Source organism: Hyposmocoma kahamanoa, unplaced genomic scaffold (assembly GCF_003589595.1).
Source record: "Hyposmocoma kahamanoa isolate Upper Pololo Valley unplaced genomic scaffold, ASM358959v1 232, whole genome shotgun sequence".
Classification (NCBI taxonomy): Eukaryota; Metazoa; Arthropoda; class Insecta; order Lepidoptera; family Cosmopterigidae; genus Hyposmocoma; species Hyposmocoma kahamanoa.
The window spans coordinates 9,169,876-9,228,327 of NW_020653750.1; the positions used below are offsets into that span (position 1 = coordinate 9,169,876).

At 37.4% G+C, this 58,452-nt stretch overlaps 1 protein-coding gene across 1 annotated transcript; it reads left to right on the top strand.

Annotated features, from left to right (window-relative positions):
* Positions 1 to 27,100: 27,100 nt before the first annotated feature.
* On the top strand, positions 27,101 to 44,780 carry LOC113228528 (aldo-keto reductase AKR2E4-like). Its single transcript, XM_026461870.1, has 7 exons — positions 27,101 to 27,155; positions 28,145 to 28,238; positions 31,314 to 31,496; positions 32,693 to 32,809; positions 36,865 to 37,032; positions 42,575 to 42,772; positions 44,518 to 44,780. The coding sequence occupies exons 2-7, from the start codon at positions 28,176 to 28,178 to the stop codon at positions 44,755 to 44,757; spliced, it is 969 nt and encodes a 322-aa protein (XP_026317655.1). The 5' UTR covers positions 27,101 to 27,155; positions 28,145 to 28,175; the 3' UTR covers positions 44,758 to 44,780.
* Positions 44,781 to 58,452: the final 13,672 nt, after the last annotated feature.

The following is a 58,452-nucleotide window of genomic DNA, read 5'->3' on the forward strand; positions in this document are numbered from 1 at the left end:
ATAAGATTTAAATATAAAACTAAAAGTTAAGGAGATTATAAAATTTATACAAAAGAGATTTGTAGCGACTGTTGCGATTTGCTACAAGATCTGTTAAAAAACAAAAAAAGAAGATAACTAATAGACTAAAAACTAAAGTACACAATATTAGCCGAAAAGGTTAGCCAGCTCTGCTTTATGCTAGGCAGAGCCTCAGCCCTGATATAGGCTTCAACGTGCGATTTATGGAAACATATAGATCCATATTTAGTTGACGTGTAATATTTATATCTAATATCTGTAGGAGTACTTAATAAGTTCATGAACATATTAGAGGAATGCCAAATGAGATTGAAATAATGAAAACAATGTTCATTTCTTAGGAAATGAAACTTTTTTCCGGATTTAGATCGCTTATATTTGGCTTATCGAACAAACCGACGATTCGGGCCCTTTACAGGTCCCGTGGTCACGGTTGTAAAGAGCCCGAAACGTCGGTTTGTTTGAAAAAAACACATACGTGAGATTGTGGCCAAGCATGTGTTTATTATATATTAAAAAAACATACACGCGATTTAAACACGGAAATATTAGTTTCATTTCCTATGTGTAATAATCGCGAAAACTTATGCACTCGAAATGTTCATTTCAACAACTGGCCATGTGGTAACTTTGTGGTATATGTATACCAGAAAGTTTAATTGGAAAAAAGAACAACTTCAGTCGACTTTTGATACAGATTAAACGTATATATTGTAAGCAGTAGAGCTCCATGTGAAAGAGTTCGTCCAGAGAAGTACTGCCACCTTACCTATTTCTGCAGCCAAGCAGGAATGTTAGTATTACTGTGATCTGGTTTTGAAAGGTAAGGGTGCTGGTGAAATTACAGGCACATGGGACTTTTCAACTTATATCTCAGGGTGATGGGCGCAGTGGCAGTGCCCCTCAGATCTTTGCAATTGGAAGCTCTGAGTGACACTGCAACTGTTATGGCCAGGCGTGTAGCTTACCATCAGGCGCACGACTTGTACGTCCCGTCACTTGACATTATAAAAAAAAAATATGTAACCAGTGGTTTACATGAAAGTTGTTATCATAATTCAATCTTTTCTTCGAATTCTTCTAGGTCATGGTCTAGAATATAATTATAAATATCATTTCGAAAGCAATATATTGACATGTATTATCTTCAATAATTTTCCGCGTTTAAATTTTTCATCGATATTTTTTTGCATGTTGTTGTGCCCATGATTTCATATATTTTATAGTACAGTGTTTTTAAAATGTTTTCTGATTATTAGCGAATGTTAGTAAACGGACAGTGGAAGGCATACTGCCTTCAATATGTTTGTATTGAAACTAATATATTACACTCCCCTACATCAATACCACGCCAGGCCCTCCAATCTGCTGTCGGCCTCGTCGACTGGCACCGGATCGACTTCGTATACCCATACGCGAGTTCGAGGAATATGGTAAGAACAGGTATTGCACGTAGATCAGATAGCCCTTGGTCCTCGCTGTTACACTTAGTACCCAAGAAGGACTCATTCTGGTGACCATGCGGAGACTAAATAACATCGCGCATTAAATAACAGAACGATACCTGACCGATACTCGGTCCCCCGTATTGGGGACTTCACCAGTAACGTTTTTGGCTGTAAAATTTTTAGCAAAATTGATTTAGTTCGTGCATACCTTTTTATTCCTGTTAACCTTGACGACATTAAGAAAACCGCAATAGTTACCCCATTTGAACTGTTCGATTTCATTTTTCCGTATTTGGATGACGCGATTATTGCCTCGAAGGACAAGATCCAGCACGAACAGCGTGCAGTTTTTGAGCGTTTACGCGAATATGGTGTGGTCATAAATACTGCAAAGTCTGTTTTCGGTGTTGCTGAAATTGAATTTTTAGGCTTCCTGGTTACCGCTGAAGGGACGAAGCCTACCGCAGAGAAGGATAGAGCCATTCTTGATTTTGCGATACCAAAGAACATCAAGGAGATTCGCCGTTTCCTCGGTATGATCAACTTTTACCGACGTTTCATTCCGAATGCCGCCCAAATTCTAATACCTTTACACCAACTTCTTTCTGGCAAGTCAATCACTTCAAAAACACCGGTTTCGTGAACAGTACAATTAGAACAATCTTTCAACGGTAGTAAAGAATGCCTAGCTAAAGCAACTTTACTTGCTCATCCAAACCCAAGTGCTTCCGAATTAACCTTGGTTACTGATGCCTCAGATTTCTCGACCGGCGCTGTTCTCCAACAAAAAGTTCACAACACCTGGTAACCTTTAGAATTCTTTTCCAAAAAGCTTAATATTGCTCAGCGTAAATACAGTCCATATGACAGAGAACTCCAAGCTGTCAAATACTTTAGATTCATGCTCGAGTTAAGACCATTCACCATTTTCACCAACCACAAGTATTTAGTTTCTGCTATTCGCAAGGCTTCAGAAAATTGTTCGCCGAGACAGTTCCGATATCTCGATTTTGTATCCCAATTTACTACTGACGTTCGTCATATTTCAGGAGAAGAGAATGTTGTTGCTGACGCTCTCTCACGCGTCGAAACCATCACCTGTGCGATCGATTTGCTCAGGAAATCAGCTAGCGTTGGCTCAGGAAACTGATAACGAACTCCAACATCTTCTTCACAGTAACAATACTTCGTTGGACTTACATAAAATTAACGTTTATGTCTCTAGGAAGGCTTACTGCGACCTTTCCTGCCAAAAACCTCGTCTGTACTTGACTCCAGGTTTTCGTAAGCAAGCTTTTGACTCCATTCATGGTTTAACCCACGCAAACGCTAAAGCAACCACTAAATTGGTTAGCGAAAGGTACATTTGGCCTAACTTATGCAAGGATTGCCGAAACAGGGCCCAAGCATGCATCGCTTGTCAAAAATCAAAAATCTCAAGGCATACCCGATCGTTAATCCAAGCTTTTACTCCTCCTTCATCCAGATTAGTTCATGTTGACATAGACCTTATTGGCCCTTTACTGCCTAGTCATAGTTTTAAGTATTGCCTTACTGCGGTGGATCGTTTCACACGTTGGCATGAAGTATACCCGCTTGAAGACATTAAAGTCGAAACAGTCGCACACGCATGCTTCAGTGGTTGAATTTCTAGTTTCGGATGCCCGCAAAGAATGACAACCGATCGTTGTAAACAGTTTGACTCCCAGCTATTTAGAAACCTCTCCAAATGGACTGGCTCATTCGACCACAACCGCTTACCATCCAGCTGTCAACGCCTTAGTTGAGAGATTCCACCGATAGCTAAAAGCTGCTATAATGTGCCACGCTAAAGATGACTGGTACGAAATTCTCCCGATTGTGTTCCTAGGGATTAGGACTGCATGGAAGGAAGATATACCATCACCGTCCGCCAAGTTGGTTTATGGAGAGCCCTTCGCCTACCAAATGATTTATTTAATACTTCTTCAACCAAAGTCACGAACTACTCCGACTTCTTGTCTCCTTTACGAACACATGTTCGGAATTTGAAGCCAACGCCTGTTATCAGACATGGTACAAGTAACGTGTTTGTTCACGAAGATCTGCAATACTCTACTGCTGTTTTCCTTAGACAAGATTTTGTTAGAAAGCCCTTACAGCCGCCTTACTTAGGCCCATACAGAGTCGTAAGCAGAGGGGGCAAAACTTACAAAATAAATCTCGGAGGAAGAACTACCACTATACCACACACACACACACAACAGCGACAGTCCTTCGAATCAGTTAAAGTCATCGCCTCCTCTTCAGCCTGCAACGTGCCGTTCGTTATCTGTACCGCGACCTGTAACTGTATAACTGTCACGCGTTCTGGTAGGCGCGTCCGCTTCCCTCAATTTTAAAACCTTAATGTCTCGAAAGGGGCTGATGTGGCGACCGGCCTCCTTACGCTGTTTGACATATATCTATTTTGCTATTTTGAAGTTTTTTATTTTGTTTTATTTGTTCTGTCAGAGTTTTATGTTTCTTGTGAATATATTGAAATTATTATGTGGAGCTAATTTCCAGTTTTATTAATGCTTATTGCTCCCATAAAACTATAGTTATTTTGTTATTGTCAACGAAAATTGATTTTGAAACAACAAAATTTAAAATTTTGTACAACAAAAATACAACCTGTGATTCAACAAATACATGATTTATGCAATTCCTATAGTATTAAGAAAGTTAATTGTATACATTATAATAGCGAGTTACAATTATGTCATGAAGAAGTAAAATAACAAATAAACATAATATTTTTAATAATTAATTTAGTCAAATTTATGGAGATTTATTTGAAAAGAAAAATAGAGAAGGAATAAGTGGAAATGAGATAAACTGCAATAAATTATACGGCGTGAGTGGACTAGACTACGGCTCATAAATAAATTAGTTCCACGCAAGTAAATAAAAAAAAAAACAAATAACAAACGTCAATTTTGTGTAAAATTATTATATGTATGTTTTTGTAATATAATAGTTATTTGCGGTAGCAAAGTTGTAGTGTTAGGCGAGTGCTTGTATTGAAACCTGAGTAAGCGAAGGAGTCTAAGATTGAATCACGAGCGAAGCGGGTGGTTCGTAAATAGAAACACGAGGGTAGCGAGGGTTTCAAGATACGAGACGCAAAACGTAACCCTCACTATAACGAGGAAAATGGTAGATGAAAGAAAAACAGTTGAACAAGTCAGTTTTATAAAACAAAATTAGTTATCGTTGTCAATTTAATGACAACAATAATAAGAATAAAATATACCAACGGATTTATATTACAACGGCCGGTCTTGTGCTGCTCTCATCACAAAAACAGGTTAAGTATATGAGAAAAGAATAATTAAATAAATGATCCTCAAGTAAATTTTTGAAAGGCTCAACAATCTGTAGCTTCTAACATTGAAGGAATTAGAATAAAAGTTAGAAGAGTGGATAGGACAGTTGATAGTAAGACTAAGAGAAGACCGTAAGGTGCGATTGAGAGTAGTGCTACGATACACAAAAAGCGAGAATCTTACGCCGACTGGCAAATCCTTCCACTATGATGTCATGTATTAGTGGGGCGCACTATAAGTTTCCGGGATGACTGAGAAAAAAAAATAGTATAAATGGTCAGAAATGAATTTATTATTTCTCAAAATATTCTCAGTTAGCGTTAATGCACTTTTTCATACGAATGAACCAATTTTGAAATATTTATGTCACTCCTCCGTGACAATCTCTGAAACATAATTTTCATGCTCTTCGACAGCCTCTTCAGGCGATGAAATCGTTGACGGCGTAACTGGTTCTTAATTTTTGAAAATAAATAAAAGTCACGAGGTGCCAGGTCGGGGCTGTACGCGTGATGGCTCAACGTTGTTCACCTTAAACCACCAAAAAATCATTTGTCTGGCTGGCTGTGTGAGAACTGGCATTATCGTGAAGCAAGATGATACGGCGTTTACGGTTATTTTTACGGAGTTTGTCAATAAGTTCCGGCAAATAAATGGTCGTGTACCAATCACTATTCACGGTACAACGATTCTCCAAAGCAACAGTTGCCACGTGTTCAGTTTTATTAAAAAAAAGAAGCAATCATCCGCTTAGAGGCACTTTGCACGCGCGCCACTTTGGTTGGTTTCGGCTCATCTCGAAAGACTCATACACTTGATTGCAGCTTTATTTTGGGATCGTAAATATAAATTCATGTTTTGTCACCTGTTACTATGTCCTACACCAAATTTGACGCCCCTTCGTTGAATCTGGTAAGCATGGCATTGCACCAAGTGACGTGATCCTTTTTTGAGCCTCAGTCAAATTGTGTGGGATCCACCGACAGAACAGCTTTTTCACACCCAATTGTTTGTGTAGTATTGATTGTTTTTGACTCATGCCAATGCCTAAAGATGCCCGAATCTCGTGGTATGTCACATGCCTGTCTGTTTTGATCATACGGCGCACAGCATCGATGTATTTGCTTCACAGCAGAGGACGTTACGAAATTCGTAACTGAGATTCACACGACCGCGTTTGAATTCTGCAAACATAAAATAAAAAAACAAAAAAAAATCATACTACGAAAATTTTCACGAGTTAAATCCATGATGATATAGACAACCAATTTCTAAAATAACGCCACAATGTAAAAACAAGTGACAGTCAGATGAAACATACTGTATTCTACAGCCAAAGAGTTCCATTTTCAAATATTGTAACTAATTTTTAAATATTGTTTATGTAAGTGGCCAGTTGCGGAAACTTATAGCGCGCCCTATATAATAGAGTATGCCGTCGATATGATAAGAACAAAAAGACTGCTATAATCTGTCAGTAGTAACTTTAAGTAATTAATGCACGAGCATTGATTTATCTACAGATCTGCCTTTAGTTCATTGCTGAATACAGATCTGTAGATAAACTGTTGGTGGTGATTTCAATACAATTACTGACCCACATTTTTACACTGCAACTGTAGGTATAGAGTACGCAATTATAATACTCATTGAACTTTGGTTAGATAAGCTAATTTAATCTCACCTTGAACTTAGTTGAAATTGACCACCATCAAAGTAATCAACGTAATCATTTTACCCACTGTGTTTCCACTGTCGAAGCTCGATCGGTCGTTCGGTTTAGTGTTCTGTGTTTAATTTCTATGGCAATTTTATTATTCAATACTTCACGATGATCTACTTGAATACATCAATAATGAAAATTGCCACGGAAATCAGTGAATATGGACTCAAGAATAATAACAAATATTAGACAATATCACATACGTTGTTCTGATCCCAAAGTAACTAAAGCACTTGTGTCATGGTAATTGGAAACAACAACGGTACCACAAACACCCATACCCGAGAAAATATAGAAAAGTTAGCTAGTTAGTTATAGCTTTTCTACCCGGTCAGGAACCGGGACTTCAGAGATGGCGACACCATGAAAACCGGTGTGCGAACCTCTCGGCCACGGAAGTCGTTTAACGTCAATGACCAACATCACGAAAGTGCTTAGTGTCAACCCCACAAACCATTCTTACGAGTCCCATTCCGCATTCATTTTCTTCTGAGCCTACCCATAACAGTTGCATTTGTCGCGTACGATTGCGATTGACAGCTACTGGTGAGTGCTTATATTATTTCTGAACGAAATTCCAAAATGGCAGCACAGAGGGAGGAATGGAGGAAAGGATGAATGTTTAAAAGGAGAGGACGTTAGATAAGAAGTAATTGGTTTTTGGAGTAGAGAAAAGGTGAGGGGAAGTGTAGTGGTGAAGTGCTTTCTAATGTGGTGAGTGTAGATGAAAAGAATATTGTATCTAGTTGGAGGTTTGTGTTGATTTAAGGGGAAGGTGGGGGATCATCTTGGGACCTCCCCGCCTTCTGTGTATTTCTCTTGGCAACCAGGTGTGCCCATCTAATGAGAGTATCCTACCACCATGTGGCTCTCGGGTATACTTGTGGTGTCAGTCGAGACACGCAGAAGATTTGACGTTAATTGTAGTATGCATTAGCGCAATTATAAATCCCTATGTCTCTATGTTATCATATTATCAAGCGTGAGACTTTGTCGTATATGAGAATTGACATTACATTGAACCAAGGCTACCCGACATCGTGATAAAACATGTAGGATATAAAAAGTGGCGACAGCACTGCCACTCAAAACTTCAAATCGTAAATGTCTGAGAGGCACTTCCAATATTTCCGTCACCCTGAGGCATGAAATTGATAAGTATGCTGTAGTTTCACCAGCATTGCTGCGTTTAGCTCTTGCATGCTGTTTCAATCAATGATAGTTGTAAATGATAAACATGTACAAATGTTTATTTACATAGAGCAACCCATTGCCATATTCCTGCTCATTAAGAAATGAGTACGAATTTCTATGGAGGAGCAGATTTGGCTGAAAGATCAGGCAAATCTGCTTTACGAATGAGTGGTACAATTTAATTAATGTGACGATTTCAAGTGTATATTGCTTACCAATGAAATAATTCCTTGACTTTGACCTTTACCCTTCAAACCTGATACGCAGTAATAGATTACTGCTTGCCGGCAGAAATAGGTAAAGTGGCGTAGCTCGAGGATGAACTATTTTACAAGGTGCTTTACTGCTACAGATTCGTCAAAATAGCGATCTTAGTTTTTTACACAAAAGGGTGTGCTTGTCATTGGATGTGTATTCAATTTCAATAAGTCTGTTATAATTATTAAATAAAGATCGAACACATCGAAAAATTCATTTAGATTCGGCCGGATTCGCATTCGCAGACGCACCTGCAGACGCTACGCCAACTAAGCAATACTTGGTTGGTATAGCGTTTGTGATGGTTTGCTAGGAGACGTTAGTTCGAATTCAGCCGGATTGAAGTGAATTTTTCTAAGTGTTCGATCTTTGTATTAATAATTATAACAAACTATTGGAGTAATTTCACAAAAAAAAATTTAATATTGTGGTAGTGACGCATCCTGATATTCAATAAAAACTTAATTACAATAAAATCTTCACACTGTCCTTAAAAAAAAGAAAATCGTACCTTTGGCACAATGAAGCCACACGTGATCATACATCAAAGGCGCTTTCATCACATGAAAGGCACAAAAACGAACCAAATGAAACAAATTATTTATATGTAACATTTTATATCTCTCCTATTTAAGCGTAAAAAGTTATCGACTAATTTCGTTCGTAGAATCTTTAAACCATTCTCTTTAAAAGTTGTCATTATGCAGATATGGCCAAATCACACCAAGAAGGGTGTGAATTTTCATACAAAATATATAACAAATCGATTTCGGGTAACTGATAAATTCAAATTAATCTTCTAAAACGATCACTTATCGCCATCTGCCGCCCACCATAGCATTTAATTATGACCTACCTACATATATAGTACAATCCTTCGTTCCCGTTAGTTCTATTGAGTAGTGCTTAACAACACAAGTAGGGTAACTCCATACAAACATAGCAGCGTGGCTTGAATGCGTGCGCTCGCCACGCGCCGTGTACGGACGCACACATTAGCATAATCTCGCGTGCACTCTTGTTGCATATACTCTTGATACACACGCCATTCATTATAGTATTGAAGCGGTCGCTCGGTGTTTAAAAAATCACAACAAATGGTAGACGTGTTTATTATTGTGTTTGTGGTAGGCTGTACAAGTTTGCCTCGAATTCAGAATAGTTCAACATTTCATAATCATACTTCATAATCAATTCACCAATCCGCGGTGCTGGTATAAAAATGTCAGTACGTAAGTATCTATTGCATTTAACAAATGTTATTTCAGTATAGACGGTATACTGTGACGAACACCTTGATTTTTCAAATAAATAGGTACAATTAAAATAATATACATTATTACTCCCTACGCTCTGAGTCAAGTGTAGGCATTTACGCGCCGAACAGATTGAAGTTACTCTACTTGTTATTATACTATGGTACACACCACCCAGTAAAAAGCGAAAGCTTATTAACTCCTATTCCTATCTGACTGAAGGCGTTTAATTAATCAATATATGCGAAAGAATCTAAATGCGAATATTATATTCAATAATTATTAAACCAAAATCAAAATACTCGTACTAACATAAAATAAAAAGAAATGTACTCGTTTTTGACGGTGGTTGGTGCAGTTACAACATATTTATGTATTCAAATAGAACTTTAACGTAAAAGTAAAATTTTATTAATGTTTATCGTAAGAGTAAATTTCTTTTCTCAAACATGCTCGGAAAAGTTTGGACTACTTTCAAAAAACGAACACGGAAAGCTTGTCATTTAAGGACCATGCAACTTCTTCCCGGTCAACAAAGTTAAGTATGTCCTCTTTTCTAAACTTTTAAATCTACGTACTAATAATGAACTACATAAACAGGCTAAAGAAAACTCATACAGCCAACTGCCCAGTTTTCATAATTGCTATTATTAAAAATACCTACCTGTATCGCTTACTTTAAAAGAAAGAAAATGGCAGTAACATTTAAACTAAAGTGTTTCGGTATTCTTTTGTTTTTTCATCTTTTTTGTATTTTGGTCGCGAAAATGAGTGCTAGTGAGAAGAGCGATTACGAAAATACAGTAAAAGATACACATGACCAGAATTTCAGCAGACTACTGTTAATGTGTCTGGAAAAACAATAACATTTACTTTTAGCATTTGTCCTAACACGTCAAATATTACTTTTAATATTAATTAATATTTTCCTCCCTTTAGTCTTTTATTATTTCCTCATTTTGTTTGAGAAAAATTCTATGCATGCCTCGAGGGTAACGGGGATTGCTTGACTCGTATTAATACAAGGCCTCGCTGGCGCTCGTCCTTGTAACTCATACTCGTCCAGCAATCCCTTACATGGCGATAGATGCCATGAGTTCCTCAGGGTTCCGTAATGTCTGCAACTCCAAGTAAAAAAACAAAAATCTGCCCTTTAGGCAATCCGTGTCAGATGCTGTGCCAATTAAGCCACGGAACGAACCAACAGAAATAATTCTATGAAGAAGCACAATGTGGCACGGATTGCCTGAGGGTGTTGGTTCGAAGCCAGCCAGATCGAATGAATTTTTCTAAGTGTTTGATATTTGTTATTAATAATTATAACAAGCTAGTGGAGTACTTAATTTCACAAAAAAATAATTGAATATCAAGCTAGTAAAACATCGTGGCATTCAATAAACTTAAAAATTTCGTTCTCTTTTTTGCTTAAATCTTATTCCTTTTTCTCATTTTCAGTTTATAATATACATATTATCATTACAGGTACTCATATCTGTGAAAATTAGACATGAATTTTATATTTTTCGGATAAAAGTCTTTGAACGAGCTTTAATTACTTTAGTACTATTTTTACTGTTTTACAGGATTAGTATGAGTCTCTTTTCAATTCCCACTGGCAACAATTGTAAAAAGCTTTTAACAATTAAAGGGCTTTTATTTTTGAAATGCCGTTTCAGAGAATTCCGTAAACAGGATTCCAGGAACATCGTTTCCGAAAAAAGGATCATGGTTGTTTTCACACTTTAATTCAAATTCTGTATGAAAGGGAACGCAGATGGAAACAAACTGAATAGAGTCGTTTCACGTGATCAAGGAGTTTTTGCTTCGTACGTCGTTTAAAGAAGCGTATACAATGTTCACAGATGGAATAATTGTTGCAGACCGTACGGGAGTCGCTAGTGGTTCTCAAATTTTAAAGAATATAAATTATTTAAATTTAAATTCTTGAAAACCGTCTCATTTCCGATTAGCGTTAGTAACTAAATTGAGAAATATGTTAATTTAATTTTTTTTTATTAAATAAATGATAAATTAATGCATAGTGGAAGACTCCAGACTCAGGGAGGGTGTCTAAATAAAATACCATCTGTTAAACTTTACCGGTGTACCCTAAATAGAGTGAAAAAGTTTAAGCATCTTGGACCTTTTGTATGGCCTGGAGGACAATGCTGACATGGAGAGGGAGCATAGGGCGTTGTCTGTTAGAGCTAATATGATGACTCGCAGATTTGCTCGATGTTTGAGAGACGTTAAGATCACCCTCTTCAGGGCATTTTGTACATTCTTCTAAACTAGTAGTCTGTGGGTGAAATATAAGTTAAAACTACAACGCGCTACGTGTCCAGTACAATAATGCATTTAGGGTGCTGTTGGGGCTGCCTCGCTTCTGCAGCGCATCGGGGATGTTTGCTGAAGCGTGCGTAGAGTGCTTCCATGCAATCATGCGCAAGCACATCACTGGTGCGCAGGGTGCGGGTCAGCCGCAACAGTATCCTAAAGACATTTGTTGAACGCTTTGACTGTCAATACATGAACCATTGTTACATGGTGCATCTATTGACTAAATCTAAAATAGTATTCTAATTGCAATGTAATTTTATTATTATTTATTTTAATTTTGATTTTAATTGTGTACTAAATTTTAATTTTGAGTATAGTTGTATTAAATCTTTGTAATGTTATGATCCATGTCGGTCGAAATAAATGATTCATTTATTATTATTATTAATTTATAATCGTTTTATTGTTAAATACTTTGATTGAAAAAACAATTTATAAATGCAATCGCGGAAACATTGTGATTGAAAAAATGTTAAAATCAATAAAACATGATATTAAACAACTTAATATCCACATAATGACAAATGTGTCAAAATAAGGTTTGAAAAACCTACGAGTATAATATCGTAATAATACCGTATCGCTTACCGTATTACTGCCATCAATCATCGGATTGTTTACTATAAAAAGTTATATTTGACGTTTATTATGTTAGAAACAATAATATCAAATGATTTTACTTACTAATGTACGGAACTGTACCCTTATTATGTAGCTCAATTACAATATAATAACATGAGACAAGTATTTAAAGTCACATTTAAATTAGTTATGCCTTTTATACGCAGTTATTTTTTTCTACTACGTTAAAAGTGAAAATGAAGGTTCTTGTAAAAGCGGTTGATTAAAATACAATGAAAGTTTCTGTATAAAATATGTGGTATATGTATATTTATAACAAAAATAAACTACTTAATATCAAATGTATATTTTGACTATTTTTTTTTTATCAGTAAAACCTAACAAATACGAGTATTTATACATATTTATCTCCGAATTTAGAATTTGTAGCAAATGCCTTTCTTTCTTCTAAAGGCTTCAAAAGTAAATATTTCTTTATTTTTTGTTTAATCAGGCAATACTGACTCATAAAATACAAACCTTAAAGTCTAACATACATATAATGTAATATAACACTATCTATTTACACGAATTACTAATTGTTGGCGGTGTATGGCGCAATCTGGTGTCAGGTAACCGGACAGTATATATATCCATTAAAGGTATGTGATAGATTGTAATATTGTTGGATAAGAAAGCGATACAATAAGTATCCATTATCGTCATCAACCCATTTATACGTTCAACTGCCTGGCACGTGTCTCCTATCAGGCGAGGATTTAGACTATAGTCAGCCACGCTGCTGGTCCAATGCGGGTTGGGGACTTTACACGTTTTCGAAGGGTTGTGAATGTTCTTCGACGTGCAGGTTTCATCATGACATTTTCTTTCAAAAGCTCAATTTAAATGTCGCAAATAAATTCGGAGAAACTCAGAGGTGAGATCCTGGATTCGAACTCAGTCTCTACTTGAGAAGCAGCCATGTCACTGTGGCAATGTTTGAAGGTCTGTCACCTCGATATGCGCATTTTAGGCATAACGAGGCGACACGAACCACCCCCTCATACCAAATCTCCCCTTTTTTCCTATGTCTATGGTGTTCACATGTTAAAAGTACTTTTGTCATAAAATATGAAGGCAGTAGGTCAAACCATTAGGGTACTACTGCTATAATAAGTATTCCGTTTTATTAATTGTCATATTTTGTCATTACAAACTTTCTGTAAGAAATGCGTTAATTTGTTATTGCCCAGACAAACCTTGGAGGTAGGCATTGTAGTGGAGTTGTGTGTGGATAGTGCTTTGTATGTAATAATAAAATCTATATAACGATTCATGTATGTAGTAAGTATTTAATCATCGCCCTGAAATCTTAGAACTAGAATGATAATGTGTGTTAGTTCTTCTTTTTTATGAACATGGCAAGCAGGCTGCAGAATATCAGCGGCGTTGAGAAACATAATGGAGAAGCATTATGCTGAGCTACAAACCTTTTTAACTCACACTACTATTATTATTTTAATTATCTCCGTGGCCGAACGGTTACCAAGCCGGACTGCCCCGCAGAGGACCCAGGTTCGATTCCCGGGCAGGGAGAAATATTTGTATGGCCTACATTTATTTCTCTCGTGAGACGTTTCTCTCATTTATTTATTTCTCTCTTTGTGGTGGTCTATATGTGTGTCCATGGCACCCGCGACACAGGGTTTCCCTAGTGCGGGGCTATATTGAGTGTGTGCGTTACTTATTTATTAATTTATTTATTACTAAACATTGTGTACAGCTTATATTAAATAAATATAAGCTGTACACTTTAGTTATTAATGTATTGAGATGAATAAACTATTTTATTATTCAAAATCAAAATAATCTTTATTTCATAGGTAAGCATATTACACTTGAAACCGTCACATTGGTTAAACTCTACTGCTCATTCGTAAGGCAGAGTCCCCTGAGAAGAATGAGCTGAAACTCTAGGGATTGCACTTTGTAAATAAATATTTGTACACACTTATCATTTACAATATATATATATATATATTTTCAAACATCATATGATCGAGACTAAAACCAAAAGCTAAACGGGTTTCTTCCACGGATTTTTGTCATCCAAGTACGCAGAAGTCGTACCTTTAGTACAAAGTTTTTGTTTCACTATAGTTTTAAACCTCGTGAATGGTAAATTGTGAATGAATGAAATGAAATGTGAGTGAATGTATTTCAACCGGATTCTTGTTGTAGAAGCCCCTTAAATCTATTTGTGATTTATGAAGGAGACAAGAACGGCTAGTTTATTGTTATTGCTCGTAATGTTACGTCTGTCACTATTTTTCAAAAAGAAATTACTATTCTTTCTAACATAAATTACATTTTCATACATTTACTGTGACGCTTGTGTAAGAATATTATTTTCCAAAAATTTAATATTCCTTATACTATTATTAATTTTGGTTCATAAAACACTTAAGTATTCTTCACTATCATGGTTACATATAAAAGTACAACATCAGTTGAGAAGCGATGGCAGTGGGTCCAACAACCCAGTAGGTGGTGGTAATTGCGCGGCTCCGGTGCACCGGAGTGCGACATCAGTAATTGCTCGGCGGGGGACAGTGACAGTCTCTTGATGAATGGCGCCAGAGAATTTCGCTCCCGGAAAAAACCTAGACATTTCTGTAAATTAAAACTGTAGCGAAACTCGGAACCTGATCTTGTTATCTACCGCTCGTTTGTCTTTGCTGCTTTATTTTCAATGAAGCAGTCTTTAGTAGAGACGTACGAGCGCTGTACAATATTAGTGCTCTTTGTACAGAGTAAACCTGACTTTATTTCAAAGGAATACTAAAGTAGTGCGGACACGTACTTTTCTGCATTAACTTATAAGTATTTCCTGTAAGTAGGAAATATATTCATCTAAAGAGAGCATGCCTGGTTATAGATTCGTATTTTCTAATCGAAGCGTATACTTCATAGCGTCATTTTTCTTATGTTATTCTTTTAGTAGCAGCCCCATATCTTTCTAGAATAGTGTTGACTATAGCGACCCTAAGGGTATACGAGAAGGGCACAATGACCGGCTCAGGAACCATCTAAGTCGGATCCTAATCCCAGATCAGCCGTTTGCACGGTCTTTATCCGGTTCTCTGTAAGGCTAGTGCCTTAAGTGAGCTGCCCCGGGTGCACGTACAGCATCATCCCTATTTTCCAGATAGGTATCCGAGTTGTAGGCAAGCCCACTTCCCTTTGACTAACGGTTGCCACCGCTGAGCCGTCGACCCTAAACCGACTACCGAATCTCCTCTTTTGTAGCGGCGCGGATTCTTTTAGTAGCAATAGGGCTCCTTGTGAAAGAGTTCATCCAAGGAATTACTGCTACCTTACCTATTTCTGCCGCCAAGTAGTAATAACAGCATTACTGTGTTCCGGTTTTGAAGGGTAAGGGTGCTGGTGAAATTATAGGTACATGGGACTTGTTATGTCCCAGGGTGACAGCAAAGTGGCAGTACCCCACAGATCTTTGCGTTTTAAAGCTCTGAGTGGCACTGCAACTGTCATGGACAGGCGTGTAGCTTACCATCAGGCGCGCGACTTATTCCTCCCGTCACTTTGAAATTAAATAAAAATTTTTTTTGTCTCAAAACAAATTTAATCTTAGTATTTAAATAGTACACTATTTGTATATACTATTTATATGCTAATATTTAACAATTTTTTTTTGGTTTGGCGTTATCCTTTTAACAGGAACAATGTTTTTATCGATTACCTGCGAGACTGGCTTTGCTTAGTAAATAAATCGTAGAAAATTTTCTGTACGCGATATACGCTACAATTGAGTTGCGTTACCTGGTTCTTTCGTTCTGTCGTAATTTAAATTGTAATGTACCTACACAATTTAACTTGTAAATAAATTATTTTGTGCTTGTATTTTTTTTGTATCTTTTTCCGGTCTCTATCCTTACTTCTTCATCTTAAATATTGCTAATATATCTTATTATGTAAGGGAAAGTATACGTATATGCACCAGTTTCATGCCAGGCATTTATCCCAATTGAATAGGCACAATTCTATTATCCACTCGATAAATCATTGCAAAGATGACAGTCCTATGAATAGACCCAAAATGGCTTTCGCCTACATTTTCAGCTCAGCTGATATAATTAATATTTTTTAGTTAAAAAACTATCAGCTAGTCCGTACTAAATGTTCCCACATACTCTATCAAAATGTATTGGATAGTTGGTTTTACCAGGTCACTAGCAATCCGGTTTTTTTCGATCAACTTTTGTTACAAAATTTTGGGAATTTATATGATATAAAGTGACGAGACGAACAAATAATATATTTTTTATTTTATTTATTCATTTAATTTAGGCAACATGACCCATATAATATATACCGTCAAGACTAACATACATGCAATATAATATAACAATATTCAATAATCATTTTTATTTGCTTGCCACATGTTTGTACAAAGATCCTAAATATATTGTTCCCATACAAGTGACATCCTGCAAGGGAGCTGCAAATTTATTATTTATTTACACGTACGAACTGCGACGTGTGGCGCAACTTGGGTATCCGGTAACCGGCCTCGGAAACGTCATACATGACACTTTTCCCTATTATTATGCTTAGTGACATAACAGTTGCACTGCCACTCAGAACTTGGAATCCCAAAGACTTGGCATTGCGCTAGTCATTTGAGACATAAAATTGAAAAGTCCCTTGTGCCTGTAGTTTCACAAGCACCCTTACCCTTCAAAACAGGAACGCAGTAGTGCTCACACGAATTACTATACTATACTGCTAGGAAATAAACAAGCATGACGGCAGTACTTTCCTAGAAGAACACTTTCAATAGGAGATTTACTGCTGCTTAGATTAGAAGCGGTCACGATTTCTGTGTCTAAGAATTATTTATCAAGTGTTAAATTGTGTCATTAGAAGAAATAGCCTCTTTTATTCATTCTTTATTGATTTTTTTGTATGCCTTTTCAACGTATAATTAAGCATAGTAGCTCACGACTATCAACGATGATGTCTAATTAATTAAGTATCTACTATGAAATTCAACGCCCTATCATATTCCGAAAATGGTAACAGAACAAAGAGCTGTCTCACCCTCAACATTGTTCCCATTTATTAATGCCATAAAGGTCATTTGCCACTAACTAATTGAGTCTTTGACATTAAAGCGGCACTATCTATTTAAATTATTGCCACCGGTCGTGAGGAATTAACAAAGCTAGTAGAGCATAGAATTGTCTGTTGCGATCGGCTGCTAAAGTAACGCAATGGACGTACTTCCATTAATAATAATATATTGTAGCCATTTTGTGGATATTAGCTATATAACCGACATAGTCCAGAAGATTGCAAAACTTGAGTGGCGGTGGGCGGGACACATTTCTCGTAGAACAGACAGCCGATGGGGCCAAAAAGTTATACGAGTGCGGCGACCGCGTACCGGAAGCGTGGGTAGACCACCTACAAGGTGGAACTATGACCTGGTGAAGGTCGCGGGAATTCGTTGGAGGGGGATATCGAGCCATAATCGCCGACTTATTGTAAGCGACATTTTCACTTAAACAGTGTTTTTTATTGCAAATGAAAAAAAATACATAAAATTTCCCGCCAAATTTCATCAAATATAAATTATAGCAAAAGCTAAATTTATCGTTAGCTCAACTGTTTTTTATATGTAGTTGTAATCGACAGAATCAATATTAAAAAAATCATAACGTAAGCGACGCCACTTGTTATCGCAACCGACATAGTACATCACAATTTTGTCGTTTACTATAAAAAAGTGACAAAAAACTTGTTGCTATTTGTTGCATATTTTTAATCGCAAGTGTTACCATAAACGCCTGAGAGCCTCAAAAATCTTTAGATAGAGATAGCAAAAATATTGTAAACGCCAAAAAAGGCTTAACGTCCATTGTTTAAAAAAAGTTTTAGCTGTTGCGCAATCGGTTACGAAATTCATTATTATATATTAAAATTAAATTTAGTATCACACTTATTTATGTAGAAATATTTATGAAAAACCCTCTGCTGTAAAATTTGTTTTTTGTCACTTACTCATGTAAGTCGGTAATGGCTCGTTATATCCAGCAGTGAACGACTTTCAGCTGAAATGATGATGATGTGGATTTTGTTTTAATATGCATTAAGCTCTAGCACTTTTAGAATTAATTATCTCGACAGAAGAACAAAACTTAATTCTTATCCGATGGGGCCCAATTTAAAATGTTCGTTGAAACGTTCTCTGGGAAATTTCAACAAATCGTGCGAAAGTGGGGAAGGTTAGAGTAGTGTAGTTTACTTGCTTAAAACAAAACGATGCCCCTACCCCTTCTCCTAACCGATACATTAACGTCCAATACCTCCGAGCTTTAACCACGTGAAGGGTCCACGTGTAATAATTTATTACTTGCTTGTATATGGGAGAAACTACTTTGGGTTTCAAACTATATGGGTTTCCAACTTTACATCACCGCAACGCCTACCTATTTTATATTACGTAACAAGATCGCACAACTTGTAACTTATTTTTTTATATAGAATAATTTCAATGTATTATGTAGCTCTGACGTATTATATTTGTAATATTATAACACGTAGACGCAGGTGTCTACTATTTCCGTAACAAAGAAATATTTTTGTAATTCTCCCCTTACTCCACAAAAAATGATATTTTAAGATAGAACATTTGTCTTCAATCGTGGTTTTATAAATAAAAGTATTTGTCGTGTAAAAGGAAACAACAAATTATTCGTATTGTCTCATAAAGAATAGAAACTTTTATCGGCATTCTTTATTTAAAACGAGAAAGAATTTAAATAATGAGTTTGTAACTCGGAGTAATGTAGGCAAATGTTTTACGATTCCGCTGCAATTCTGAGTGGGATAAAGAGTTCTACATTTAAAAGAATTTGATAAGAAAGTTGTGATTTTCAAATCTTCCAAAGCGTGTGTTTGTACGGAAGCCTTTAAATATTGAATTACCATTCATGAAATGGCTCGTGTGGTTTTTCCAAGGCGACTAGAGTTACCGGTAAACCGACAAATCCCTCGAGGTGGCGCCGTTTATCTTATGTTAACAAAGAAAGACGGCTGTGAAAGGGCCGTACATTGTTCTCTGTACCTTATAGTCTTTATTTATATGAAAAGGTTCTCTAAAATTCGTTAAGCTAGCAATTGATGTGGGAACTTTAGAGCAGTGATAGTGGGAGCGCTTTCTTCCTAAGAGTCAGCGCAAACCGGCGCGCCGCGGCGGAAGGAAAGGCAGAGGGCATTAAATTTAGCAGTGTATTTTTTATGCCATTTTAATTGAACTAAAGTATAAATTGAAATGCTCTTGAGACTGACCTCGCAGCATCGCGGCGAATTTCTCTCTACACCTCAGAGCATTGAAATTTATATCTTACTTCAATTGCAATAGCATAAAATATAAATTGATATATTTATTGTCCTCTGCCTCGCCATCCGTCGGTTTTCATCGTCCCTAAGGCATGGATTCGGTTTTCTCTTGAGGGACTACACATATAAGTCTATTTTAAAGCATATTCTATCTAATACAGTATGCAAATTATATATATATAATATATTGGAACCCGCATGCCAGAGATTCGTATAATTCTTGTAGGACTTCCCGCTCTTCTTAGGTTTGTGCCTCGTAGTGGGCCACATATAATTAATTAATTGGACGTGAGGTATTGCAGAAGATATTCTAGACGTAGCTTTATTACTAGCTCGGTTTTTGTAATATAACGCGTAATATTGTAAGTTATATTTTGATACTATATGATGTAAAAATTTCATCTTTCAGATATGAGCAAGAATAACATTCCCACAAGTTTAGTAGTTTTTCTAGCAGTAGCGCTACTTTTGAAGGAGTTCGTCCAACTTACCTATATCTGCCTCCAAGCCGTAATGTGTGCATAACTGTGTTCCGGTTTCGAAAGGGTGCTGCTGAACTTACAGGCACTTGGGACTTGTCAACTTTTGTCTCATTGTGACGGGCGCAGAGGCAGTGCCCCTCAGATCTTTGCGATTTAAAGCTCTAAGTGGCACTGCAATTGTTACGGTCAAGCTGTCGCTTTGCAAGTGTCGCCTAACATCACGCACACGACTTGTTCATCCCGTCACCTGGTATCGTAAAAAAAGTTTGTACTCTCTGTCATAGCAAAACAAATCATATCCTAACTGTAGCCTTATAGAAAATTTGTGGTTATCCATTTATACAGTTGATACTTTCAAAACTTTTGTAACACTAAATATAGCATAAAATTTACGAGAGCATTACTATTATTATCTAGTAAAGCTCTACGTGAACACTACTTAGAAATAACAAATTGAATAATATTGTCCAAACAAATTCAATAATAAATAAATATTCAACATCACAAACGTAGCTCTGATCCCAAAGTAAGTAGCTAAAGCACTTGTGTTATGGAAATCGGAAACAACGACGGTACCACAAACACCCAGACCCGAGAAAAGTCAGTCTACGGCCTACCCGGCCGGGGATCGAATCCGGAACCTTAGAGATGGCGACACATGGGCGACACCATGAAAATCGGTATGCAAGCCACCCAAGCAGCACACCCACATCTAAATATATACTATAAGATATCTAATAGAATTTAATTTGATTGAATATTTTAAGAATTCAAATTCCCTCAAGATATCTCGAAGAAGGTTTCTAGATAAGTTAAAGTAAAAGAGGGCACAACTTTATTAGTAGATCACAAGACTGCTTTGAGAAACTATCTGTAGGTAGTGTTAAGAGTGATTCTTCATTTGATTCAAGTAACCTTTCTAGAATGCTACAATACCATTTGTAGGATGTAGACAGTTTTTATTTAGTCTTGTAGACAGTTTTTAGATAATTTATAGTTATGATAGTTCTCTTAGTAATACTAATTTAAAACCAAAATACTAAAGCGTTACACATATATAACGCAATTCTCTTAATACTAATAGATTTCAAGTTTAATGGCTTACAAAATATAAACTATTAAAATTGCAACATGGCGAAATTAGATATAATATTTCTGACTTTTTCGCGCAATGTTTAATCGGTTAGAAAGCGCGAATTGGCGTGCGACTTTAAATACATTGTGAAAAGTGAAGAAAACCTGTCATAAAAGTAATGCGCTCGCTAAATTTTAAATATTTACGTATAAAATATAAATTTAATAAAAATACAGTCACCGATTTTCGGTTTTAAATATTTATAGAAAGCTTAAATATACAAAATAACTCACAAAACAAACCATTTCCAAGAAGGTCTAGGCTTCTTCAAGCTAATTTCAACTTAGATTTACTTTTTAAAAAGAAAAGAAACTTTTCTCGGCTACTTCATAGTCATTCTTTAAAAATAAAAATGGCGATAAGAATTTAAAACTTTTTGCAAAACACTGTTGGGAGCTTTTATCTATAGAAAAACTTTAGAATACGAAAATATTATTTTTACTTGCTTTATGTAGTTGATCTTATAGAAGAATATACACTCCATTGAAGCTTTTGTAATTGTCTACAAAACGCGATGTTTCTAAGCGATTTTTTCTTTTGACAGTATTACAAAACCATCATAAAAGTTATAGGTAATAGTGAGCGTAGTATGCAATATAAAAGTTTTCAAAACACTAGGTCAAAAAAACAATTGAAAAAATCCAATTTGTCGCAAAAAACCTTATTCTGTATAATTAGATGGAATGTGTGATATATGACTAGACAAGTGGATAAATTCCCTATCATATAAATATAAGGAATATTTTAATGACATACCTAACTTATGTTGGAAGAAATAAAATTTTCATTACAAAATTGAGGTTATTTCTTCACGACAACCACATTTCACACAATAATTTCACTGTATTCTATTGACAGACGGCACAATACACATACACAACTTTGAAGTACAGTAGGTTACGCGCTCATTTCAATTGTCTTATCATTTATTTGTCAATAAACAAATGCCGTAAATGCCCATTACTAAATCTATGTGCCGGTCATGACCGGCCCGAGCGCAAATTACGACTATTGTATCCAGCGTTGCCAATTTGTGGGGAATTCCCCAAATTGTGGGGAGTTTCAACTAGATTGGGGATTTTGTGGGGATTCTAACATTTTATCATTTTGTTTAATCTATCAATTGCTGGTGCGTCGCTAGTTTCATCGTTACTGTTAGAAACACTGTTTTGGACTATATCGACGTGTTATTCAACACCGCACATCCCTCGTATTATTAACAAGCAGCTTAAATAGAATTATTATTAGCACATTTGGTTCTGAATTGTAAAATTACCAATCGGCGCGTGTTGAGTTCGCGATTCTTTCTCCCGCTTAGACCGGTCCCCGGTATGAAGCAGAACGAAATCAGCTATATATAAACAAAGCCGAGCAGTTGGTACTTCCACACCACAACTTACCACTCGTCAACTTTAAATATTAAGTATAGGTCGAAACTCATTGATTATTTCTAACATTAACATAATGCACAACAAATAATCAATTTACTTAATTTTGAAAGGCAAAGAAAAATGATTTTTTGTTCAGACTGATTACAGATTAATGTTGAATATAATTAATATTATAATTAATACGACAGCCTCCGTGGCCGAACGGTTACCATGCCGGACTGCCATGCAGAGGTCCCAGGTTCGATTCCCGGGTCGGGAGAAATTTTTGTATGGCCTACATTTATTTCTCTCGTGAGTTTGGCTGTAATTTGTGGTTGTCTACGTGTGTGTCCATGGCACCCGCGACACAGGGTTTTCCTAGTGCGGGGCTATGTTGAGTGTGTACGTTATTATTATTATTATTAAAATAAACGATTTAAGGTCAATTTTATAATTAGTGTTACTTTTTACATTCTGTTTACATTCACATCAAACGTAATAGATTATTACATTTTGATTTTTTAATATTTATTAACACAAAGATCGAACACTGAGAAAAAATTCCTTCGATCCGTCCGGATTTTTTTTTCTGAGTGTTCGATCTTTGTATTAATAAATATAACATACTAGTGGAGTGATTTCACAAAAAAATAATTGAATTTCGATTCAATAAAAATTTAAAATACAGTGAATAGCGACATCTCTCGCCAGGACTGGTAACTGTAAAGATATCTAACTGGGTGATAAAACTTTCATAGATTTCTCATACATGGCGCTACGACTAAACAGTCGTTGAAAAAACCAAATAAAAAGATACGACGCATGCACATAGAAGAATTCGTGAGGTCCGCTGGTTCGTTCTGTGGCTTAGTTGGCATAGCGTCTGGCACGGTAAGCTAGAAGACGTCGGTTCGAATCCGGCCGGATCGAAGGATTTTTTTCTGAATGTTCGATCTTTGTATTAATAAATATAACAAACCAGTGATGTCACAAAAAATAATTGAATATCAATTCAATAAAAATATAAAATACATTTCGAGTTTCTTATATCTTTATTATATTTTTAAGCGAGGTATTTCTAATAAATAATGTAGACTCGAGATGTGAGGAATTTGTGGGGAATATGAACTTTGCTCTCCCCAAATTTGGGGATTTCAACCGTGATTTTTGGGGATTTTGAACAATTGGCATTGGCAACGTTGATTGTATCGAATGATGTGACTTAACATCCAAGGTTCACCACCTCCACCAGATCTTTTAATATTCTTTATTTTATCCATTTTGTATGAACTCTGACAAAGTCTAATAGAGTAAAAACCCTAATTGTAGCAATTTTAAAAATAAGATCTACTGAAGACACGCTATAACGTGTTTGTTAATAAGTACAAACTCTATATCTAGAATAAACTTAAGAACACCAATTTTTAGAGTATTCATAGATTTTACTGGAGTATATAGAACAATTTTACTAAAAATAACCAGTTGTTCTACAGATGAACTTAAAATAAGGACTATGCGAGTAAATCTTAAGAGAGATTACACTTAATTAAGTTGTTTGGTATTAAGAAGGTGTTAAAATTTTGACTTGAGTGAAATAAGTCTATAAGAACAATGTCTTTTTTCTAAAACCATTTATAGTGAACTATTATCTAAATCAATACCATATTAAGACTGTTTATAGATAGAACAGTTTTAAGGCGTATAAAGTGTGCTCCTTGGGCACTCGACCACGGAGGACGTCAATAATATAGTGTGTGTTAAATAATTATCACTAATTACAGGTTTCTTACCACGGTATGCGTTCTTTTTATTTCACCGATATTTCATTACGATCCGTTATTTCGTCACGGGTTGACTGTTCTTAGTCAGACAAACTGTGACCATGAAGTGGGTAAGGGTTCCGAAATATAGGGAAAAAACTCATACCGTGGTAAGAAACCTACAATTAGTGATAATCATTTAGTGCATAAATACGAAAACCTTAAATGTATATGGCATATATATTATATTCTTAATGCAAGGTTAAGTGCAAAAGTCAATTTTCCAAATAATTGCAACAAATTCCAATAATGTAATTCTACTAAAATTATTAATTATTTTGTGGGCTAATCATAATTTCTCTAGTGTACTCGCATTCGATTGAGACCTCAATATCGAAAAATACTATCAAGTGATACATAGTTTATTAGACTTGGTTTAGTTACCATTTCCTACCCTCCATGCAGCTGATTTTGAATTTCATTATTGTGACTAATGATGAACGAGCAAAAGCATTCGACATTACTTACCAAGTTTATTGCATAAAGTAAGGCATTTCTTTTTATGATTTCAAGTGACGGGACGAACAAGTCGTGAGCCTGATGGAAAGCGACACGCTCGTCCATGGCAGTTGCAGTGTCACTCAGAACTGTAATCACAAAGATCCGGGCTTCATCTGCGGCCGTCACCTGAGACGGAATTTGAAAAGTTTGATGTGTAATGTGGCAGTACTTACCTGGACGAACCCTACAGTAGCAGTAGAGCTCCATGTGAAAGAGTTCGTTCAGGGAACTACTGCCACTTTACCTATTTCTGCCGCCAAGCAGTAATATGAGCATTACTGCGTTCCGGTACAAGGGACCTGTTAACTTATGTCAGAGAACAAGAAGTAATGAGAATGGACACTTTACGCCCCTCCCTAGCTTTAGATACCGCACCACGCCCCGCACATTGACGGTCACATTGACTGAAATAAAACAAGGCTGTCGGCGAGCCGTTTTCGCGCTAAAACGGCTTTGATATTTGAATATGGTTTTCATTTATTCATTGTGCAACTTATACGTTAATTGTATCATTGTAAGTTACTATTTATAATGGTTGTGAATTGTGCTGTGTACGGCTGTTTATCATCATCTAAACGGGATAAAGAGAGAAGTTTCTTTCGTTTTCCGAAAGATGCAACGTGTTTTCTTCATTTATTTAGTGCAGAGTTATATATAAAACAGATTTATTATGTCAATGTAGTGAGACGCCATAATTTTGTGAGCTAGTAGACAAAAGTTCTCGAATTTTCAATTTGTATTGCCGATAAATATTACGTCGTGAATATACCTAATTATTAACTAGGTAATGATAAACTTGGACACGCAATTTCAAATACCTTGGTTAGCTTATTTGAAAGTACCTGTTCAAAATATAACATTTTAAATGCTTTTATATATTTTTAAATAAATATCCAATATTATTCTAGTTAGTTAATTAATGATATAATGATATAAAATAGAATATTATATCGATATAAATAACTAATGAACATGTGCAATTATTAAGATTCTATTAATAGAATTAAGGATAACAGATTCGCTAAGAATTTTCGCTATGTTGCCGCTCTGATCACGTAAATGATGGGTAACCCTGCCACTTCACGCACACATTTGCACTTGTGCAGATAGCGCCTTGCTGTATGTAGGCAAATAACTTTCGACAGTCGTATGGAGTGTCCGGGGTGTGCTTATGTCTCAGGGTGACGGGCGCAGTGGCGGTGCCTCTCAGATTTTTATTAAATGCTGTGGCACTGTAACTGTCATGAACAGACGCGTCGCTTACCACCAGGCGCACAACTTGTTCGTCCCGTCACCTGGTTTCATAAAAAAAAAACTTTTAGAAGGAGCTCTACAGCTAGGAAAAGAACAATTTCACAAGACTTCATCGATAATCAAGCGTAAAGCGAAGCAAAATGGGTCATAAAGAGGCGCCTATAACATTCCAGTTAAATTTACAATTTCAGTCGAAACATTGAAAAGGTTAAAAAGGTTGTGACTACAAATAGAAAGATTAATTGCGACTGCTGCGGTTCGCTACAGTCAGCATATTTATAAATAAGAACGTTTTTAATGTGATATGTGATAAAGAGTGTTTCTGATATTTAAATTATGCTGCGTCTGACTTTACAAACCTTTTACAGAGTTTAATTAATTTATGTTATTCTGTTTGTTTTCTGTAAAAGAGAGTCCCAATGTTTTTCTTATTTGTCGCTCAAAGTAAGGTGGGTTCCGGATTACTCGTTCATGCATATTTCTGATGGTTTTACGAAGAGCCCACTAACATACAACCTCCATATAGCGGGCGCAACAAGCGACATTCCGAGAATTTAAATTGCCTTTTCTCTCTTGGCGGCAAAGGCCACTCGTACTAAGTGGATGTCCATTGTAAATCATTCTATTTTAAACCTTTTTCCAACGGACTGTGAGCTTTCCCATTCTTTATTTGATTCAAAATGTCTCTTTCATAATTTCCAATTAGTTTTTCGTCTGATTTTACGATGAACTTCATAATTAAGTAGAGAAATTTGGCTTAGTTGGTAGAAAAACTAGAAGACACAGCCATAGCGCATACGCAGCGCACCGTTTTTTATCGTTGAAGCACTTTATCGTCATAATCCGATACTGGTTACGATGACTGTTTTTGTCAGCCTCAGGCCATCTGTACGGGTTTTAATAACAAGTTTAATAACGATATTACGAATGTTAGTTAGCTGTAGAGTAACGTGGAAAATGGACGCGGCGCGGTGGACCGGCTTCGTATTATTTTTGTCGCTCCATCATGCCTTGGTAAGAATTTAATCACGTCTCAATTGTTTGCGACATACTCGGACTTTGCGCTCTAAAATAAATGATTGGACTCGGTTTTGTATCCACACTCGGTTCTATTTACTGGCTGGCTCTGGAGCTATGAGGTTTATTTAGAAATCAATTCCTGTCGACCGATATAGCTGTCGAGCAATAACTGGGTCGAAAGGAGGTTAGGGGATTATTGTGCCTGTGTCTGCTCAATGTTTATTTGAGTACGAACCTGCATTACGTTCTAGGAAAAATAATAATTGATTACTCAAGGTAAAAGTCGAATTCCACTCAAATTAAGTCGCAAGTAATCTCAAAGTCATACATTTTACTTAGACTATTATAGTGAAGCTAAAAAATGCTAATGTTTTTAGTGTTAAATAGAAATTGTAATACTATGAGTTTTGACAGGAAAAAGTAGTTTATGTATTTAAATGGTTGTTTCTTATGTAAATTATTATTGATACCGGGTGTTCGTCAATGACTTGGGGTAGGTCCACAGGAAATTATTCCAAAAATTAATGTTGTAAAATTCCTTCGATCCGGCAGGATTTGAACAAACGTCTTTTAACAAACCGTGGCAACTAAGCCACGAAACGAACCTGAGGAGCTAATTAATTTTTATGTCCTTCTGGCAGATCTTAGTTTCGATTTTGAAAGACTTTCTTGCCGTAGCGCCATCTTTGAGAAAACCTTTTCTTCACTCAACCAGCAGCTGTCTAGAGATGTCGCTATAATGATTGTAATTAAGTTTATTGGTGTCTCTAAGTGTTCGATCTTTATATTAATACCTATAACAAACTAGTGGAGAAAAAATAATTGAATTAATTAAACTTAATTAATGTTATACGTATATATTTCCAATTAAATTAGCTTCCGTGTATTCAACAGGGGGATCTGTAATATAGTTCCAAATGAATTAATTAGTTATATGAGTCTTGTGATTTCCAACTAGATAACAGATGTAATAATGTGCACAGGTTCGCGGTGATGCGCCGAGATTGTCACTGAATGATGGAAACTCAATTCCTGTTGTCGCTCTGGGCACCAGTCTCGGACATTTGGCTAATGCAAGTTTGTTTTTAATTTATAACTGGTTATCCGCTACTATGTTCGCGCTGAGAATATAATGTATATCATATTCTATTAATAAATTCTTAACTCGAAATAGCTATACTGCCGCCGTTAGTTGAAAGGGCGCTTGTGACAAAAACTCAAAACCGAGTAAATGATGTTTAAAGAAGAAAGAACCAACTTTTCTCTTAGGGTAACTACATACTTTTTCCACCTAGGAAAAAATTAAAATAGTGACAGACCGGCCCTTTTTTTTACTGATGATGGCAGTATACATAACAATACTTACGTAAGTTGACAAGTTTCACATGCCCGCAATTTCACCAGCACCCTGAGCGCCCAAGTTACACGAGGCGAAAGTTTTCGCGCGGCCGCCGCGCGGCAACTGCCCAGTTACCACGCCTTCATGTACATTAATGGCGAATCTGAATTCTGTTTACTAGGCAACAACATTTAAATTCCTCAGAGTAATACAAACGCGCGGTCGCCGCGCGGCCGCCGAGTAGACCAAGTTCAAGCCAGATTCGCTCACGTGTCTCGTGTCGGGACGCTCATTTAAGTTAAAACTAATGAATAGAGCCTATTTTGCCATGACAGTTAGACGCGGCGGTCGCGCGGTGAGCGCGATGAAATTAGTGTCGAATAAATGCGCCCTAACCCAATGCCCTAACCCTTCAAAACCGGAACCGCTCCACTCGCCGATGCAACGCCTGTGCGGCATCGCTCTTAAGCGACACGTCTGTCCATAGCAGTTGCAGTGCCACTCTGGGTTTTAAATCGCAAAGATCTCAGGGACACTGCCACCGCGCCCTTCACTCTGAGACACAAGCTTACAAGTCCCATGTGCTTGTAATTTCTGTACCTGCAAATGTGGCCTTATTACACCATGGGTGCAAAATCCAGTCGTGATGAATAACAAAAATCTAAGCAAATATCTAGATGTATTATAGACATTTCATAGAATTAGAAAGAAGAATTTTACGTGTGGACCGAAAAAGTGCGCACCAGCCCAGGTTGAAAATATTACAAAAAGTCTATGGCTCTTCCCCAAATATTCCTAGTATTAAGTTTAATGAAGTGTCAAGTCTGTACGTGTTGCGCCATGAATCATTTGGTATGTAAGTGCAGAACTGTGTTATTTTCGACTTCATTAACTTTAGCTGTCCACTATGCGGTTACTGTAGGTGATAAATGAATGAAATACTAATACCTATGTAATTACGTGCTTGTTTCTACAACTTTACTTTGTTCGTAACAGAAAGGAATAAGATATCAAGTTGTTCTTCATCACAGTAAATGTGATAACTGTCCCAGGAACAATTAGTTATTTTTAACAGCATGGAACTTTTTTGAAAAGGAATTTTTGTAACTGGTTGTTAAAAGTTACACATGAATATTTATTTAATTATGGCAAAAGTACGGAATGCAAATAGCTAAATTAAATGTAAGGTATGACAAATCGCGCACGGCATTATCATATTTTTCAACACAGGAGAAAAAATAAAGATAATTCATGAAAAAAATACATGATTAGAGGAGACAACAATTATTAAATTATAAATTAAATTGTTGATAAAAAACAACCTAATTAACGAAATTAACGGTTCAAAAAATTAATATTGCTTGCATTATTTTAATATTGCAACACTTTAAAAATGCGGGTGTTATAATTATATAACAAGTGTTGGTTGGTGGTATTTCACAAATAAAAAAGTAATGTATAATTAATTTACTTGGGAGACAGGGAATATTCACTTGTGTTAACACGGGATGGATACGGAGAGAAGGAAAGAATTTACTGCCAGCTCATTTATAATTTTGTCAGAAAACAATCGACAAGAGTGCACCAAGAACATGCAACATGTAAATTCGCGCATCGACGTCTCTCTCGTTAATACTAAAACACTGTCTGGAAACTCCAGACTGTGTAATGTTACATGCTCGTCGCTACTAGCAAGTACTTACGTGAACTAACAATTGCAACGTAGAACAATAGACGCTAAGGCGAAGCTTCAATTGCCACAAGCGCGCTAACTACACATCCTGAAAAACGTCCGAGTGAATTAAGGAGTCACTACAGTTATTAAGCTTGAGCCGGTCAAAAATATTTCAATGTTCATACAATAAAAGCGAAAAATAATGCGCGTTTCACTTCCGCTCGGATCACAACGCACAACGTCATATTCGCTTTTATTACATGGACATAATAGCTTTTCTGACCGGCTCAAAGCTATTCCGTATCGATAAGTGTGGTCACGTCCTTAAGAACATTACTCTTTTATAAAGTCGAATTTAAATGTTTGGTATCTTAATATCTCTAATAAAAAACCGACCTCTAAAGTTCGTAGAATTACATTTATTTGCCAAGTTTTTTTTTAAATCGATTGCTGGAAAGTGCGCGATGCCGGATTTGTCCTCTAGATTGCCACCCTTAGAGGTGGAATATTTTCTTCAAATTAATAAGATCACTACTGAGGTACCCTCTTTCCAACAAAAAAAGAATCATCAAAATCGGTTCACAAATTAAAGAGTTATCGCGTAATATACATATGAAAAAAGTCGAATTGAGAACCTCCTTCTTTTTTTTCAAATCGGTTAATAAATTATTTTAAAGGTTTCAGCAAACTTGGTTTGTGACTTTTTGGGCTTTACGTTTGACACGTTTGGTCACGTCTCTGATACAAACACATGCCACGACATTGCTAGCAGTAGCATTTTGTTGTTGCAATCATTTTTGTCAATATCAAGGTATATTTATTAAGATAATTATCGTGACAGTTGTCAATGACAGACAATTGTCAATGATTCGAATTCTGGTCATGTCATGTCAGAAGAGGATTTGGTATTGGTACGTTTGGTGATTTTAAAAATCTTGCAAGTGGCTAAAACGCTAACCGTGAAAAGCCAGGACCAAAAAAACTTAATAATATTATTGATGGAAAATTTAATTAAAAATTTAAACCAGAAGATATACATAATTTGTTGCTAAGAACCTTACTATACCTTTCCTATGCACTCAATGTAGTTAGATGCTATAACCCTTTAAAATAATACCATTCTGCTATAAACCAACAGGGGGTTAGAATATTGCCGGTGAATCACTCATTAGCCCGTGCCGTGCAGTGGGCACTGGAGAATGGCTACCGACACATTGACACGGCTTCGTTGTATCGCGTTGAGGACGAGGTCGGCTTGGGGGTGCGAAACTACGTCAGGGATAACCAGACTGGTCGTCGTGATTTATATGTCACTACTAAAGTAAGTGGATTTGATTGATCTATTATACGATGAAAAGGGATCATGTTCATGTAGTTCTTTGGTTTTATGATACAGCGACGATGTTACATGTTTGTCTAATAAATGCCTTTTTTGTAGAAAATAAAGGTAATAATAATAACAACAGGTGTTACTCCTAATTATCTCCTCTATAGCTTCATTCATCATCATCATTTAACCATTTTATAAGTCCCACTGCTGGTCACGGTTTCCTCTCAGGCGAGGGTTCAGGCCACAATCCGCCAAGCTGGCCAAAGACGGGTTGGGGACTTCATACGGTTTCCGAGAGTCGTGAAACAAAACAAACAAATTCGAATAAGTTTATAATCGATTTTTCTCGTCACTAGTCGTGACGTCAGACAGACGATTGGCGCTTAAGTTTATTCGGAATGAGCCGGTTTAAATGATTGAATTTAAACAGGAAAACAATATTATATAAATAAATTTAAAAGATATATCACGGGTTTCTTATAACTCCTGCCTTGTGTGTTGTAGTGTACTGGTTTTTAAGAATTTGGAATTATAATAATATTTTGTGTTTTAATTATTAGTATTCTTATAACTATGTTTGTGTTATGTGATTAATCATGTATATATTTGTACGTTCTTGACCATTATGGGCTATACAGAATATCAACGAGACAACAATTCTTCATTGTCCTCTGTAGCTGTGTCATAGACCCATTTGACGTATGTTTTTTTGATACGTTTTTACAATAAGATTCCGGATGTATATAGCACCTATTAAGATTATTATTTCCTAAGCTTAAAAACTACATTAAAAATATTTTGATTAAAAAGTCATATTATAAAGTTAAAGACTACGTGTTCGATAAAGATGTATGGAAAGATAACATGGCTCTAGATTCCACACAAATTTGATTCAAAGTGTATTCCATAGCAAGTTTATTTGAAAAGAGCAAGCAATCCCTAGAGTTTCTTACTCGTTCTTCTCAGGGAAGTCAGCGTAGCGAACGGGCAGTAGCTTAGTGACGTTTTCAAGAGTAAATTTATTTTGCCTATGGAATAAATGACTCTTTGACTTTGACTTTGTCTTTGACTATTACTAATTTGCATATTCTTTTCTTTGCATTGCATGTCAAGTATACTATTTTATTTTATGTGGTTGATGTGGATTCTATGCGAAGAAAAGTTGCTATTGCTAACATTTTTTGCAGCTATGGAATGATGCTCACGAAAGAGATGAAGTGATACCCGCTCTGAGGCATTCGTTAAATGACTTGCAACTGGACTACGTCGACCTCTACTTGGTTCATTATCCAATGGCGTATAAGGTAATATTTTCTGTGATTAGATAGTTTTTTTTGAAACCAGGTGACGGGCGCAGTGGTAGTGCCCCTCAGATCTTTGCGATTTAAAGTTCTGAAGGGCACTACCACTGTGCCCGTTACGTGAGACGGAAGTTCCAAGTTCCATGTGTCTGAAATTTCACCAGCAACTTTACCCTTCTAAACCGATTCAATTCAATTCAATTCATTTATTCATTCGTTATTACAGGTACATGATATAGATGGTAATAATAATTTTATGGAATCTCTGCAATAAGCCAAAGTGCCATACGAAGTCAATTAAATAAAAATGTAATGTCAAAATAATAATAAAAGAAAAATGGATACAATGTCAAAAAACTAATAATAATTAAAAAGTCTAAAAATATTAATAACTAAATGGTACCCAACTGTCAGCATTTACCTATTCTAAGAAACTGTCATTAAAATATTCTTCTATGCTGTAGTAACACTTGTCAATTAATAATTGTTTTAATACATGCTTGAATTGCATTCCACTAAGATTTTTTATTGAGTCTGGAATTTTATTAAATATTTTGGGTGCCATATCAACAACGCTATTTTTGTATAGGGCCGTTTTACATATATTTCTTCGGACCATATATTTCCTGGTACGACATAAGTGCGCTTGTGAACTTACTTTTTCTGGGAATTCACTCAAGTTCATCTTAACAAAAAAGATGCCTCCAAGATGTACAGACATGGGAAGGTTAATAATTTTAGGTCACGGAAAAATGATCGGCAACTGTCAGTGTATTTAATGTTGCATATGGCTCTGACACATCGCTTTTGGGCTCTAAATATAGTTTCTCTGTAGGTACAATTACCCCAGAAAATCACACCATACCTAAGGATAGATCCAACAAAGCCGTGGTAAGCCATTACCACAGTTCGGCGGACCGCAGTTTTCGACAATTTGTAGAGTGCATAGCTAAGCGTGTATAGTTTTGCACAGACCTGTTGCGAGTGAGTTTTAAACGACATGTCCCTATCTACAGTTATACCTAAAATCTTTGTAACATTTACTTTTTCTATAACATTGTCACCACATTTAACTTTTAGGTCAGGTAGAGTCATTCTCTGATTAAAAAACATAATTTTAGTTTAATTTGTGTTGACTTTCAGGTTGTTATTATTCATCCACGTAGCCAGATGGTGAAGAGTAGAGTTTATCTCGTTTAGATAATAATTGTGGTCACCGTTTGTGTTTTCAATAATTACGGTGCTATCATCAGCAAATAGTATCATTGGATAACCACAACTGCTGGGCATGTCATTTATATACGTTAGGAATAGGAGAGGTCCCAAAATGCTACCTTGCGGAACACCATGCTCTACAACTCTACACTTCGATTTGTACTGCTTGACCCAACTGCTATTGATACATACTTGACTTAGCTCTGTGTACTGCTGTCTGTTGTGAAGATATGATTGAATTAGGTTCAGAGCAACTCCTCTTACTCCGTAAATTATTTAACTTTTCTAGCAAGACCTTATGCTCTACATGATCAAACGCACTGGACATGTCCATGAATACTGCACAGGTAGGAATTCTTTGGTCTAGTTTCGTTACAGCCCTACATATTAAGTCATAAATTGCTTTATTTATTGACATATTTTTTCTAAATCCTTTTTGCTCAGTGATAATAATCTTGTGCTTTTCTAGGAACGAGTATAAATTGTTTTGTATAAATTTTTCAAAAATTTTGGAAAATATTGGAAGTAAAGCCACAGGTCTGTAGTTGCTAATATTTTCCGCGTCTCCCTTTTTGAACAAGGGCATAAGTTTTGCAAACTTTAAACTGTCAGGAAAAACTCCCGAGATAAGACTCAAGTTAATTATGTGACATAATAGTAGAGCAATGGAATTAGCCACATATTTTACAGGTATTGTGCAAATATCGTCATAACCTACACTATACGTATTTTTTATAGATAATATAATTTTTAAAATGTCATTAGGTATAGATGGATATTATATATATACGAGTATATATATATATATATATATATATATATATTGAATTCGGATTTATTTTAATATTTATTGGATTACTATGGTCACTGTTATTGGGGGCTATTTGGTCCAAGAAATAATTGTTAAACTCATTAGCAATTTCCAAAGGATCTGAATAACATCGATTATTATAATTAATTTTAGCAATAGGCTCTTTGGGATAACAACACTTACTACGATTAATTACCGAAACGAAGTGATGCTTTTTTTATAAAATGTAAGACATTTGACCTCCATCTCACCTGATGGAAAGTGACGATGAGGTCGACGATGGAGCATGCACACCTAAGTAATACCTATTCACTCTCGCCTTGAAAAGGCCCAAGTTATACCGTTCAGGGAACAAGTCTGCGAATCTTTGGATTATCCTCAACATAAGGTGGGCACCCAGGCATGCGCCCAGTCCCCCGGTGACGAAAAGGAGAAGATGGAATTAAATAGTGCAATTCCATCGCAGGTTCTCCGTGATATATCCTGTAAAATACCGATACGTAGGCAACCTTACGGCGGTGTTCAAGGCTCTGCAGCTTTGCCTCCACTAATTCCGAGTAATGCTAATATTACTACTTGGCGTCAGAAATACGCAAGGATGCAGTACTTCCCTAGACGAACTCTTTCACAAGAGGCTCTACTGCTCTTCTGCTACTAAAATGTGAAAGTTATTTTGGCGCTTTAAAAAGTTTGGATCAAATGGACATACGTTTGTAGTAACCTCTCGATCATACAAGTGCAAAATACAAATGGCCGTTATCAAAGAGGTAAAGTAACATTATATAAGTTGGTAATAATCGATTGCCATTATACACCGCAGTGTTAATTAGTAATTATTGCTACATATTGATTATTTTTTTACACCCCACTGATATATTAGCATATTGTTGTAGAGAGATGTGTACATGAAATTATGGGGCCATAAAACAATGTCATTATTGCCCTGCACATCCTGCAAAAAGAACTTACGTCAAGGAAAACTTCAAAAAGTTTTTCGCTATATTTTCATTTTAAAATTGTTGGAAACTCTTATCTCGGTACAATCTTTTCTGCAGAATCTAGTTTAAAGAGTCGAAGTGTTTTTGCTACGAAACAAAGACGTGCGCCGCCGAGGCAATAAAAACGACAAGAAATATTTTCAAAATTCTGTGACGCGAATTACAAATACTCGAGTATTGTCTTTCGCATTTCTTATACGTAGTAAAACTTGTATTATTGCTTTTATTTCGCTAAGCTTTGTAATGTAAAGTTTCGTAATAAATCGACCTTAAACCTATCGTAGTGCGATCTTTATTAGATATTATAAATTTTTGCTTTACCTTTTTTGACGCTCATCTATCATCACGTCTATGTAGTGAATCTATATGAAAGAAAGAAGAAAGAATGAAAATACATTTATTTGCATAGGTACCATAAATGACTCTACACAAGCAAAAAAAAAACAACACAGATAATCTCATTACAGAGTACTAAAAAAAACGACCTCAAAAGTTCGTGGAATTACATCTATTTGCCAAGTTTTCTTGAAATCGGTTACCGAAAAGTACATGAAACCGGATTCATCCCCTAGTTTGCCACTCTTAGAGGTGGAATATTTTTTTCAATTTTAAATAGGACCACTACGGAGGTACACTCTTTCCAATAAAAAAGAATCATCAAATTCGGTTCACAAATCACACATCGGTTCACAAGAGTTATCACGTAAAATATATAAAAAAATACAGTAAAATTGAGAACCTCCTGCTTTTTTTGAAGTCGGTTAAAAAAAGAAAAGTATATAATTAAAAATCATTCACACAAGTATAATATCATTGCTTCAGACAAATAAATAATTACAAAATCACAAACAAAACGAAAAGTATACCATCTATGAACACGTAGAATGCTGTGCACTAGAACTCTCTAAACAAATTTTATACCGTATCCTATCACATTACAGCATTTTGTTTTCTGCTGTTTTGAAAAATTATGTAATCGTACATAAACAATGATGCAGCTTATATTTATGTTTATAATTTGTTACGTTGTATAGAAAGACGGAAGCATCAGCGAAACGGATTACCTGGAAACATGGAAGGGCATGGAAGACGCCAAGGAACAGAATCTGGCAAAGTCCATTGGTGTCTCCAACTTCAATCTGACACAGATGCAAAGACTCTGGGACAATTCGAGGATCAAGCCTGCAGTATTACAAATTGAGGTAAGTTAATTAAATACATAATGAAAACTAAATTTTATTAGGTCCGTATCAAGTATTCGTTCATTATTCAAGGGAGTTACGAGTTTTCAGATAGCAATCACATACAAGAACAAAAATAGTGCATAAACAAATAGAGGAAAGCTAATTAGAGCGGAAAACGTAGTGTGCCGACGGCTATTAAAAACTTCATTATAACCATTGATTTACAAATATAATAATATTATTATTATCAAATAATAAATGACGATATAGTATACCTACATAACACATAGGTATTTGTATATATAAATATCACTATCCACCTTACTTATTTTTGCCGCCATAATATGATTATTACTGCGTTCCGTTTTTGAAGGGTAAGGGTGCTGGTGAGATTACAGGCACATGGGACTTTTCAACTAATGTCTCAGGGTGATGGGCGCAGAGGCAGTGCACCTCAGATCTTTGCGATTTAAAGCTCTGAGTGGCACTGCAATTGTTATGGACAGGCGTGTCGTTCCCCATCAGGCGCACGACTTGTTCGTCCCATCACTTAGTCATAAAAAAATCTAAATAAACTTATTAATAAATATACTTACTAGTTCATTGTAATTAAATTATGAGTATAGCTATTGGTAGTACAAAATGGTTTATAATTAAATCTGTTTTAGCGTTTGATTTTACTATATTAGTTAGCGTTTAAAAAAAAATAGGGCATCCACAATGCACGAAGTAAACCCAGAATGGCTACTAAAATAGTTTCGTACAAATTGGCAGTACGATATTATATGAAAATTAATATAGCACTGGCCGTTATAAAAGCAATTGACAAAGTTCAAGGCTTGCGACTAGCGGGGTAGTGCGACGTTGTCCCCCAGGAGACAAGCACTCTTCACGGACAGAAAGGCTCGATTGTAGAGGTTAAACTTCATAATGTTAATTAGTTACATAAATATTAACAACAGTTTTACAAGTCATATCCAATTTAGTTTCATTACATATTGAGTAGCAGTAGAGCTGATTTTGAAAGAGTTTATCCAGTGAAGTACTGCCCTGCCACCTATTTCTGCTATCTAGCAGCAACGTGAGTATTAAGCGCAGGCATCGAGTATATAATTAGAAATAGAGACGAAATAAGGGCCATCCATACCTGGCCACTCATAAGGTAAGTGGGCCTTATGTCACTTTTAAATATAAACCTCGTTTGCGCTGAAATCACAAATTAGAAAACTTAAATAGTATAGCGCCAACAATTGATCTGTGTATACGTCTCCGTATATTCCAAAAAAATACTGTGTTTGTTGTAAGATGTTGTACACTAACAATGGGGGCTGTTCCATTCGATAGCTTGGGAAAAATAGCATAACATCTAATTACAAAACAAACGGAATCAATTTTTATCGGTTATTAAATATTAAATACGTAGTTTTGCAATTTTCGTCCATTATAGCAAAGCTCAAGTTAATTATTCGATTTGAAGTAAAACAATTGAGGACACCCGTCAATTCAGACGAAAATCGGGCTGGCCAATCGGAGCGCAGTTGTCACAGTAATTATATGGGAGAATAGTTTTTAAACAAATTAAATGACTATTCGTCTCTATTTCTGATTCTATAGTCGATGCATGCAAGCTAAGCTAAGAAAATGTGTAGTAAGTAGTGACTATACTTACAACAACATATGTAGGATACGTGAAGGGCGGCAGAAGGGCGACATATTTTAAATCTAGCTATTTATATATTTATACGGGATCGTTGGTTTAGTCTAGTTAGCTCGGTTTGCTTAGTTCGCGGTGTGAACTGAAGTGTGAAAAGATGCCACGGCTACGTGAGCTAAGCTAAGTTAGCTTATCTTCGTTCGCGATATAGCCTGCGCATTACTGTTTCGGTTTTCAAGGGTAAGGGTGCCGGTGAATCTACAAGCACATAGTCACACATTTGTCAACTTTATGTCTCAGTGCAACAGGTGCTTAGGTGTATGCGATTTGAAGCTTTGAGTGGCTCTGCAACTGTTAGAGACAGGCGTGTCTCTCACCATCAGATGCACGACTTGTTCGCCCCGTTACTTAATGTTATAAAAGACGAGTGAGTTATTGGTTTTAATAGCTTGTCGTGAGGATGAAATCTTTCAGTTTTTTCTCGTTTTGAAAATAGGCAGCTGTTCATGTGCGAACAGGCAAATAGACATTGCTATTTTGGAAAGGCTCTTCGTTATGAAATGTTAACAAGTCCACATGATATTGCAAAATTAGATTTTTATAATAAAAAGCGATCACAAAAGTTTGTGGAAAAATACCAATTAGTCAAGTTTTATTGAAATGGGTTAGCCGGTTAATTGTTGGTGAAACCAAATAAACCGAATTCATCACCTTATTTTAAACCTTATTTAATACATATTAACAAATAAACCTTATTTTATATTGTAAACCTTAATATTTTTTCAAATTTAAATGCGACCACTACAGAGCGTCATTCAAAACAAAAAGAATAATCCAAATCGGTTAACAAATGTCGATGTAATCGCGTAACATACAAGCACATAGTCGAATTGAGAATCCGTCCCTTTTCTGAAGTCGGTTAATTAGTGAAACAATAATCATTATTATAATGGTGCTCGGTTTAAGGTCGTACACAACGCTGCCGTGTTTACGATAAGAACAGTAAGCACCTAGTTACAAGAGGCAAAAGTTTTCGCCGGACGCGTCTTATAACCACGCTTTCATGTGCATTAATGGCGAACCTGAATTATGTTTACTAGGCAATAATATTTAAATTCCTCTGAATAATACAACCGCGCAGTCGCCGAGCGGCCGCCGCGCGGTCGCCGAGCGGAGTCCGCGTTGTCGCCGCGCAGCGACCGCGTGCATCTAACAGTCATGGCAAAATACGCTCTATTTACTTAGGTTTTACGTTTTAACGTAAATGAGCGTCCTGGGCACGCGGGCGTGACTGGCTTGAATTTGATCTACGCGGCGGCCGCGCGGCGGCCCGGTTGTATTATTCAGAGGAATTAAAATGTTATTGCCTGGTAATTAGAATTCAGATTCGTCATTAATGTACATGAAGGCGTGGTAACTGGGCAGTAAGTCTATAATATGTATGTATTTCAAACGTACTTACTGTTATTATTGCAAGCACGGCAGAACGGTTCTGTATTCATATAGAAGCCTTTGCACATTACTACACAAAATTATTTTCCTAAATTTATATGGCCAAAGATTATTTTTTGATGTTGCCAGTCGATATAGTGTGCCAAACAATATAATGTGTTAGACAACAACACCAATTACTATGTACAACAGTGGTGAGTACAATTAAACTCCGGGACAATACTCATATCCACATCAGAAACAATTTAGAAAAGTTAGTTTCTCAAATTGATCCTACCGGGAATCTAACTCGGTACCTCCTCATCGATCGAGGATACAATAATAATAAACCTTACAAATACGATAATTAAACGTCATTCACCAATTTCTTTTAGAGATTTTTGTAAACTATTGCGAAATGACGTGTGTTACAATGTGGTCCGAATATAAAATCTCTTTGCATACTTCCTCAGTATTCTTTTTATGCGGTTTTAAAATACGAACATTTTACAATGCAATCTCCTTAGTGCGGTTGATCTGGAACCATAGAGTAATATATAACACATATTACAATAAAGTATGAATCTTATTTTAGATGACCAAAATGTAAACAAAGCGGAAAACCGAGCAAAAAAATAATATGATATTTTTCTATTTTTGACGATAATAAACGTTTAGAACGCTTTTCAAGCTGTAATCTGATAAAACTTAGAACAATTCGCATATTGCAATTTATATTTCCCTTAATTTCATTTAAGACAATAAGTATAATAAAGTACTATGTTTATGCTTGTAAATAATTTGATGTCACTGGTAACACAATCGGAATAAAAACATTCTTTGTGCCGCCATGTCGTTGTATCATAGATGTCATTCGTGCTTCGTTTCTCGAATGCGAGTGTTTTCTTGTCTCTGTCCGTAGTGCGTTTGATGAATTATTGTGTGGTTTTTATAGATTTTGTTTATTGTTAATATTTTGTAATGTATAATTAAAACTGTGGAAAATGAGAATATCCCCTTTTTCAATACCGTTAAAAATAAAGAAGGTTTAGCACATCTGCTTTCCCACTTTGTTAATGACCTTCCGTGATATTTCTTTGTTTACATTTTCGACATCTAATTATGATAGCTACTATATTATATAATAGCATAAGCAAGTATTTTCAGCCTGTAGTTACGTATTGTATAATATTGGTGTAATTATTCTAGTTTTGGCTATGTCACAGCTTAATAATTCTTGAAATTGTTGCACTATATTGAATTTCCGATAATTTATTGTGAACAGAGCGCTGTTGAAATTTGAAGTCGTCTCCTTGAAGCGTCATAATATTATAAATTATAAAATCACATTTACTGGATGGAAATTCAGAGTATTTGCTTTATATAAAGCCATTTTTATGATTCTATAAGCCATAAAAATGGAACTTTTATAGGCTCATCTCGTTCTTTAAGGTTTGCTTAGACTAATTTAAGATTTAAATATACTTAGTGTTCGGTCTTTGTATTAATAATTATAACAAACTAGTGGAGTTATTTCACAAAAATAACAATTGACTATCATGGTGCATGAAACATTTAATAAACTTAAAAATTACAATTACTAAAGCGACATCTCTAGTCAGCTGTAAAGGTACTTCGCTGAGTGAAGAAATAGATTTCTTTCAGATGGCGCTACGACAAAATGTCGTTAAAAAAAAACAAAGATCTGAAACAAGCAAATAGAACAATTCGTAAGGGCACGGTTTGGTTACGGCCTCAGTAGCCGAATGGTTACCATGGACTGCCAAGCCGGACTGCCATGCCGGACTACGACGCAGAGGTCCCGGGTTCGATTCCCGGGCCGAATATAGAAGCCGGGAGAAATATCTGTACGGCCTACATTTATTTCCCTTGTCAGTTTGGGTGTAATTTTTGATTGTCTATGTATGTATCCATGGCACCCGCGACCCAGGGTTTCCCTAGTGCGGGGCTATATTGAGTGTGTGCGTTGTTGTTGTTGTTATTGTTGCTGGTACGAATCCAGCCGGATTTTTTTTTTTTTACCTTTGTATTAATAATTATAACAAACTAGTGGCGTGATTACACAAAAACATTGAATATCATGGTGGTCAAAGATCGTGACATTCAATAAATATTAGCAAAAAATAGTTTACCAACAGAAAAAAATAAGCACAGGGACCTTATGAGTACAGGTCGTGATTTCAGATCAGCCCGTGGACAGGGTTGTCAGAGACAGTTGTCACGGAATTCATCGGGTGCCTCGGGTGAGCGGCCTCGGGTGTACGTAAAGCACCTTCCCTATTTTCCAAATACGTACCGGAGCTGTTGGCACGCTCACTTGCCGTTATGCATTGCACAACTAACGGTTGCCACCCCTAAGCCGTTGAATTTCAATCAACTACCTACTTTCCTCGCTGGTAACGGAGCTGTCCAGCTATCCACTTCCTATTATATTATATTATTTTCTATATATAGGTGAATCCGACGATAACTCAAGATGAGCTGGTCGATTGGTGTAAGGAGCATGGCGTGGTGGTGATGGCGTACAGCCCGTTCGGAGCCATTCTTGGGCGAAAGCAGGACGCTCCTCCCCCGCGTACCACCCACCCCACATTGCAACGTATTGCTACTAAATACGGAAAGACTGTACCTCAAATACTGATTCGCTATCTGGTAAGTAGTTTTGCTTTTAAAAATAATTGCATCATAAGAATATAAAAGAAACAGTGGTCGAGTAAAGAAAGGCTTTCATAGATTGCAATTGACAGGCAAAAAATTCGTTAAAACGAACATTACTCTCATGTTTCGTCAGAGTTGAACCGTCTGATGAAACATTTAGGCGCTAGCTGAAAAACCTTTTATTGCAAAATCCTTTATACTCTGTAAATGAATTTAATTTATGGACTAAAAATTGTAACGATATTGAGTATTTTCTATTTTATTCTAATTTTTACCGCATTGACATACTCTTGTATAATTGTTATCAACTTATGACGATCCTTGATGGAAAATGATATTTGATGTGTAATTTAATGAAAACAATATTATATAATGAATTGTTAATTTTGTAATTATTGTGTATTTTTCTTATAATTTTAATTTTTGTCTGACGATCTCAATACAATTTCTTATACTTTGACAAGTAGTGCAATTTATACTGTAATAGGAAATGAAACTATTTTTCCGGATTTAAATCGCGTATATTTGTTGACAGTCAACCGTGACCATGGGACCTGTAAAGGGCCCGAAACGTCGGTTTGTTTGAAAAAACAAATATACGCGATTTAAATCCGGAAAAATAGTTTCATTTCCTATGTGTAACAATCGCGAAAACCTAAGAACTCGATATTATACTGTAATGTTATATTTGAGAAATAAATGAATCTAAATCTGAAAAAGCAAAAAACAAAGATCTTTAAAAATGCATCGAGAAATTCGTCAAGTCTGCTGACTCGATCTGTACCCTAGTTGGTAGACCAGTTGCCCTAGATTCGCATACAGACACAGGTTCGCGTCCTGTCAGATCGAAGGAATTGTTCTTTGTGTTCGACTTTTGTATTAATAATTATAAAAGAAACATTAATGACAATATTTAGAGATACAACTCAACTGTTGCAATAATTACTTTCGAAAAAACGAGGAATCACTTTTGTTACCCACTTACATTTGTTTGAAAACACTCGCACTTAAGATACCAACGAAAGATTAGGCAATACATCAACAAGGTGCGATCTAAAGATATCTTAAGATATATTAAGTCCTAAGTTGTAATATTAACTTTATTGAATATCACGATGTTTTACTTACCATGATTTTCAATTATTTCTTGTGAAATGACCACTAGTTTGTTATAATAATTAATGATTAATTACTGTTATAATTAACACTAAGAAAAATTCCTTCGATCTGGCTGGACACGAACCAGCACCTTCAGCTATTGTGCCTGACTCTCTCCCAACTGAGCTACGGAAAAAACCAGCAGACCGTAGCAGTTGAGCTCCTTATTAAAGAGATTGTCCAAGGTAGTACTGCCATCTTAACTATTTCTGCCGCCAAGGGTAAGGGTGCTGGTGAAATTACAGGCACATGGAACTTGTCATTGTACGTCTCTCTCTTCTCTTTCCTCTCAGATCTTTGCAATTTAAAGCTACAACGTTACGGACAGGTGTGTAGTATATCATCAGGTGCACGACTGTTCGTCCCGTTACTAGATATTATAAAAACAAAATGTTATGAATCTTTCGATGAGTTTGTTGCAGATCTTTGTTTTTAGATTTTAACGATTTTTTTTGCCGTAGCACCATCTGTGAGATATCTATGAAATTTTTTTTTTACTTTTTTCTTTACATATTCATCAGTAAATCTAGTATTACAAATACTACAAGGAACGTAAAATATCGAAATCTTTTAATTTGTAGTTGGACCGGAATTTAATACCCATTCCTCGCTCCACAAACAAAGAGCGCATCATACAGAACATCGATGTATTTGATTTCAAACTAACCCCCGAAGAAGTCACTGAGATGTCTGCATTCAACAGCAATTATAGGCTCCGAGTTCCAGCCAAGTGGTACCCACATCTGCATTTTCCATTTGAGAAAAAGAACTTGACTCAAGAACAAATATATTACATTATTGAACACAGTTTAGAAGATTAAATGGCAATTTCTGTATAAATGACCACCAATATGATTTTTATTTACCACTACGATCTGAACATTTGACGGCCTCAGTGGCGTAACGGTTTACACTCTGGACGCTGGATGCGGAGGTCCCGGGTTCGATTCCCGGTAGGACCAAGTTGGGAAATGAACTTTTCTAAATTGGTTCTGGTCTGGGTGTTCTGCGATGTGCCCCAGAGTGAATTCCGTTGCTCTGGTACTCAAAGTACAGTGATTTTCCTAGCTTGGGACCAGGGAATTGGTGTGGTTGTCTGGCGCATTATTTATTTATTTGACATGCTAGTAATAATGTCTTCCCATGGTTAATGGAGAAAGTGATAATGCTAGGTATTTAAGGTATTAAGCATGTACCTCGAAGGTCGTTCCCCGAAGTCTTCAGCAAATGTATGAGGATGCCAGGAGGAGCTCGAATGGAACGAGTAGCATCTTGCGTCCACTTCACGCAAAATAAACCATGCCATATGTGTTTGCTCTGTGCAACTTGTTCTTCTTCTTATCGCATACGATCGGGTCACTAGTAGCTGCTGCTGCACGAACGAAACACGAAATGAGATGGGTCATCGTCTAAATCCAAAGCACGAACTATTCAGGTTAGAACCATCCGAATATTCCTAACTGAACAAATGGTCCTTACTTCGACCAACCTGAGACCGAAGCAAGGTTGGCACGATTAAATAGTTCTGATTTAAATCATAATTTAAGTCGTGATTTAAATCAAATGATTTTTTCAATAAAAATCAGTGATTTAATCAAATGTGTTTAATTTTCTTTTACAGAAATTAACATAACATCAGACAATTATATTTTAAAGACTAAGGTCTTATATATCTGAGAAATAAATATCATTATTATAATACTTAAACAAAAAAAAACTAGCTTGCCGCGGTTAATTAAACTTTTACATTACTACGTTTTACGCAAAAATATAGTTAAACTGATTATAAAATGAAAAAATTAAAAAAAGTCGTGATATATTCGATTTTTCAAAAACTCATGATTTTTTCCATCCCTGGACCGACGCCTGTCTAACGACTTTTAGATCGGCCATGGCAATTTGTGTCCGGGAGGAAGATTCTCAGAAGGCGAGACAAAGGTAGGGTGGTACTCTTACGTGCTAAAGGTTGCACCTCCCTTGAGTTGGCTTAGCGCTCACAGGATCGACCTTATGTCTCACGGTGGCCGACGCAGTGGCTGTGCCCCTCAAATCTTTGCGGTTCAAAGCTCTGAATGGTACTGCAAATGTTATGGATAGGCGTGTCGCTTACCACCAGACGCACGACTTGTTCGTTTCGTCACTTGTATTTATTATATTAAAAAAAACTTTTACTATAGACACTTCCATAAAATTTCGAAAATATATCTATCAGTTGTCCTTATATTTTGGTTAAATAGGCATGTGCATGTTGTATAATAGCGTGTTTTTTGTATTGATGGGTAAAATGACCCCTAAAATATCGTAAAAAATTAATCTAATCTTGTATAAAATATAAGAATATTTCATACTATGTGAGCATTGTTAAGTATATTTATCGTGACTTTTATAGTGCTTTGCTGAATTCCTGTGAAACCCGTAAGTAAGTGTTTACCGTTTCCTACGACTTGTTTTTCTTTAAAATAATTATTTTATCGGCATTTTAAAGAAGAATATTCTAGTGGACTATAAATGTTAATCGGGTGGTAACGTCGAGTGATTACTTGTTACTTATTTACAAACGTGGGGTGAAGACTACCGCAGGCCAAAACCACGAATTTATTAAGAGTCTGTATACTTTTAAACTTTGCTTTTAACTTTAAAACCCACGTGGGCCCAAGACCACGGCCAGTGCAACCTGGCCGAAACGTCGGCAAACTAGGACGGTGTGAATAATACCTATTCGTATGTAAACGCGTTTATTCCCGTTTCCAAATGTTATTTATTAAAGGGCTTGAGAAATTATAATCACAAATTGATTCATAAATATTTTCAGAGTAATTTAACAATTTGTGTTGTAAGGTTTAGAAATTAATCCTTAATTTACGAAATTCGTGTTACATGTCCCATGGAACGGTCCTGTAGTATACTTTTATTCTTTAGTATACAGTAAAAAGTGTGGTATAATATTATTTCAGTATAATAACATTGTTGGCTTTAGTGGGAGTATACCCGTTGTCGCGGAATAAGGCTCTTTTAGACTAAGAGCGGTTATACACACGGTGACTTTTAGGAGCGGTACAAACGCGCGTTTGTGAACGCGTGATTGTCTCGCGACATTTGCGGTTTACAGGCGGTTGCATCGATGTAAACGCGCGATTGCGTTGAAGCTGAAGATGTTGAAAAATTAAAAACGTGTATCGCGTTTGCATCGCAATTGCATTGTGATTGTATCGCTGCTTAAGTCGCACGTGCATGTAAACGTAAACGATTAGCGACTGCATTGCTACTGCTTCGCGACTAAATCGATCCAGACGCGCTATTAAAATTTGCTCTGTGTGTAACTGCTTTAAGGTAAGGAAGGACTTAGACCGTAATATGAAAACGGACAGTACGAAGTTTTATTGGAAAATAATATCATTGGTTTTGTAGTGGCACAGAGTCAATGATATTGGAATTTGTATAGGTATAGGTATGGAATATTATTTCCAAGAAAAATGTATCTATGAAAATAAGCTTTCGCATTTGAGCATTAGGCCTATTTTTATATTACTATTTATTAAGATACGTAGTAGTTGTTCTGCATTGTTTAGACTTCTGTTGATGTGCGTCTGTTGAGTTTTGAAAGTGCAGAGGATGTACTGGTAGGTACATTAAAATGTATAGTAGATGTCTCAAGATACCCGAGTCCCTAGTCGACCTTTTGGTTTTGACTTTCCGTTGAATGCCTTCTTACGCATTGAACGGAAAAGTGTAAATGAATTCCAGCTTTTTTGTTAGAATTTGTATTTATGTAATGTAATTAAAGATTAAATGAGCTTAAAAAGTTTCTTAAAACGTCATTCACTATTGGTGCAATAAGGAACTCATACCAAAATAAATTTTACGGCTCTAAGGTTAAAGGTTTAACATCTTTTTTCATATTGATCTACTCAAATCCAAATAGACGGTTAGTGGGTCAGGTATCTTAGGGCAGGGACGGCTGCGAGGGCGGAAGAAGGCTCCCGGCCCGGACGGGGTACCGGGACGAGTCCTTCGCATTGCCCTGAAGCATCTCGGGACCCGCCTCAAGCATCTCATGGATGACTGCTTGAGGACGGGGTTGTTCCCGAGATGCTGGAAGGAGGGAAGGGTCGTCCTGGTGCCCAAGCCGGGCCGACCTGCGGACTCCCCCTCGGGGTTCAGGCCCCTCGTCCTGCTGGACGAGGTGGCGAAGATCCTGGAGCGAATCATCGCCTCCAGGATCAACGAACACCTGAGGGGGACAGGCCCCGACGTGTCGCAGCGGCAGTACGGGTTCAGGACTGGACTCTCCACCCTGGACGCCCTGGAGTCGCTGCGACACATCGTGGAGGAGGGTAACGGCGAGGGGGAAGGCGTGGTGGCTGTGTCGTTGGACATAGCCAACGCCTTCGGCACTCTCCCCTTCGCCGTTATCAGGGAGGCGCTGAGGTACCATAATATCCCCAGGTACCTCAGCCGTCAGGTGGAGCACTACCTGGAGGGCAGGGTTCCGTATTATGACCACTACTGTGGAACCTGGGGTACGATGGGTGCTGAGAGGCGCGCTGCTCCCCCGGACGGCGGTCATCGCGTACGCCGATGACACGCTGGTGGCCGTCCGTGGGACCACCTTCCAGGAGGCGGCCAGAAGAGCCTCAGTAGCGGCGGACATGATGGTCCGCCGAATACAAGTGCTGGGGCTCGAAGTCGCCGTGCCGAAGACGGATGTGGCCGTCTTCGGCGGGAGGGGTAGAGGTTGGGCGGTGCCGGCAGGCGCCCACATCTCCATCGCGGGAGTATCGGTCCCGGTCAAGTCTTGTCCTGGACCGGCGATGGAACTTCGGGGAGCATTTCCGGCAACTGGCTCCCCGAATAGTGGGCGCCGCATCGGCGTTGGGCAGGCTCCTGCCCAACCACGGGAGGCCAAGAGCCCCATGCTGAAGGCTATACGCCGGGGTGACCCGGAGTATGGCCTTATACGGTGCTCCCATTAGGAGTGGGGCCTTATCCCCATTACCCCATTACCCCAGAGGGTGGTCGCCCTGCGAATGTGCAGGGCGTACATGACGGTGGCCTGCGCTGCCGCATGCGTCCTCGCCGGTACTCCGCCGTGGGACCTCGAAGCCGAGGTCCTGGCGGAGGTCCGCACCTACCGGCGGGGAATGAGGGACTGACGGCGCAGCGCATGCGGGACCGGTAGAAAGAGAGCTTGGCGGATCCCCCCTATGGCGCTCGTACCATAGAGGCGAACCGCCCTGTCCTCGCAGAGTGGGTAAACCGGTCCCACGGGCCACTGTCGTACGCTGCTCATCCCACCGGCTACACACCTCTAGGGTGTGCTGCGCGGTGTCATCCGCAGCGCCGCACTCTGACGGGGACTGTAGGGCAGGACCTCTCGCTGCCGAACGTGGTTGTCGCCATGCTCGATAGCGAGGAGTCCTGGGAGGCGGTGGCCTCCTTTTGCGCAGAGGTTATGTCGCAAAAGGAGGCTGCGGAGCGGGTGCGCGAGGACGCGGCGGACGCGCACCCGCTTCGGCGCAGACGTACGGGGAGAAGGCGAAGGCAGTTCGCTGGTCGCCTGATCCCCTAGTGAGCGGGCTCTGGACAGGGACTCCGGAGCCTGCATGGCACGGCCTCACTCGTCTGGGGGGCGGGTCGGAGGACAACCGACTTGCCCCTCCGTTGGCGCGGGAGCCCTGGCGTAAGCTAGGGCGGCCGGGCGGCGTCGTGGTGAATGTTCACTGATCCCACGGCGCCGACTCAACCGGCGAGAGGGAAACCCGGGGGGGGTTTTAGTGGGGTAGGCCCTCCAGTCTGGAGGGAGAGTCCCCACACAACCCCTGAGTCTCCCACCCAGGGGTATCCATAAAGATTTCCCCCCCGTCAAAAAAAAAAAGGGTTCTTAGGGCGTCGACTGTACCTACCAGTATATCCTTTGATGAAAAATCACATGCAGACATACGAGGGCAGTACTAATTAACATGTGTTAATTTTAATTTATTTCTAATTTTATAAATAAAACCATATTGTTAAAATAAAATAAAATATTTTGTAAAAACATTGTAGCGTAAATTGAAATGTTCTGTGGAAAAATAAAACAAGGTATTTAGTAAAAAAATTGTACCTATAAAAATGGTTTGAATGACTTCAACATGTCGGTCAGTCGTGACCAAGGGATTTGTAAAGTGCCCAAAACGATTTTTTGTTCGAAAAAAACAAATATCGCGGTCTAAAGATTCGAAAAATAGTTTCATTTCCTATGTGTAACAATCGCGTAAACCTAAGAATTTATATAATATACCTATTTGCTATGTTATGTACTATCGGGGAAACATGGGCTCGTTCTGTATTTAAGTAACAACAACAACAATAATGCACACACTTATAGCCCCGTACTAGGGAAACTTTGTATCGCGGGTGCCGTGGACACAGACATAGACAACCACAAATTACACCCAAACTCACAAGAGAAATAAACGTAGGCCTTATAAATATTTCTCTCGGCCTGGGATCGAACCCGAGATCTCTGCATGGCAGACAAGTATGGTATGGCTGGTTTCAGAGCAGTGCGGATTAATCTGCGGGCCGTCCGCGCGGAGCATCGTAGCGGAGTAACCGCTATGATGCTCCGCGCGGACGGTCCGCACGTGTGGCGTTAGAACAGCGTTTTACAGCGACGCGGATTGCTCCGTACGGAACACGCTCCGCGTGAACTCCGCACAACCAACCGTGCGTTCATTGTAACCGAGTGTATTCCGTGAATATCCGCACTAAATTAAATAGTCTATTTAGAGCACAGCCGATTGTACGCATGCGGATGGTCCGCATACGGACAGTCCGTACGGACCGTACACACAGCTGTGGAACTAGCCTAACCTTTCGGCCATGGAAGCTTTAGTCTTTTTTTCATGATAGCAAGTGACGGGACGATGGCACGACTTGATCGCCTGATGGTAAAGATTTGAGGGCACTGTTACTGCGATCGTCACCGTGAGACATAAGTCGACAAGTCCCATGTGTCTGTAATTTCACCAGCACTCTTACCGTTCAAAACTGGAATGCACTAATGCTCAAATTACTGCTTGGTGGCAGAAATAGGTAAGGTGGCAGTACCAACCTGGACGAACTCTTTCACAGGACACCGGAAATGTTCCACTACAAGTCATCTAGTCATCCAGAACACGCTTTGTTTATTTAGTCGATATATCGTTTATTTGTTTTACTGTCCGACAACTAACTCCAGCAAGATCCGTCAATAAGTGCGACTTTTACAAGCACTTAAAACTTGGAATTATAGTACCTTGGCTGAATCGTAAACTTTGAGTAATTGCTGTTCCACTTTGTACTTTTGTTTAACAACAAAGATTACATCATGTTATAACCGCGAGCGATTTTCCTGATCAAGGACTTTGTCGAGTGAAATTAATTTTGTTACAGACTTAACTTCAAACTTGAAATGACCGAGAACATGAGGGAGCACGTTTCCAATAATTAAATACCTACTCTCAAAGGAGTTGTGTTAGCCTTTTCAATCTTCTTAGCATTATATAATTGAATTCTTTTAACCGAGCATAAAGGAAAGACCGCGTCTTTTATCTAATCCCGAGGCTTCCGATCACCTAATTTATTTGAGAGCCGACTTTTAACAACTTTATGAAACAACATGAAGCAACGAAGCCAATAACTTAATTTATATGTGACGTAAACATGCAATATTGTTTAAGTTTTATGGACACATAAAATGTAAGAACAATATAATGATCGTGTCATATCCCTTATATCGGCATTAAGGTTCTTAGATTAACTATAACAATTATATATTTTTTCTCTTTATTTAAACATCATTTGTCCTTGTGTTAGTAATATATGAAAGTAAATGAGGACGGCGACATTCTGTGTATTTTGAGACCCAGTGTTTTGACAACGTGCGTTTAAAGAGACCTATCAATACTTGTGTTTTATTACTAAGGCATCATAAAAGCTGGTTGAGTACAGCATGTAGAAGCTGGGGTTCTAAAGTTGATATAGGTTATGTTTACTACATTGTCTTGTATTTCGCTTCAGATGTTTGTTCGTAGTAGCAGAAAACAACAAGTTTTCAGTTTGTTCCCAAAAATAATAAAAAACTTGCTGAATATTCCCAAATCTGCCAAATTCTGCCAAATGTAATAGAGTGTTAATATGTTTTGCCGCTCTGAAAATGAACAAAAATTAAATCTAAATTTAAAAAAATCTAAAAAATCTAAAAAAATTGCAATTTCTTTATTCCCGACTTATAAAAATATATTGATAACTAGGCATAAACTAAAATGTAAAATTATACAAGCAAAGTCCATGAACGGCTCTTCTTTCTTTCTGATTTTATAATTATTGGGTCAGCTTTCGCCATCGTTCTTTATGTTAAAAGTAGCATACAGGATGCGGCTAGGGGCCTACTGCAAAGTCCCAAGGGGTGGAAGATATCACCGTGCAAATGCCAAAAAGTACGGTTAATAAGATTTTTAGGCAGTACAGTGGTCGAGGCAGTGAATTGCCACTTTAGTTGGCTATTCCAACTTTATTAACAAAACATCTGAACAGTCTTGGGCTCAATTTATATTGCGGCGTAACGGATTGGAAGCGAATTTTTCTAAATTTCTTACGCGGAATTCTCGCTCGAGAATGGCCGCGCATTCCGCGGAAGATGTTGGCTCGTATCTAGTTTGTACGTTATACAAATGACCATAAAGTTTCATATGCTACGTAGAATATCGTTACAAAAATTCGCTTCCATTTCGTTCCGCAGCAATATACACTGAGCCTTATGCTATGATAGTGAACACTTCGATACACCGCGTTTCAACGTCTGTTAATGCCATCTTTTGGTGTCGCGCCATACTAAACTGCAGTAGGGGCGTTACAGTATTATAGTTATTTCATTGAATATCATGATGATTTTACTACGTGAGGCGCAGTATAAGTTTCCGGAATGAATACAAAAAAATTCTATAAATGGTCAGAAATGAATTTATTGTTTCTCAAAATATTTTCCGTTAACGTTAATGCACTTTTCGTAATACGAATGAACCAATTTTGAAAACATTTGTGCCACTCCTCCGTGACAATCTCTGGAACATATTTTTCATACTCTTCGACAGCCTCTTCATGTGACCAAATTTGACGCCCCTTTATTGAATCTGGTAAGCATGGCATGGCACCAAGTGACGCGATGCTTTTTTTGAGCGTCAGTCAAATTGTGTGGGATCCACAGAGATAGAGCTTTTTCACACCCAATTGTTTGTGTAGTATTGATTGTTTTTGACTCATGCCTATGCCTAAAGATTCGGGCAGAATCTCGTGGTATGTCATATGTCTGTCTGTTTTGATCATACGGCGCACAGCATCGATGTATTTGTTGTTCACAGCAGTGGACGGGCGACCATAACGAAATGCGTTACTAAGATTCACACGACTGCGTTTGATTCTGCAAACCAGCTATAAACAGTCGTCTTGCATGGTGCTTCATCGCCAAAAGCAGTCTGAGGTCGAGAGAAGCTTCGATGAGCTGTTGAATTACACTTAAAGTCGTAGAAAATCATACTACAAAAATTTTTCGTTGTATGTCGTTGTTTCCATAACACAAGTGCTTTAGTTACTTAAATTTGGGATCAGAGAATGTGATGTTGTCTAATAGAATTTTTTTATTCATAATTTCCCAACCAGTAGCCGGATGAGACATTTTCAGGGTCTACATTACTAAACATTACATGGAGGAGAAGGAAACGGCCGCGCATATTCTACTACAGTGCTCCGGCGTGGTCAACTACAGGGTGCAAACCCTGGAGGATGCTAAGATTCCTGGAGGAACTCGGATGACACGAGTAAAATCCTGCAACTATCACAAGCAAAATAAGCGACTTTGAATTGCGGAAACCGGTCCAGTAAGTTCGGCAAGGAGCAAACATGTGAGTCAACATGTAAAAAACTATTGTCTATTATTCTTTTTTTTTTTTTTAATAATAAATCTTTATTGTTTCTCTCACAAAGTCATAGTATAAATACAAAAACAGTGCTTAATTATCTAAATAGTACAATATTTAAGTCTGTGTGAGAGACTGGCATCCGTACTAGGAGACCTGTATTACAGATCACCAGCCCCTCCACACTCCGGACCAAAGACAGGTACAGCTTACATATACTTAGATAGTTACATCAAGAAATGACTTTATTAATAGACTTAAGGCGCGAGGGTGTGTGGATAAATGAGTGTGTGCGTGTGTGTGTGATGGTGTGTGTATGTGTGTGTGAAGGTGTGTGCGTGCGTGCGTGTGTGTATGTGTATGTGTATTTGCGTGTGCGTGTGTGTGTTCTGTGTGTGACAGAGAGTGTGATTGACTATGCGTGGTGTATACAAAACCCAATTTACCTAAATAATGAAATAACGATATTAATTTAGTATTACTTATTTTAAGTTGAGATAATTCACAGATTTTAAGATTAATCATAATTTAGATTTTATTTTAAGTTGGAACAATTAAGAGATTTTCAGTTTCATCATAACTTAGATTTTTAAGCCAACTAGTGACAACTCTTTTACAGTTGAATTTAGTGAGCGAGTATATTTTAGTTGTTTTATTTATTTTATTATATAAATACCCTCCTAGAAAACCGAAGAATCTATTCGAAAAAGTTGTGGTCCAGCGAGTAGAAGAATGACATACTTTATATTTCAAACGTTTGTTATTATGGAGCGAAGGATCATAGTTCAGAACAACGTGTTGTTTTAATACAGTGTGCAGGACAAATAGTTGACGCACAGACAAGACGTCACAAAGGGAATAAAGGTCTGAAGTAGGGAACATAAAGGGCAAAGACCGACTCACTTTCAGGACAGCTCGCTGAGCTCTTTCAACCTTTATTAAAGAAGATTTAGGTACTCCACCCCAAGCAGTGATGCAGTACGTTAGAACGGATTGGCATAATTCCTCCAGACCTTCTAACGTATATCTTTGGTGAGTGTAAAGCTACACTAAACAGTGCTTCTACCACGAATTTACAGTGACAGCTGTCGCTAGCGACCGCGTATATTACCGCGTTTTTTTTATACAAACATTTATTATATAAACAAACATTTTACGCAGTCGCTAGCGATAAATGTCACTGTAATCTCATAGTAGAGGCACAGTTTAAAATAAAAACGTAGTGTCTTTTACTAAACCAAAACAAGATGCTGACAATTATACTCGCGGTAGTGTAGTTAATTTCCACGTAACAAAAGCGTTATTATCTAAGTGCATAAACGTGACTCAGTTTTTTGTCAGCTCTTTATTTATGAGGAAAGTTGGTTTGGGTAGTCCCTACATAAATTAGGTGCGGTGACACGGACTAATTGGCGTCATTATGCACGAGGATAGGCGCCGCCTGTTTGGCTAAAGTCAAGGCTTTGTTTTCGATCGCCCTTATTCTCTGTTCCCTGCAGCCTGTCCTGTCCACCGCTATCTGATATTTCCCTTTCTTTGTAATCGTGGAAGCATTTTTGCCAAGAGCTACGGATTTGAGTGTACTTAAATATATTAAATTTCTTACCTTTTATTTCTGTTATTGTACGATGAGTGGATAACATATGTAGCAACTTTGCTAATATCAAATTGAAAATCTCATGAGCCATCAATCAAAGCGATTTACTCTATAATATATTACTTTAACGACATTGAAGGGTAATAATACTACCTATGTAATCAGATTATTTATTCTTTCCCTTAGTAAGTAATTTAAGTGAGAATTTCGCTTTTTGATTTTTTCTCCTGAGTGTTTGTACAGTTAAAATGAAAAGTTTAACTGTTAATTTATCTATGGAAACTCGTAATTGGTCATCTATATTTATTATTGTAACTATTTATGTGCTGTTAGTTTCCCTAAAACTGTAAAATAATAATCTCAGTACAGAATTTATCTGTTTGCCAAGTTTTGTTGAAATCGGCTACCGGAAAGTGCGCGAAAACGGAATCATCCTCTAGTTTGCCACCCTTAAATATGGAATGTTTTCATCACATTTCAATGAAAAAAAAAATACAATAGAAATGAGAACCGCCTCCTTTTTTTAAATCGGGTAAAAATAAGACAAGTAGTGCAAACTCTTGCCTGTGGGCGCCTCAATTCACTCGAAGCGTAGGGTTGTCACAATATAATTTTATTGGTAACTACAGGTTGTAAATATAGTTTGAAAAAAACAAGGTGTTTGTCGCAGTATTCTCGAGCTATACTGCCATAGTAGAATTACATAAGTAGAACAACATCTCCGTTAATGTATTGTGAAAAATCATAGTGAAACCACACTGAAGTGAAAACTATAGTGAACAATTAGTGAACGTACGTTTTGGTGAACTTGTAATATCAAGAATCGCTCCCTGGGCGAGGCAAGGAGCCGCGATTGCTCAACTCGCCGGCAGCACGGCCCAGCTTACCTACTCTTATTTGTTCCAATAACCATACTTATTTATTCAAATACAGTCCACAAATCGAAGGAAGGCATCGTTTGCATCCCGCGCGTGGTGGCCTGTCTGGGTTATCCGCAACTAAAATCGCGCTACCAGAGGGTGTGATTATGTTATAGAAATGAAACGCTGAACAATTCTGAATTTGAGACACTCATGTTCAAATATAATGGGGTGTAAGGAGCGCCACCCAACACTTTCGGCGCTCAATAGACAACCTCACCTGCACGCGGTACACCCTGCTTCTACCGACAAGGCTCTGGGTACCCACCAAGACGCTTTGGACCAGCGTGGCGGGGAAATGGCCTAAACCCCCCAAATGTCTAGCACAGAAAATTGTCCCCAAGAGCCCGGCGGCGCCAGTAGTAACCGCCACGCTGACGGACGTCGTGGAAGTTCTGGCACTAGGGGTTCTAATCTCCGGGTGACGAATGACCTGGTAAGGGCGGTGGGTAATCGATGTCTATATATGATGCTAGTCTGGAAATCTTTGGGCCTGAGTTCAGCAGTGGACTTCTTCCTGCTGATATGATGATGATGATGTTCAAACAATCATAGACAACAATCATAAACACGTCTAGTATTTGATGTCTTTTTTAAACTTTGAGCGATCACCTCATTTCTATAATTAATAGCACATATGATGACCCGCGGTGTGCAATGTGAGTGCACCGCGAGATTATGCGAATGTGTGCATCCGTACACAAACCGCTAGCGCTACTATGTTTGTATAGAGTAACACTATTTACTTTATTATACTATGGTAATATAGTCACTTCGTGGTTAACATGTACTATGCGATACAAGCATGTTGATCCCGACTAATGTCCCGCTGGCCTGAATAAATGCGCCGGCTCAGTCGCGGCTAAACGCGGGACATATACCTTGCAGTCCGCAGAATAATTACGATTACATTGAACAAATCTACACTGCGGTCAGTATTTACGAATACGTGGGGTTAATAATATATTACAGGATAGTTTTTGTAGATGTATTTTGAAATCAACATTATTTTTCGATTACAGCTGGTATCAAGGAAATCCTTTGTCTGTAATGGGAAAGTTTAAAAATGGTGTTCCTTAAGTCACTGAATCATAAAACCAGCCTTTTATAGGATCAGATTCAGAACCTTACGATAACTCAGTTATCGACCGATTTCTTTTCATTTTAGTTCACAATACCCGAATCGAACGTCAAATTGTTTTATTCGAAACCGAACCGAAATGTCGTCACACCCGTACGGTTACTCGAACTTCTCGGCCGGCAAAGGCTACAAACGTTATTCAGAATACAGTTATCGAATCAAAGTTGCCGAACGTCCTATTGAAAAGATTTTCATTTTTCTTATAATCTATTTCACCGACTAATTCCGTAAACGCTGTTGGATTTGGATAACGATATCGTATTAATAAACGATATAGTATTCGGTTAAAATATCGAACAGTTCTGAATTGGGGTCCAGAATAAATATGAATTCGAGTTCATGCTATAAGTAGAAAGCAAAATATCCTACATATAGTGAGTGAAAGACGACACTTGCACTCTTGTTGATATTTAGTTTGCTCGCCTACTTAAGCACTTCGAAAGAGATCTAGGTAGTTGGAAGCCTGTCGGCGACTACTGAATTGCAAAGCCCGAGAAAACGGAGCTCGAGGAAACTCGATGTATTTTTGTTTTGAACTCATTGTCAATTAGTGCACAAAGTAACTTTCCCTAAAAAAAACTGTTTGACTCGTGAATTACACACAAAAACGAACTAGGTAAATTTTATGTGTATTTTTTCGAGCATAATGAGAGTCAACAGTTTAATTACACGGCCATACCGAAACAAGCCGTAAAGTGAAAAACCACAGAGACCCGAATTAGAGGGGCGATGTATACGGCTATATGTGAAAAGGGTTTTATATTTATTGGTTTTAAGTAGATATGCCTACCTTTGCCTACATAAACTACCTACTACATATGTTTTTCATTTCCTTTATTTTTAACAAGGGCTTTAACGCTGTATTATATATGTGTATATAATAGGGGTTAAAGTATGAAATTGCCGATTTGTACTGAAAA

Bases quoted from the DNA above. Each gene is read 5' to 3' on its own strand.
- LOC113228528 (XM_026461870.1), top strand. From the start codon at position 28,176: ATGATGGAAACTCAATTCCTGTTGTCGCTCTGGGCACCAGTCTCGGAC. The intron at 31,497-32,692 runs GTAAGTGGATTT...CATTTTTTGCAG, and splicing joins ATTTATATGTCACTACTAAA to CTATGGAATGATGCTCACGA. The intron at 42,773-44,517 runs GTAAGTAGTTTT...TTTAATTTGTAG, and splicing joins AAATACTGATTCGCTATCTG to TTGGACCGGAATTTAATACC.